Here is a 66,995-nt window from a genome sequence, read left to right as displayed (position 1 = left end):
AAAAGGATGGATATTAACATTCAAAATTGACATTAGCTGATGGTACTGGGTTGGTGTTACATTTGGAAAGGGAATGCTGGTTGCACTTACATTGAAGGAGATGCAATAAGATTACGGTAAAAGTTCCAAACTGGAAGCACAATCAGATGCAAATTGTTTGATGCTCTAACAGGTGTAGGAGAATTCTTTTATTGTAGATAGCCACTACTTTTGGTTTTTATATGATCTGGTGGATAGACCACATTGCTCTCACATTTGGCTTTGGCATGACTAACTAACATCACCATACTCTTCGCAATCAAGTTTGGGACCCCAGTAGGCTTGTCCAAATTTTCTTAACTTTGAATTATTACCAGTATTAGTAGCTAGGACCGCGGCATCAACACTTAAACCTTGATTAATTTTAATGCATTTCTCCTGCTCCTCCTAAAGAACTAGAGAATACACTTTAGTCACATTTTGCAGAGGTTTCATGGCTAAGATTTAGGTGCTAAAAACTTTGTTTTTTTTTCTTTCTTTTTTTTTTTTTTGCTGAAAACGGGTTTTCATACAATACGTGTACGAATACACCCAATAAAGTCAAAAAACACTAACTCACGGAGTGCCAGTGGCAGCTCCCCCTCCCCCACCCAAAGGGTGTACCCTGAATGATGAGCCGCAAAGGCAGCCACCCAATCGGCCGTCCCATTGGCTTCTCTGAATACATGTTTAGCCTGGACAGCCACCCAACCCCACACATCATCCCTATATCCCGAACCAAGGGGTGGTCTGTGCCCACACCCCTCAGCCCCTCCTGGATCCACCTGATAACTGTGGCCGAGTCGCCCTCCAGGACAACCGAGCCAGCCTGCAATACCTGCCTCGCATATCGAAGCCCCGCCCAGGCAGCTCGTAGCTCTGCCCCGGGAACCGAAATGCCGAACAACTGACAGCCCCCTGCTGCCACCACTCTGGAGTGCGGGTCCCATATCACAAAGCCCGCACCACCCCGCGCTCCTCCATCCAGTACTGATCCGTCGAAGTTGACTTTAAGGAAACTCGGGGGTGGGGGTTCCCAGGTAAAGAATACCGTCTGAGGAACTGCCGGAGCAGATAGGGAACCCCAGGTGTCCCGAGCTATCAGAGGTCCATCTGAAGAAGGTCTGATCTCCAATGCTTGTACTCGCGCAAACTCCGCTACAAACCTCGGTGATACCCTGCGCTCACCGAAAGTGCGGGCGTTCCGGGCCAGCCAGATTTGATGAGCTGTGCAGGTCGCTCTGATAGTCTCCTGATATGTCCAAGGGCGGGCCAACCACTGCTGTATCATCTGTAAAAACTGAAGCCTCCCACACCAGACCTCTCGCGGGATCCCTGCCCACTGCCATGCCGACCTCGCCCACGTACACTAGGAGAGCACGTGGTCGACCGAATCCTCAACATTGCATGTCCCGCACTCCGCTGGGATCCCCCATCCTCGCCTGCTCAGCACTGTTCTCGTCGGAAGGCGGTCCCACGCCACCTTCCATAGGAAGAGTGCCGCCCTCGGGTGAAGCCCCGACCTCTAGATCCAGGTGGAGTCCTGCCCCGGCTCATGCTCTCACTGGATAACCTGGGAGAGGTCTCCTAGTCTGATGCTGGGCCGGCAAGAGGTGCCCCAGATCCTGACATCTGGCCCCCCACATCCAAGCACCGGAAGGGACCGGATCCTCTCAGCTAGATGTCCTCCGAACAACTGTCGTAGCCTGGCGTCATCCCACGCAGACTCTCCCGGGGCAAAAAGATCGGAGACCCGCAACCCCTCCACTGCCTCAGCATCGACCATGGTCGGCCACCACCTCAGTGGGACGGTATCCATCCATGGATCCGCAGTCACATCTGTAATAACCCCAAAATATTTTTTTTTATATAAAAAAAGGATAGAATAGTCCTTTAAAATTGATATAAGGGGTAAAATTGGAAGGAATCAAAAGTTAATGGCATAATAGTAGATGCGTTGAAGTGTTAGGGGCAAAATGGGAAGGAATCAAAAGATAATGGCATAATTGCAGATATATCGAAGTGGCAAGGGCAAAATGGGAAATTAATAATATTAAAAAAAGGGTGAATAGTGTTTTGATGTGATTTAATTGGAGGGTTTGAGCTGGCTCACGGGAGTGAAACAGAGAGAAGAGGGGAAGGGTTCTCAGACGACACAGAGAGAAAGAAAAAGAGAAGAAGAAGAAGAAAAAAGAAGAAGGAAGAGGGATTCGAGGTGGAAGGGAGTCCCGGTTGCACTTCCAGCTGAAGGAAAAAGTGTAGATCTCCTTCTCCTCTACGCAAGGACCTCGATTTCCAAAAAGAAAAAGGTAAATATCCATCCCTATCTAGTCTTTTGATGACATTAGGCTATACAAAGGGTGGATATAGTCTAGAGGGGTCGGATAAGGGTTGTAGAGGTGGTTAAAAGAAGAAGAATCGGATTTTGACAAATTTTTCCGGCACTACGGAAAAACTGTGTCGAAGTCCCAACTTCGGCAAATTATTTAGGGGGTCAAATGGCCTCCGATGATGATGCATGTTATCTCTTTGGAATCCTCTGTGAGTGTAGAATGTTAGGTAAAAATTTCATCAAATTTGGAGTCCTGAAAGTGGATCAAAACCGGGATGAAGTAACCCACTGTCAGTTCGGATTACTGTTCATCCGGGTGGAAAATAGGGGATTTCATGCTATAATAGAGTATTAAGCCTAGATCAAGCTAAAAGGGACCTTGTACTCATGCAAAGGAGTCCCTAATACACATAAATGGTGAGTTAATTAATTAAAAAGGAAAAGAAGAAAGAAAAGAAAAGATTTAAGGAACAGGGGAGTTGAATCAATTAAAGTTTCCTATGTTATAATTGGCACGTAGATTATAGCCCTTGATACAAAACTAAATGTATTGTAAATGCATGTCACAGTTGGGCAAGAAGCTAGGGAACAAGAGGAAGAAGTTCCCCACTGCCTGCTGTAGATTTTTGGAGGCGTATCAGGGCTGTGCCAGATTGACAGGTGAGTGGGAGTCATGTACTTTGCACCATGAGCATCCTTAATTCATTTTCATGAATGTCGCCAAGTGTGAATTGATTCCACTTGAGCATATTGATTGATATTGTAGTAGATTCCTCTATAATCTTGATTCTCCATGCTTGATTATTCTGTACATGCATTTGAGGGAACATTGAGAGGAATTACGAGGGGTTGATGAGTAATTAAATTGATTCCGAATTGTGAAATGATTTCTTTTGTAAATTGATTTCATTTCCTCTATTTTAAAGACTTGTGAGTCGTAGCTTGATTATACTCCTTTATGAGTAATTAAATTGGATCTGAATTGTGAAATGACTTCTTTTGTAAATTGATTTCATTTCCTCTATTTCAAAGACTTGTAGAGCCCTCCTCATGGTATATTGAGTTGCATTGTACTCCCGTGATTCCTCACTCCCAACCCTGATGTTAGTTATAATTGGGTCGTGGCCGAGTGAGTGGTAGTCTTGATTATGCTCCTTTTTAGTAGAGTATTGGGAGGGTGCATTATGGCATTTATGCATGGCTTGGCAGTATCTGCAGGACACCTATAGTCGATGGGGTTGAACATCGGCCTTTGTGCACATAGTAGCCTTCTGGGTGGGCGGAGCCCAGTCCCTTCCTAGGGGGGACACGGCCCTAGGCGTAGGATCGGCCGGTCCTACGACTTATATTCTGCTTGCCGCCGGGCATAGTAAGACCCCGCGAGGTGCAGTATGGCTTTCCGCGGATGTAGAATTCCCGCGAGGTGCCGTTTAGTATGTAGATGTGAGATGGATTTCTGTTCTGGATACTGGCCAGTATTTATATGATCAGTGTGGTGTCTTATCCTGCATATGCATGTGACAGTAGGGAGTTGTTGCTGGTTCGCCTGGGGCGTAAAACCCACCTTCCGATAGCTGTCTAGCATTTACATTATCGATATGGTGTCTTATCCTGCATATGCATGTGACAGTGGGGAGTTGTTGCTGGTTCGCCTGGGGCGTAAAACCCACCTCCCGACAGCTGTCTAGTGATGATTTACATATTGGTGTGGTGTCATATTCGATATATGCATATGGCAGTAGGGAGTTGTTGCTGGTTCGCCTGGGGCGTAAAACCCACCTCCCGATAGCTGTCTAGTGATGATTTCAGCATATTGACACCTGATTTGTATGTTCCAGCATTATGATCTGTTGAGCATATTCATGAGTAGCATATATGTTTACTTGATTATTCCATATATGCTTCAGATGAGTTGATATTGATTGTGGTGATATTGATGACTTACTCCATATTCTCTATGTTGAGATCATGTTCATCTTATTATTGATCTTGAGATTTCACCTCGAGCCATGATTATATCTGGTCTCATGTGCATAGTACTCTCTACTCCACTCACTGAGTATTTATATACTCACTCCCCAGTTTGATGTTTTTGATTGCAGGGCAGGTATTGTATAGAGAGGAGCAGGATTAGTGATTGCCTGTTAGCTGTGCCGCTCCATAGTATAGTATAATGTAGATAGATGTTTATACCCTTTTGGTGTATTATAAACCTTCTGTTGTATATAGTGTATAGTTACAGTCATAGATCCTGTTGTGGATATGGGTTGACCATGGATGGATTGGGAAGCATGTATATATATATGTGTGTGCAGATCAGTTGTGTGCCTGTGATAATGTATTGCTATATATTGTCCAGGTTTATTATGTGACAGATTATGTGATTACTGCTCTGACAGGTAGTGTGTTATATGTATTGAGATAATCCTGACAGGTCACCATAGGAAAGGTGATCATTTTGTGCATGCATCATGCCAAAATTTTTCAGAATTTATGGATGATTGATAGGTAGTAGGGTTCTACGTGGTGGCTGGTGGCCTTATGCCTACCCGCACCCTAGGACCGTCGCGGCGGCCCGCCGGGAATGGGGCGGGGGTCGTGACAAAGCTTGGTATCAGAGCAAAGGTTAAGAAGAGTCCTGTCAGAGCAATAGGATGAGTCAGGATTAAGTATAGGATTATACTATGGAGCATAGGATTTTTCTGTATGTTAATTTATGAGTCATTTACAATTCAGTAAAATATATTATGACTCAGTGTGTAACGACTGCCCTCTCTTTTTAACTCTTTTAGAGACATATAAAGAATACCTCCAAGGAGAGGATCTGCTCGTCCTGGAAGGAGGATGGAGCCAGATATAGCATTGGATGCGGGTTCTGCACATGTCGAGCCCCAAAGAGAAAAACCTCCTCCTGCTGATAGACGGAGGGTTGATGATCAAGGAGAGGTAGGAAGTAGAGATGCATTGATGGAACAGTTACTGACGGAGAATCAGGCTCTGAGAGAGCAGATTGCTCGGGGGAAATCTCCTGCCCCGTCAGTAGTATCCATCCCACCTCCTATACCTGTGCCAAGAAGTTTGGCCAGGCGGGCTCTAGATGATGAGGGGATTACTGTACAGGAATTTCTGAGGCTCAGAACCCCGGAGTTTAAGGGGGAAGAAGGTGAAGATCCTCAGAGATTCCTGGAGGAGACTGAAAAGATGATACGGAGACTGCCCTGTTTTGATGCAAGAGCTATAGAACTTGTAGGGCTTACAATGAAGGAAGATGCCTGGGACTGGTACCAGAGACAAGTGGAGGATAGATTGTACAGTAGGAATCCTCCAACCTGGGAAGAGTTCAGGCAAGCAGTGATGGATGAGTTCTTGTCTCCGGCTGAGAGGCAGAATCGGGCTCTTCAGTTTGAGAGGCTGAAGCAGATGCCCGGAATGAGCGTAGCTGAGTACGCTCGTGAGTTCACTAGATTGGGGAAGTATGCTTCTTACATCATCCCCACTGAAGCTGCCAGGATAGAAAGATTCAGGCGGGGTCTGATTTCCCCGCTTTATAATGCAGTACTGGCAGTAGAGGTCCCCACCTTGTCTAGGCTGATTGATAAAGCAAAACAGTGGGAGACTAGAAACAAAGAGGAAAGAGCTGAAAGAGAACAGAGGAAAATGAGTATGGGGAAAGGGCAAAGCAGTAGAGATAGATCTGAGGGAGTAGATCTCTCGGAGGGCCCGATGGAGCAGTCTGTACGCTCAGCTCCACCTGCCCCACGTAAGAGGAAATGGAGGGAAAGAGGTCAATCACAAGATACTTTTCTACCATCAGTACCTCGTCCTCCAGTCACTATGGCCAGAACTGAATCTAAGTTCCAATCATGGCCAATGTGTGGCATATGTGGGAAGCAGCACCCTGGCAGATGCAGAATGGGTCAGGGAGTGTGCTACAGATGTGGACAGCCGGGTCATTTTGTCAGAGAATGCCCGCAGGGTGCCACCCAGCAGTTTGTGCCTTTAACATCCTACCCTTCTGTGCAGATGGACAGGCCTAGTAGTAGGGAGCCTGTAGGCAGAGGTAGAGGTCAAGCACAAACATCACAGCAGAGTGCTGGACCATCTCAACTGTCAGCTCCAGTAGGCAGAGGGCAAGGAAGGGTGTTCACGGTAAATCCACAGGAGGCACAAGCATCGAATGCAGCTGTGACAGGTATGCTCCTCATTGATAAGATTAAAGCTAGAGTGTTATTTGATTCTGGAGCTACCTAATCATTTGTGTCCCCTTATTTTGCTAAGAAGTTAGCTAAGGATAAGATATTAATGCATATTCGCTTAGCTATTAGTACACCTGTAGGTGATAGTATAAAAGCGAAGTATGTGTATCCTACCTGTGTGGTAGAGATAGAAGGTAAAACATTTCCAATTGATTTGATTTCCAATACCACACCGAGCAGAAAAGCTTCTGGTAGTATTGTTGCTCTACTTACCCCTTTGAGTAATCAGATAATTTACTCTTTTAAATTCGAGGACGAATTTTATATAAGGGGGGGAGGATGTAATAACCCCAAAATATTTTTTTTTATATAAAAAAAGGATAGAATAGTCCTTTAAAATTGATATAAGGGGTAAAATTGGAAGGAATCAAAAGTTAATGGCATAATAGTAGATGCGTTGAAGTGTTAGGGGCAAAATGGGAAGGAATCAAAAGATAATGGCATAATTGCAGATATATCGAAGTGGCAAGGGCAAAATGGGAAATTAATAATATTAAAAAAAGGGTGAATAGTGTTTTGATGTGATTTAATTGGAGGGTTTGAGCTGGCTCACGGGAGTGAAACAGAGAGAAGAGGGGAAGGGTTCTCAGACGACACAGAGAGAAAGAAAAAGAGAAGAAGAAGAAGAAAAAAGAAGAAGGAAGAGGGATTCGAGGTGGAAGGGAGTCCCGGTTGCACTTCCAGCTGAAGGAAAAAGTGTAGATCTCCTTCTCCTCTACGCAAGGACCTCGATTTCCAAAAAGAAAAAGGTAAATATCCATCCCTATCTAGTCTTTTGATGACATTAGGCTATACAAAGGGTGGATATAGTCTAGAGGGGTCGGATAAGGGTTGTAGAGGTGGTTAAAAGAAGAAGAATCGGATTTTGACAAATTTTTCCGGCACTACGGAAAAACTGTGTCGAAGTCCCAACTTCGGCAAATTATTTAGGGGGTCAAATGGCCTCCGATGATGATGCATGTTATCTCTTTGGAATCCTCTGTGAGTGTAGAATGTTAGGTAAAAATTTCATCAAATTTGGAGTCCTGAAAGTGGATCAAAACCGGGATGAAGTAACCCACTGTCAGTTCGGATTACTGTTCATCCGGGTGGAAAATAGGGGATTTCATGCTATAATAGAGTATTAAGCCTAGATCAAGCTAAAAGGGACCTTGTACTCATGCAAAGGAGTCCCTAATACACATAAATGGTGAGTTAATTAATTAAAAAGGAAAAGAAGAAAGAAAAGAAAAGATTTAAGGAACAGGGGAGTTGAATCAATTAAAGTTTCCTATGTTATAATTGGCACGTAGATTATAGCCCTTGATACAAAACTAAATGTATTGTAAATGCATGTCACAGTTGGGCAAGAAGCTAGGGAACAAGAGGAAGAAGTTCCCCACTGCCTGCTGTAGATTTTTGGAGGCGTATCAGGGCTGTGCCAGATTGACAGGTGAGTGGGAGTCATGTACTTTGCACCATGAGCATCCTTAATTCATTTTCATGAATGTCGCCAAGTGTGAATTGATTCCACTTGAGCATATTGATTGATATTGTAGTAGATTCCTCTATAATCTTGATTCTCCATGCTTGATTATTCTGTACATGCATTTGAGGGAACATTGAGAGGAATTACGAGGGGTTGATGAGTAATTAAATTGATTCCGAATTGTGAAATGATTTCTTTTGTAAATTGATTTCATTTCCTCTATTTTAAAGACTTGTGAGTCGTAGCTTGATTATACTCCTTTATGAGTAATTAAATTGGATCTGAATTGTGAAATGACTTCTTTTGTAAATTGATTTCATTTCCTCTATTTCAAAGACTTGTAGAGCCCTCCTCATGGTATATTGAGTTGCATTGTACTCCCGTGATTCCTCACTCCCAACCCTGATGTTAGTTATAATTGGGTCGTGGCCGAGTGAGTGGTAGTCTTGATTATGCTCCTTTTTAGTAGAGTATTGGGAGGGTGCATTATGGCATTTATGCATGGCTTGGCAGTATCTGCAGGACACCTATAGTCGATGGGGTTGAACATCGGCCTTTGTGCACATAGTAGCCTTCTGGGTGGGCGGAGCCCAGTCCCTTCCTAGGGGGGGACACGGCCCTAGGCGTAGGATCGGCCGGTCCTACGACTTATATTCTGCTTGCCGCCGGGCATAGTAAGACCCCGCGAGGTGCAGTATGGCTTTCCGCGGATGTAGAATTCCCGCGAGGTGCCGTTTAGTATGTAGATGTGAGATGGATTTCTGTTCTGGATACTGGCCAGTATTTATATGATCAGTGTGGTGTCTTATCCTGCATATGCATGTGACAGTAGGGAGTTGTTGCTGGTTCGCCTGGGGCGTAAAACCCACCTTCCGATAGCTGTCTAGCATTTACATTATCGATATGGTGTCTTATCCTGCATATGCATGTGACAGTGGGGAGTTGTTGCTGGTTCGCCTGGGGCGTAAAACCCACCTCCCGACAGCTGTCTAGTGATGATTTACATATTGGTGTGGTGTCATATTCGATATATGCATATGGCAGTAGGGAGTTGTTGCTGGTTCGCCTGGGGCGTAAAACCCACCTCCCGATAGCTGTCTAGTGATGATTTCAGCATATTGACACCTGATTTGTATGTTCCAGCATTATGATCTGTTGAGCATATTCATGAGTAGCATATATGTTTACTTGATTATTCCATATATGCTTCAGATGAGTTGATATTGATTGTGGTGATATTGATGACTTACTCCATATTCTCTATGTTGAGATCATGTTCATCTTATTATTGATCTTGAGATTTCACCTCGAGCCATGATTATATCTGGTCTCATGTGCATAGTACTCTCTACTCCACTCACTGAGTATTTATATACTCACTCCCCAGTTTGATGTTTTTGATTGCAGGGCAGGTATTGTATAGAGAGGAGCAGGATTAGTGATTGCCTGTTAGCTGTGCCGCTCCATAGTATAGTATAATGTAGATAGATGTTTATACCCTTTTGGTGTATTATAAACCTTCTGTTGTATATAGTGTATAGTTACAGTCATAGATCCTGTTGTGGATATGGGTTGACCATGGATGGATTGGGAAGCATGTATATATATATGTGTGTGCAGATCAGTTGTGTGCCTGTGATAATGTATTGCTATATATTGTCCAGGTTTATTATGTGACAGATTATGTGATTACTGCTCTGACAGGTAGTGTGTTATATGTATTGAGATAATCCTGACAGGTCACCATAGGAAAGGTGATCATTTTGTGCATGCATCATGCCAAAATTTTTCAGAATTTATGGATGATTGATAGGTAGTAGGGTTCTACGTGGTGGCTGGTGGCCTTATGCCTACCCGCACCCTAGGACCGTCGCGGCGGCCCGCCGGGAATGGGGCGGGGGTCGTGACAACATCAATACTCCGTCCATCGCCTATCAGCCACCTGATGTTTGCCGACACCATCGGCAGGTACCTCCCAATCTCACGCCACATGAAGGAAACTCGCCGCCCACTCCATGCCACCCTTGAGCCCTCGCGGCCATATCTGGCTGCCATCACCTGACTCCACAGCCCATGTGGCTCTAATAGAAACCGAGCTGCATGTCGAGCGATGAAGGCTTCACGCCGCTCCAGTAGGGACTGCACCCCGAGACCGCCCTCACTGGTAGGCCGGCAGACATGCTCCCAGGCCACCAAATGCATCCCGCGACCTCCGCCGTGTGACCCCCATAGGAAGCATCCAGCAGTCGCTCGACTCTCAGCAAGGTCGTCTTCGGAACCACGGTGTTGGCCATGAGATATACTGCCATGGACCCCAACACCGATCTGATCAAAGTCAGTCTCCCCATCATAGATAGGGAGGCCGCTCTCCATCCCTCCAACCTGCTCCCTATCCGCTGCACCAAACTGGAGCACTCTGCCACCCGTAGTCTACGGCCTATGATGGAAACTTCCAGGTAGGTCAATGTCTCCTCCTGCTCAGGTATCTGCAAAATCCCTCGGATCTCCTGTCTGACCCTACTCTCCGTGCACGGGCTAAAGTGAACAGCTGACTTTTGGAAGTTAACTCTCTGACCTGACGCCGCGCAGTAATCCGCCACCACCCTACGAAGGACCCGCGCCTCAGAGACCCGCGCCCTGGCCAAAAGAAGACAATCGTCAGCAAAGAGTAAGTGAGAAAGAGGACTAGCCCTCGGGGCGGGGGCATAGACCTCCAGCTTCCTGCGGGCACACACCCTCTGCAAATCATGAGACAAGATGTCAGCACAAATAATAAACAAATAAGGTGATAGAGGGCATCCCTGACGCAACCCCATGGTGGACTCGATGAAAGGTGACGGTGTGCCGTTGACCAAGATAGAAAACTTTAGCCCCCTAACACATCCCAGGACCCAACCAATCCACCGCCTGTGGAAACCGTACGCCTCCAGTGCTTGCTGAAGAAAACTCTATCTGATCCTATCGTAAGCTCTCTCCATATCCAGCTTAATAGCCATCAAGCTATGTCGCTTCGATGCTCGCTGAAGATTCCACATCATCTCCTGGGCCAACAGAACATTATGGGAAATATTTCTGCCAGCTATAAACGCCTCCTGCTCCTGGCTGATAATGCCAGGCAGAAGGGGCTTCACCTTCCGACCATTATTCTTGCCACAACCTTATACAAGGTTGTACACAAACTGATGGGCCTGAAGTGACTGGGCTCTGCCATCTCCTGACGCTTCGGAATGAGCGTGATGAAGGTACCTCCCAATCCTCCGGCATCATGTCTGAAAAAGAATGGGGGAAAACCGTCCGATCCCGGGGCCTTGTCTGGAGCCAAAGCCCAGTCTGCCTCCTGTACCTCCTGTGCCGACACCGGTCGGACCAGGGCAGCATTCTCAACATCCTTGATTCCCGCATCCACCCTCGGGGGGTGGTCTCTGTCGCCGGAATCCTCATCCTCCGTCCATCTGATACGGAAGAAATCCAACAGGATCTGTCGGATGGCAGGCTCCCCTTCCACCCGATGTCCAGACCCATCTCGCAACGAGTGGATCGTGCTTCGCTGCCTCCGGATAACCGTAGTCCGGTGGAAGAAACTAGAATTACGGTCACCCTCATGTACCTACTGAATCCGAGATTTCTGTCGCCAGAAGATCTCGTGCTGCCGTAGTAGTGAGTGGTGAGTCGCTAGAAGCCTCCGAAGGTCATCCATGTCATCCACCGAGAGCGCACCTTCAAGATCTTCCTTCCTCTGCAACTCAGCGATCGCAATCTCAACCCCCTCAACTCTCCGGAAAATATCGCCCACAACCTCGCGGTTCCATTGCCGGAGACGCCTCTTAGCTAACTCTAGTTTGCGCGACACCCGGTGTATAGCATCCCCACGCACCGGGGTGCGTCATATTGATACAAATTCTTCACGTTGTGTTCGTTCTGTAGTTCCATGAAAGAACTACATGTGCATGGTGCTACATTGAATAGAAGGCTAGCTCGTCCTATATTTAAATTTTGGGACCATTCCGTTGAGAAGAACGATCTTCAAAATCTGCCTACAATCTGTTAGTAGGATAATTAAGTATAGATGGTTTGGGTAGAGACTCATCCACAAAACATAATTTATCTTTTGCTCCAGAGGCAACAATAACTGCACACCTCTAGGAACTAGAGATGTTTCCATCAAGAACTCGTGGAGTTAATGATAAGGAGAGTATCAAATCTCGTACCATTATCTTTATTGACACCACTAGATCTATTAGTGATAGTTTCTTCCAACATACTCATGGTGATAGGATGCAAGAAAGAATTAGATAGATTCATATGGAGAGGAGATGGAGTGTTAGATGTCCTGCTCTCATTCCATAAGAAAATTGGTTGGGAAGAATGGTTGCCAATCTTCTTCTTTTTTTTTGCATTCCTTGGATATGTATAATCTCATATAACACAAATCCCATATTTTTAAGAGCAGGTATAGTGTAGTTATAATAATGGAAGTCAATAATAAAGGATTCCACGATTTTAGATAGCACAAATATAGAAATAAATCCCAATGATTGTCTATGAATATAGAGTATAAATATGAAATGATTGTTTATATTTATATGATGTATATATGTATTTATACGAAACAGATTCAACAGATTTTTTTTGTAATGGAATAGTATACAAATATGAAAATGAATCCGGTGAGATGGGAGCATATGTGCTCGACTAGTTTGCCCAATAAAAAAAGAATTCTATAATTATAGAAAGCACGAGTATGAAAATGGATCCCAAAAACTAAAGATAAATGAGAGCTTACATGCTTGGCTTGATTGCCTAATAAAATTATCCTCAAATATTCAATAACTTAAGCATTAAAATTTCCGTCTCATGAATTCAATTAATCTTAATTATATATTCTCATTCATATTTATTTTTAATGTCAGCGAACTAAAAATCCATGCTAATGGCAAAGCTCTCTTGCTGATAAATAATTTATTGACAATTTGAATGATTCTGGTATTTTAGTGTTTGAAATGACATAAGATTGGTTATAGATAAGAATGAGAAACATAATTTAGCAATTAGATATGACTCATTTAATTATTACATTAACATACTCTAATAATAGTTTTTAAATTGAAATCTCCATAGTGATCCTAACAAATATTTTATTTGGTGACTAATAGCATAATTTAATAGCACAATTATTTTGTTATGGATTTCTTTTATTTTTCGTTGTAAGAAATGCAAAGGGTGAAGCTTAGTTTCCACAATAAAATTTTTAATGTAAGGTTCCCTCCACCTTGATGGTCATTAGATGGACCCGCCCTATGCACCAGGGCCATTGCATTCTGGCCATCCATGGCAATCTCTCACCAAACCCAAGGGCAGAAATCCATACTTCCCCCTCACCAAATCATGCCATGATGCATTGCCACACCAAATCAAATTATTACATTATCATCCCTTCTCACACCACCCCCACTAAATCCCAAAACCAAGAACCCAAAAAGCCAGAACTCCCAAACGGACACTTAGGGCTTATTTGGTTCGCGGAAAGTATTTTTTCTCCTATGAATATGATTCCTGCGAAGTAGATTCCTACGAAGAGCATGTCTGAAAAAGTACTTTTGGCATGTTTGGTTGACAATGAAAAAGTGACAGATTTCGAGTGCTTATGTTTGGTTAACCATCCACTTTTCTAAGAAAGTTATGTATAATTCCTATCATATCCTTAATAAAAATTAGGTATTTAATGTCTCTTTAATGCTGAAGGACTTTTTTGAAAAAAATAAAAATAGAATGATTTACGGCTTATGAAAAATAATTTTTTATATTTTTTTTATTGAAACATGTGAATCATATTTTTATAAAAATATATATTTTTTTATCTTTCTTTTTTTAAAATTCTAACCAAATAATTTTTTTTTTTTTTCCGCTTTTCGCGAACCAAACGAGCCCTTCTTCTGCTCCCCCTTCGTAGTCCTTTTAACTATTACACTCGCTCGGTTTGCTGGCCATTTCGCCCATCTCCACCCATGCTTCGCAAAGCTCCGTATACAACATTGTCCTCCTCTCCTCTTTCTTCCTGTCTTTTTCGCTCTTAGCTGAAAACCAATAGTGTAAAAAGCTCCATCTTTTAGACCTCCTCCTCCCGAAAGAGGGCCATTTGAGGAGGAGAAAGAGAGAAGAAATCCTATAAATCCAACTCCGATGAATGTCGCCTATAACTTCGCTTCATCAAACCTCCTCTGCACCGAGGATAACACCAGCATTATGGAATTTGATGATGGGGAACTGGAGGGATTCAATGAAGAAGCCAGGGGCTATGATCCTGGCTGGATTCCAGAACAAAGGAGTGATCTTTATGGGTTCTTGGAGGGCTTTCCCGGACAATCAGAGGAATGCATTGCTTTGCTGGTTGAGAAGGAATTAGAACATGTTCCGGAAGAGGATTATGCCAAGAGGTTTCTGAGTGGGGACTTGGACATTTCAGTTAGGAGAGATGCTATTGATTGGATTGGAAAGGTTGTTTTTTCCTTTACCTCTTCTTTTCACCTCAGTGTTGTGGATTTGTTATTGGGCTTAGAGCTTTGTGTCTTTTTCAACGAGTTCTGTGCACATGATGTTTGATTTTTGAGCCTGTGTATTAACTTGGACGCGTTTCTTGTTCATTCTCCTGTGTTTCAATTAATTTTTTTAGCTAAAAAAAGCCTTTTTCCAGTTTGGTTTTGCCTATAATTAGCGATGTAGTCGTTTTCAACCGTATTGTAGGTTCTTTGCCATCTATTTGACAATGCTCTTTGTTATCTATTTGACAAGGAGTGTAAATCGCCTTTTTGTCATCATTCGTCTCTTGATGTTAATAGTAAATTATGCGTAGCTTTCTTCATTTGCTCTATTTTGTCTCCTCTTTAAGTTTTTTTTTTTTCCCTCCTGGTTTGTTTAGATTTAATGTTATATGTGCTTTCGATAGTTCAAGGTGTTCTTCCTTCATGCTAAAAAAATGATATTGTTTGTTATCTATATGGAAATAAGTTTATATTTTTTCTTTTCCAGTTAGCTGTCCATTGATAATATTAACAAATTCTTTTTCTTTCTTATCTTTTGTTTAATTAAATGTACAAATATGCTCTCCTTTTGTAACCAATGGGTGGTATTGTTATGAACAGGTTCATGCTCATTACAATTTTGGACCTCTGAGTGCCTATTTATCTGTAAATTATGTGGATCGATTCCTCTCAGCCTATGAACTCCCAGTAAGAACCATTTCAGGATAATATTAACTCCATTGAACAAATATGTTTAAGTGTTTGTAGTGTAGACTGTAACTTTTCATAAGTGTTTAATTGGTAATGCTTTTTTTATTACTTGTTTCCATTTATCCAATCTCTTTTTTATAGCAGAGTAAGGCTTGGATGGTACAGTTGCTCTCTGTGGCCTGCTTATCTCTTGCTGCTAAGATGGAGGAAAATGAAGTTCCTTTATCACTAGATTTACAGGTGAAGAAAGTAGCCGCAAGCACATCTCTCTCTGTGGTGTTCTTGGCTGCAACGTTCTTACTTACCTATCAGTAATTCTTATATGGTCCTGTAGGTTGGTGAGGCACAATATGCATTTGAAGCCAGGACCATCCAGAGGATGGAGCTTTTAGTACTAAGCACCCTCAAGTGGAGGATGCAAGCCGTGACACCGTTCTCATTCATAGACTACTTTCTTCAGAAGTTTAACGATGGCAATTCCCCGACAAATTCATTAGTTTCGCGCTCTGTAGAACTCATCCTGAACGCTGTTAGAGGTCGGTTAGTGCATGTTATACATAAATATAGTCTCTCTTAGTGGAAGAGTGGATTGGCTTGATCTGCAACCCTAACACAAGTGCAGCTTAAATTGAATTGCAGGGACAGGATTTCTAGGATTCAGGCCCTCTGAGATCGCCGCTGCTGTTGCATTGTCGGCGTTGAGAGAAATCCAGATTGTGGAAATCGAAAACAATTTAACTCATTGCATCCATGTAGATAAGGTATATTTTTCTATCTAGTAATATGTTACGTGACACTGCCATTCATGCTCGAAGGTTTTTGTTCCGATCTTGACCAGGGTGACGGTGTTGCAGGTGAGAGTGTTAAGATGTTATGAAGAGATCCAAGCGAAGACATTGGCGGGGAAGGAGAGTAGTAGAAGTGCTGGTCCATCAGCTTCCTTTATACCACATAGCCCAATTGGGGTGTTGGATGCTGCATCCCTGAGCTATAAAAGTGATGATATAACAGTTGGGTCGCATGCAAATTCTCATCAACCCACTCCAGCTGCCAAGAATTGGAAACTAAGCAGGCCATCAATCCCATGAAGGAAGAGAGCTCTGTTAGTTGTGTTCACTTGTTTGGGAGGCTTGGTATCTTTCAACTCTGGTTTGGTTAGTGGGAGATTTGGTGTGGTCTAGTATAGAGAAACTTGACAAGGATGAGAAAAAAGGGAATAAATATAAGTGAGGGGGTCATCAGCTCATGCTTTTAATATGAATGAAGCAATCACCTGCTGCAAAATTATGAAGGACAACAGAGAACTGAGTAAAAATATGGCAGAGAGAGAGAGAGAGAGTGATTACTGTTAGAATTTGAGGGAGGGGCTGCCAGAGATAAATTAAGAAAACCTGGTGTTCTTTGGATTTGTTCTTATTGTGAAATACTTTCCTATTTGGGATCTATAAAGGACCCCACATGAAAAAGTTAAGAGGAGAGGTAAAAAGCAGTGGGTTTGCATCATTTATACGATTACTTTCTTTTATATTTGTATTTCTGGTATGTCTTTCTATTGTTTGACTGCTTGTCTGCAATTCTGGGGTTTGCTGCCTCTGATATAAAAGAAGAGCCCCTGGGTCAGTACAAATCTTGGGATGGCAACATACAAAACAGAGACAATATTTATAGGGAATGGTGGGAGATGTGGGGGACCCCTTGGAAGTTTCAGGTTTCAGCATAAGCTGTTAAAAGAGCAAAGAGCCTTTAAAAAAAATGATAGGATTATTATTCTCCTCCTGCCTTGGTTTCTTTTATAGTGCTTGCCTTTGCTTTGTCTTATTTTATCCTATGAAGACAAGCAAGGCTTAAGTACTTCCAGAGATCCAATCTGTTAAGGTCATATCTAATTTTAGGTAGTTTGCTTTTAGCTGCTGTTAAGTTCTTATGAAACAAGATGAAGGTATTAAAAAAAAAAAAGCTAAGCAAATTGCCGCATGAAAACAATTAATCTTATGAAGCTTCACAAGTCTATTGATGAAATACTTTATTTCAGAAGACTTCAATGATTCACTCAAGACTAGTCTAGAGGTTGGCAGCATGTGTGCAGGCAACACTTCTAGCAATGAGCCAAAGTGGAGCTGGCTCAACAAATTCCTTTTGTATGTTATGATGGATGACCCCATTCCATTTGCCATGGTCCCTACATTTGGATGCAGCATAGCATGTGTGCCTCTGCTTCCTGAAAATGTAGAAGACCTTCAATATTTAGTTCTTAATTATGTTTGAGTTGGAGCACATTGATCCTAAGGAGGCATGCAAAGAAAGTGTAGCCATATGGTGCTCTCCAAAAAAGGAGCTCAGGGATTACTTTCTAGATATTAGACAAATGGAAACTTATGTGACAAATGTAGCAAATGTACCCCTTTGGAGCAAAAGTCTTTATATATGAATTGTTGATCCAGCATAGCATGTGTGCCTCTGCTTCCTGAAAATGTAAATGACCTTCAATATTTAGTTCTCAATTATGTTTTGAGTTGGAGCACATTGATCCTAAGGAGACATGCCAAGAAAGTGTGGCCATATGGTGCTCTCTGAAAAAGGAGCTCAGGGATTACTTTCTAGATATTAGGAAAATGGAAACTTATGTGACAAATGTAGCAAATGTAACCCTTTGGAGGAAAAGTCTTCATATATGAATTGTTGGGGAGGGGCCACTTCCAACGGCGTGAGGTTTCCCTTTGGTGTGCATCGAAGTACAAACCTCCAAAACGGCCATTGCAACATAACCAGGGACCGGGTTCTATTGAAGCAGACGTTTCCTACTGAGTCAATGAAAAAGATATTATCCTGTAGAGCCTGGTGTTTCCCTGCTGTTCAACTCTTAAAGTGGACTTGAGATTAATAAATGCTCCATCGATCACAGTACATGTATTAATCAACTTGATCAAAGCAGCAGCAATTGTCTACGACAGTACTTACTTTGATTTAATTTTACGTTTTTCTGTACCCATGCTTATGCTTAATTGAAAACATAGCATTCCTAGAGCTTTCTCATACAACTAAAAAATTGCCTACAAGCATTTGGGACACCATGCATCTCTTTTTAATAATGGTGATGTATATAAAGGTCAGCTAAATTGGATCCCAGAGACAGAGAGAGAGAGAGAGAGCACCAGATAACACATTTGTACAATGCTTGGATGCAAGCGAGCATGGGAATTAATCTTCTACTGCGGTATCTACACCGCACTACTTGCTACCACCAAAACAGGGGACGATATAAAGAAAGAATGGGCGTAGGAATCTTCGACATTTTAAGAGTCGACCACCCCATGCGCATCCAAGCTTGCCTCTGGCAAAAGCAACAGATTGGTTTCCAGCGTCGAGCCATGTCACGGGTAGTTGATGGAGTGAAATGCCATCTCAAACTACTGACCAGAATAAAATTACTCTGTCCACGTCTGCTCCGAACTGTTTTAACTCGCATGGCGGAGACTCGCATTATTCTCCATACTGCTGATACCTTGTCAATCAAATCTCTTAACTTCTCACTCACTGAATTATTCTCCGAACAATTGCCCATTAATTGGTGAGTTGTAAATTATTTAGCTTTCATCGACATGAAGGATGTGTTTTTTTTTAATCTTTGTGGACTCTACTACTCAAGCCAGGCCAAGTTGGTGGCCCTTTTATGGAGTTGATATGAGGAGGTTAAATTAGATAAGACGAGCTATGTCCATGCCAAAGTATAAGCTGCTCGCAGATAGTTTGAAACCCTAACTATGATGTAGTCAACATCGCCATTAATAATTTTGCTGCTATCATTGACTTGCAGGCCCGATGTCGTACCTACTCTTTTAGAGCCATTAGCTCAGCTCGTTTACAAGGCAGCATTAAAATGTGGTGACAGCGCAACTCTCTTTTTCCTGAATTAGATCGATTAATTAAAATAGCAAGCGTCCTCCTGCAGCTCCAATAAAGCCTTTATATTGATTAAAGCTTGGGACTGATACAAGGCAGCAAAACATACTTCTGCACCTCGAATAAAGCTTGTACAGTGTCTCCTTTAGATGGAAAGAGAGAGCTGGTTATCATAAGATCCCAATCCATCAAAAAGTATTAGTTCTAATGAAATAAATATATTTTTATCTGCTTTTCTGAAGGAACAAAAATAATAATAATGATGATATATGCCTTGTACACTCCTGCACTCTTGGTAGAAAATGTAAATGTTAGTCATGCTCATCATCAGCAACCCCTTGCGGAACTTAACGTGCATCAACAGCTTCAAAAAAAAAAAAGTAGTCCTCGAACATGGCTAATGCTAAAGTTAAAACCGATTTCTCTATCAATCCATAATGGACAAACTATAACAAAAATCTAAGACAGTCAGTCTGGTAATTAACAAGCACAACAACTCTGTTCTTTGGGATTTGGGTTTGGTTTGGGGTTTAGCCCAGGAGGGAAAAAGATATGAAGTAAAAAGAGATGGATACTTGGGGCCGACACTAAAGACAAGGACTCCTCAGGGTCCTGAGGAGGCGGAGAACAGATCCGCCACCTTTGGCCTGCACTAGAAGACAAGACAGAGCCAGTTATTTGTCCATTTCTTTGGAAGTATAGAGGGGCAGCCACAGTAAGTCTAAACCTAGAATAACTGCTCCAATCGGTCCATGCAAGACCATGTTTAAATAATAATAAACAAAATCAACCATTAGGAACAGCTGAAGCTCAACATCTCTCTTTGTTATCCCATACTAGAAGACAAATGACAAGGTTAGAATATGGATAGGAAAAGGATAAATGCTGGATGAGTTTAGCAACAAATTGCAGCAATGAGATTAATATACATCGATTACAGCCTTGTTATTTTCTCCCTGCAGTTATGTTATTTGTTTGTGCACATTTTAACTCGGTTCAAAGGAAATGGCAGTGAAGTTGGTGGGGGGATCATGAGGGCACAAAGTAACGTGGGAGGGCCGCAAGATTGGGGACTTGATTTATTGCCTCGTGATCAGCTTCACTTCCAACAGCCAACCAGATGGAAGGAGTGACCACCTTGATGGCCAGTTCCAGCCTTGTGTTTGGAACTTGGAACAGTTGATTTGGTTAGGGACCACGGCCACCTAGCGGTGAAGCCAGCAGATTCATCAGTGGAGGCAGGAGGTGCCAGCCCGCTGTCAAGGCTGACGGCAGAATTGAATGAGCCAGAGGACAAAGAACCCAGTCAGCACACACATGAACGACAAGTTACTGCAGAAGGTCTGTTTTTATAGCAAGAAGCAGGAAAAAAGAAAAAAAACTGCTATTCTTCACTGAATCATGTTGTAAGTTACCTGTCATCATAAGTTTTTCCAGTAGTGAATTTGGGTGCAATAGCAGGGAGATCTCTCTCTCTTTTTTATCTTTGGAAAAATGGTTCTCGTAGTAACTAGGGGGACAAATGAAACATTAATGGACACCAGTTCAGGCTTTTAAATTATCTCAAACCCCTATCGAGCTTGCCAACAAAATTACATGAAGAGAGATTGAGCCAGTATACAATACCTTCACAAATTTGAAATTTGAATAGTAGTACTGATTGCCTTTTATTTTCTTTGGAAGTTGAGTGTGCTTTTTTTGTTTGTTTGTTTGTTTGTTTGTTTGAGCAAAACTTGAAGTTGAGTATGCTCTGTTGATTGAACGGGTACATTTGTGTCCCCATAAACATTAGAATAACAATCTGTTGTTCTATATATTTCTAACTCTTTGATGAAGAATTACCGGTTCATTTCAGACTTTGTGAAGTCCTTGGAAATCAGATGAAATCAGGCTGGCCTGTGGATGTCAAACAACGGTGCCACATCCGACTGTTGGGATCAACCTGCTTTGGATAAGAGATGACTTCTGCGATGGGGAAATAAACATAGTGGGTATTGCATATGCCGACTGTGATGCCACTGAATCCAGCAAATGCACCATGAACCTGTGAATTGAATCTCAGTCCATTACTTAAATGTAATTGAAATCATCAGATAGGTCCTATGAAGAGATATTCTTACAGCATTTTGGCCTAAAACAGTGCATAGAATGCCATCAGATGCATTAGCACGGACTGCTCGGATCATGTAGGTAGGATCAATATATTTCACATCAGCAGGGACACTAATTTCCTGAAAAAACTTCTTTGTCTGCAAGAGAACATAGTCCACATTAACACCTTTTCTTTCTCCTTTCTGGAATAAAACAAGTCAAAAACCATAGCTATTAAGCCTTTTCCCAACTATTTTGGGCATGGATTTGGAGTAAAATAAATTCAATAAATCGGATGACAATGGAGATTTTATTGTTTCATCATCATGAAAAAAATCAAGGTTTTCATTTTTACATCTGAATTGTGTATACCAAGCAGATGTTTTCTGAATCTCAGCTTTTAAAGAAAGAATTTATTCTTATACTTAAATGGGTTATCATATTAATTGTATTTATAATATCAAAGAAGCATCCAAGACTGGTACCAAGGAACTGCCATCAAAACAATAGATATAGCAATTTGTCATAAATACTCTCGGCCTCATTCTACTTTACCCTGCTTGATTTGGAGTACTTATATTGTCCATATGTGAGTGAGATGTAAAATAAATTTATGTAAGGCAATCATCAGGAAATAAAGATAGTGAACTTTACTGTGGATCCTACACTAAGCATGCTTAGTTGCATGCATGTTTTAACAACAAAATGAGTGCTTCAACTTGTAGAGCAAACTTTCATTTGGAGGGCAAACTTTCACATGTTGAAAGAATGAAATAAATTTGCTATTGAGGAAATTAGGCATCATATATGCACATATAGTATGTCATAGACCTCCTACGGCCTTCATTTTCTCACCCTTGATGGATTATATATTAAGAGTTCAATTGTTAATTATTCAAAGCACTTGGTGGCATAAGTTTTGGTAAGTTAAAAGCTGCTTAGTAAACTGGAAAGAGGAAGGTGTCAAAGGATGAGAGAAAACATGTTGCGGCTTAGGAGCCATACTTTTGACTATCTTACATACTCATTTTTGTTTCTAATGAGGACAATATGTGGGCACGTCAAAAGTTAAAATTCATGCCTTGGTGAGAGACTAGGTGCTGGGACCAACTGACTAGATGGTTTCGTTTTACAATGGCCTAAAAGGGAGTAAAAATTTTCAGATTAAGAAGCCTCTTCAACAAATGACTGCTCGTGAACATGATGGAACCTTCACAAGAGATTCAAAGAGGAATATCAGCCTGAGAATAAATTATCGGACACTAAGCCCCCAACCCAATTCCATTGATACATCAATACCAGGTGCCTTGTTAACTTGAGAATCTTTTCATAGTACGATGTAAAATTGTTTGAAGCAGGGACAAGAAGAGAGATTGGGAGCAAGGAGCTAAGGAAATAGAGGACAACCTAGTTAAATAAGAGAATAAAGTAAACATATGAAAAACAAACAATAAAAGAGGATAAAAGAAGAGATCAAGAAGAAAGGCCGCTGATAAGATAGTGCTTAGAGATGGCATAACATGAAGCCCAAAAGTGCCTTCCCTTTAATACACAAATAGCTGCGAAGCCACGAGCATAATGTGCTCAGTTGGTTCAAGGATTAGAGAAGTTTGCCTGTTTGGTCGGTTACAGTGACCAGTTAAATTGAATATGGTGGTTAAAATGACCGGCTGGTGAAGGGATTCGGGCAGCTTGCCTCTTTGGCTGGTTCCAGTGACCAGTTAAACTGAATGTGGTTAAATTGACCTGTTAATTTGAATATGGCAAATATCGAACACTTGAGACAAAAACATCAAGTCATAGTATTCCCTATAATGAAGGATCATGATACACCTTGACATGTACCTTGGCATGCCAGCGAATGGAGCAAGTTTTTGCTAGAACTCAATAAACTTACATCACCTCGTGGAACTCATGTCATATGGTTCCTATATTTCCTTTTTGAGCAATGAAAATGTAATATGCCAATGCCCAGGATTGAACACGGAAGGTGCCAACCAGATGGGCCCAAGTTCTATCATTCTTAGTGTTGCTGGAATTTGGACCCGGGGGCGACCGCTGGGCCGGGAAGGAGGAGCTCCGGTGGGAATCGGCGGTGATGGGTGACGGTCCGTCGGGGTGTGGCGTCCTCCGGGAGACCTGCAAGAAGCCGGTGGCCGGGGTCTCCGGCGCCGGCCCTCCGATGCTTAAGTCAAAGGGGGCCAGTATAAGAGTGGAGATAGCAGTAAGAAGTTGGAGTTCTCATTGTTCCGCCCCCCCTCAAATGGAGGAATTCCCCTTTTATAGAGGGAGCTGGGTTACCTGTGATGTGACGGGGCAATCGGCCTGTCGTACAGTCTGGCATGCAGTAGAATTAATGTTCGATCGTGTGAGTCAACACCGTTACTGTTGGAGATCAGGCCGGAGCCCTTAAGTCGTCGTCGAGTCATGCCATCATCAGCGATTAAGTGGGTTTGCCATAAGAGGCTCGATGTCCGTAGACGACAGAAGCCATACGCTTTAATCGTTGAGTGAACCGGAGATCGGGAGAAGTCATACGTTTTGATGGCTGAATAAACAGAAGATCATCATGAACCATACTCATTTAATGGTTGAGTGCGCCGAAGGCCTGCAGAGGCCACGCGCATTAATGATCGGGTGTGCCGGAGGCCTGCAAAAGCCATGTGCATTAATGGCTTGACGACGGTAGCAGGATATGGTGAGATTGAGTATCTGGAGTAAGGCTCCTTTAAGGGCTTAAGCTGGGGTCGAATACTTAGGCAAGGCATTTCGGAATTCAGCGCCTGATCGGGTGCCGAGCCGAGGCAGTTGCCGAGTCGGGCGCCCTTAGTTCGAGCGTAGTCAGGTCGGCGCCTTCTGGTCGGCGCCTTCCGGTTGGGTGCTTTCTGGCCGGGCGCCTTCTGGTCGGCGCTTTCTGGTCGGGCGCCTTCTAGTCGGCGCCTTCTGGTCGGCGCCTTTGTTCCGGGACGACTTGGGTTTTTCCCCAACACTACCCCCCGACTTCCGAGCTCGAGCTGATTACAGGCTCGAGCGCGGAAAGTAGTTTGAGTCGTGCTAATGCGGTTTAGGGAATTTTTGAATTACCGCGCGCTTCGAGGCGCTTTTAGTGGGCGGCGTCTCTTCTTTCTCGAGACGTTTCATCATTAGGTAACCTTCTGGCTTCTCGAAGCGTCCTCGCGTCGTGGGCTCATAATGGGACCACACGATCCGATGAGGCGCTTTTATGTTCGAAGCGTCAGCTCGAATTAAATACGGTACGTTAATTCTCGGAGCCGACACGTGTTATGATCTGGGCAGGGAGTAGCGCTCTGCTTAGCAGATCTGGGCCGTCAAAGGGGTTTATATATAAATCCCTCCTTGGCCATCTCTGATTTTCCTCCTATTGTCTTCATCTTCTTCCCATCTCCTTCTCAATCCGAAGCGGCCGATTCTCCATCATCTCCGGCGAATCTCTGCAGGTGTCCTTCTTTTCATCCGCTTGGGACCTCTCCCTTCTTCCTTTTCCCTCTCTCTTTTTTAATGGGGCTTGGTCCGAATGAGGTTGGGTCCACAATGAGTGAGTTGGAGGTGGAGATGTGCGAGGAATGGTTTTTTCCTCTGCTAGGGTTCCGTTTGGAACCCACTAGGTCGGGGGACCGGGTAACGGACCCCCCTTAGGTCGGATCGGAGTGTACTCGGAGGCACTCTGGGCCGGCCTACGATTTCCTCTTCATGGGTTTGTGAACGAGTTGCTCGGGGAGTACGAAATCGTCCCCGCGCAACTCGCTCCGAACGCATGGAGGACAATCATCGGGTTCCTGTCCCTGTGTATGGCGTACGGGATCCCGTCTTCCGTGAATGTCTTCCGGAGACTTTTTTCACTAAAGTCTAACCCGGGGGATGGAGAGTGGCTCTACATCGCCCTTCGGGCGGGTCGGCCACTCTTTCATGGCGCCCCGTCGTCCATTCATGATTGGAAGAGGAAATTCTTTTTCTTGGGTTCCGAGCGACCATGGGGGTTCGACCCTAGGTGGAGGCGGAGCCGGCTCAAGATCGCTAACCAACTCCCCAGGCTTTCCTCGCGCGAGCAGGGAATCCTTAACACTATCCGCAGCCTCGGGGATGGCATTCTTCTGAGCGGCCTCGTGAGTGAGGATGCCCTAGTCAATGTCGGTCTGAGCTCGGCGCGCCCTCCGGGTAAGGGTGGTAATTTTTAAGGAATTTTCCCCTTTGCCTTTTTCTCGCAATATTTGACCAGCTCCTTTTGCTCGTCTTTGCAGACATTGCAAAAATGGTGACCAAGAGCAACATCCTGTATGCTCGTTTTCAGAAAAGGGCAGCCGAGCTTGCGGGAGAACAGCCTGGGCCAAAAAAGAAGGCGAAGATCTCGGCTGCTGTGGTCGCCGAGAAGAGCACTCCTTGTGCCGAGCACTCCGAGGCTGGTCGGGGGGAAGGCTCAAGTTCTAGGGGCACGAGCTCTGCTGAAGCTACGATGGCGCTTCCGTGCCCGGCGCCGATTTCGCAAGTTCCCGGTCGGCCGGGAGTTCCATGCCTTGACCAAAGGGGAACGAGCTCTACGGGAGCGTCCGTGCTTGCTGCCCCGCCCCAATCCCACAGCAATCGGATCGGCTGCCTGACCGACCCCAACTCCCTGGTCCCGAGCTAGGGTGCAGCCAGGAGGCTGTGGAACCGCATCCGCCGAGCCCAGCAGGGCCTAGCCCACCGAGCCCGCCGGGTAATCAAGGTCATCGGGAGAGAGTGCCCTACACCCCTGGCTGGGCGGTCTTCGAGGGCGATTCGGCTCTCGATAATCCCCAAACGGCGCGTGAGGTTTTTCAGGTTGCACTACTCCCGGCCGACCAGGCCAAAATCCGGTTCATGAACTATGGCGCTTTCATGGACACGACCCCTTGTTCTGCCGTCCGAGTAAGTTAAACCTTTACATTTGTGCCAGTTTGTTTTGAACTGGACTTGTTTCTCATCTCCCTCTTTTATAGCACCTTCACGAGATCGAGACGCTGATGCATATAGTCCAAGACTACCGGGACCGGGCCCGAAGGCATCAGCGCGGGCAGGAGGAGGCCGAGGCAAGGTGCCTCGCATCCGAGGCCGAGCAAAAAGTGCTCCAGACGAAGGTGGAGGCGGCCGAGAACGAGATTCGGGCTCTGACCGCCGAGCTCGAGGAGGAGAAGGGCGCACACGCCCTGGCCAGGTCAGAGGTGCGCGCTGTAGAGGCGCGTCGGGCCGAGGTCACTTTGACGCTCGCTATCCGCGAGCAAGAGGTGAAGGAAGTTCACCTCAAGGCCCAAGAGCTCGAGGTCCGCTTGTCCGAGGCCCAGTCCCTGCTCGCCGTCCGCGAGCAGGAAGTGAGGGATCTGGAGCGGAAGGCCGAGCAACGCGAAGCTCCGGAGAAGGAGGCCCGGGAGCAGGCCCAAAATGCCGTTAAGCTCTTCCGTGAATCGGAAGAGTTTCGCGACCTGCTGGAGGAGGAGGGCGTGAACGGGCTCATCCAGGGCTTCAACGACTTCCGTAACCAATTACGGCGACTTCTCCCCGACTTCGACCTTGATCTGTTTCAACCGGGAGCGGGGGTTGAAGAGTCAGAAGCGGGTACTCCGGCGGTCGACGAGGCCGCCGAAGAGGCTAGGCTGGCTACCGAGGAGGGCCCAGCGGGGGCGCCCGAGGCTGCTCCCGAGGTCGCCGAAGACGGTCGCGCGGGGATTTTGGCTGCGGAGGATCCAGGTGTCCCCGAGGCCGCCGAGGACAATAGGACCGAGCCTTAGGACAGTCGTTTTTTGCATCTTTTATCATTTTTGTAAAGAAGGATGGCCTTCACATTATTATACGACCAAGCCTCAATTTTGTACTTAGCCTTCGGGCTCTCTTAAATGAATATCCTTTTCCAAACTTGCACGATTGGTCCAAGTTCCGATCCTCAGTAAATCTAAATTTCTCTAATCGAATTCGCTTTAAGTTTTATGGACTTAGGTTCTGCGGCTTCAACTACGTTCATTACGTAGTTAGACCTAAGTTTAGGTTCGGCATATTTGCCAAGTCCCTGAGCTCGGGTCCTAAGTTCCCGTTGCTCGGATCTTCGACCAACGATGTCGTGGTATCTAGGTCCAAAAGATAATACACTCGGGCTTATCAAGCCTTCTCGAGCTCGGCACAGAATTCGGCCGAGCCCTAGGACCAAAGGTCACTAACCCGACTCGAATTTTATTCGTACTCCGCGAGCTCGGACTTCTAGTTGCCGGGGCGGATTGTCGGACTTCCCCGACTTAAGCGGGTCTGATACGGGTCCCAAGCTCGGGACAGAGTTTCGCCGAGCTGCCGGTATAAACCGAGTTAGGGTTCGCCGCCGAGCAGTGCATGCGGGGCGGATGGGACCAGGCGACGATCGGCCCGGCCGAGCGCTCTGGCGCTAGTCGGGATTTTATTTATGCACTTAGTCGTTGCAGGAACGAATAAAATAATGTAATCATAATCTAAAATGTACCTTTTGTACTGTTAGAGTCGAGCATCCCCTGCTGAGGTTGGCAGTTTTGCTTGGCCATTTTTGAGGGTGCTCTCCTGCTCGGGGTCCACTTCCTGGGGACGCCGGCGCATTAGGAGAATTGGTTGCCATCAGGGATGTTTATTACCAATCACGAACGTATAGTCGACCACGAACATTTTGTCGATCACGAACGTTTTGCTGATCACGAACATTTATTATCGACCACGAACATGTATTGTCGACCACGAACATGTTGTCGACCACGAACATGTATTGCCGACCACGAACATGTATTGCCGACCGCGAACATTTTCGGCGATCACGAACGTTTTCGGCGATCACGAACATGTATTGTCGACCACGAACATTTTTGGCGACCACGAACGTTTTCGGCGATCACGAACATGTATTGTCGACCACGAACATGTTGTCGACCACGAACATGTATTGCCGACCACGAACATTTTCGGCGATCACGAACATGTATTGTCGACCACGAACGTTTTCGGTGATCACGAACGTTTTCAGCGATCACGAACGTTTTCGGCGATCACGAACGTTTGTCCGGGGCCCGCAAAGGTACTACCCCGTCATCCCGAGGTCGAGGGAGCTCGAGCTCACTGTCGACTCGTCGGGGCATCCCGACCGTAGTCGAGGAGGCGCCGCGGGGGGACCGCAAAGGTATTACCCCGTTGTTGAGCGCCACGGAGGGCCACGAGGGCACTGCTCCGCCTTCCCGAAGTGCCGAGGTATTTGGTGGAGATCGAGACCGAGCTCGACATCGGCGCTCCGGAGTTTCGCCAAGGCGCCCGGCTTCGCTCGATGCTGGTTGACGAGCTGGGCCAAGTCTGGGAGTCACGAGACATATAAGCATTAGGAGAAATTTGGCACAATTGAACAATTGCAAATAAGCCATGGTAGAAAGGTGAGATTTATGATTGAAACGGAGAACCCCTTGGGGTTCTATTGGTAGTACACCCGGAGATTTTCGGAACTCCAACTTCGTGGAATAGGGGTCCCGTCGAGAGATTCCAGCTTGTACGCCCCGGGTCGTTGGACTCGTGCGACTCGGTAGGGTCCCTCCCAGTTCGGAGCCAGCTTCCCTTGCTCGGCCGGCTGGGAGGCCTCAGCTCTTCTAAGGACGAGGTCCTCCGATTTGGAGGATTTGACTTTGACTTTAGCATTGTAGTATTGCGCTGTCTTTTGCTGGTACCTCGCCATGCGAACTCGGGCGGCTTCCCTCGTCTCCTCGATTGGGTCCAGGTTATTTCTGAGCTGCGAGGAGCTGGAGCTGGCATCATAATGCTCCACCCTCGGAGAAGGGAGTCCGATCTCCAGTGGGATGACGGTTTCCGTTCCATATGTTAAATTGAAAGGAGTTTCGCCGGTGGGGACACGGAACGTGGTCCGATAAGCCCACAGGACGTTATACAGGTCTTCGACCCACTGTCCTTTGGACTGGTCGAGCCTGGCTTTGAGCCCCTGCAAGATAGTACGATTTGTTACCTCGATTTCTCCGTTCGTCTGAGGGTGCGCGACCGAGGTGAAGCGGTGGTTGATGCCAAGCTCGGAGCAAAACTCTCTAAAGCGAACGTTGTCGAACTGGCGGCCGTTGTCTGATATGAGGATGCGAGGGAGTCCGAATCTGCAGATTATTGACTTCCAGACAAAATTCCGCATCTTCTGCTCGGTGATCCGGGCGACTGGCTCGGCTTCCACCCATTTAGTGAAATAGTCGATGGAGACGACTAGGAATTTTCTTTGCCCGGTTGCCAGAGGAAATGGTCCCAGGATATCAATTCCCCATTGGGCGAAAGGCCAAGGGGAGCTGATAGAGGTCAACGGGGCCGAGGGTCGGCGTTGGACATTGGCGTTTCTCTGGCATCGGTCGCACCTTCGGACGAAGTCCAGGGTATCCTTCTGGAGTGTCGGCCAGTAGTATCCTTGGCGCAAAATCTTATGCGCCAGTGCTCGTCCCCCCAAATGATTTCCACAAATTCCTTCATGGACTTCTCGCATTGCATAATCCGCCTCTGTCGGGCGGAGACATCTGAGGAGGGGAGAGGTAAAAGATCTCCGATAAAGCTTTTCCTCGTACAATATGTACTGGGCGGCGGAACGCTTTACTCGGCGAGCCTTGCGTTCATCACTGGGGAGGACTTCATCTCGCAGATAGCTAATGAGCTCGTCCATCCAGCTCGGCTCGACCTCAATGCAAAGGGCCTGCTCGGGCTCCTCCGTGCTGGGTTTTTGGAGATACTCCAGCGCCGCCGCTTTGGGAAGCTCGCTCATGCGAGAAGACGCCAACTTTGACAGCTGGTCTGCTCTGAGGTTCTCCGACCTGGCAATATGTTGGATGCGGAAAGAACTCAAGGTCGAGGTGAGGTCCCGCACCTTCCGGAGATACTCCTGCATTGTGGGGTCTCTGGCTTCAAAGTCACCCAAGATTTGGTTCACGACCAGCTGAGAGTCGCTGAAGACCCTCAGGTCCTTCACTTCTAGCTCCTTGGCCAACTTGAGCCCGGCGATGAGTGCTTCGTATTCCGCCGCATTGTTGGAAGTGGGAAACTCGAGGCGTAGAGCCTGCTCAGCAACCACTCCATCTGGACTGGTGAGAATGAGACCCGCTCCGCTACCCCCCGAGTTCGAAGAACCATCGATGTGCAGAGCCCATGCCGAGCTCGGGGTCTGCTCTATTGGCGCGGGCTCGGGTTCGGGCTCGGCCTCGTCCGGCACAGTGCACTCGACTATAAAGTCGGCGAGTGCCTGTGCCTTGATTGCCGGTCTGGATCGGTACTCGAGGTCGAACTCCCCGAGCTCGACGACCCACTTAGTAATTCGACCCGCACGGTCTGATCTTTGCAGGATCTGCTTCATCGGCTGGTCGGTGAGTACGGCCACTGCGTGGGCTTGGAAGTAAGGCCGGAGTCTCCGAACTGAGATGATCAAGGCAAAGATGGTCTTTTCCAGCTTGGAGTATCGGGTCTCAGCATCCTTTAAGACCCGACTAGCGTAGTATATCGGTCTCTGAAGCTTATTCTCCTCTCGAACTAGGACTGAGCTCACTGCAACTGGGGAAACAGCCAAGTACAGGTAAAGGAGCTCACCCTGCTGAGGCTTCGTGAGCAAAGGAGGAGAAGCGAGAAGGTGCTTGAGCTCTTCAAAAGCTTGCTGGCACTCTGCCGACCACAAGAGGTTCTTCGGCCGCTTGAGAGCCGTGAAGAACGGGAGACAGCGCTCGGCTGATCGGGAGACAAATCTTTCGAGAGCTGCAACCCGTCCCGTAAGCTGCTGTACCTCTTTAACTGTTCTCGGGGGTACCATCTCTTGGAGCACTCGGATCTTCTCAGGATTGGCTTCGATTCCCCGTTGGGTAATCACGAAACCAAGGAACTTGCCCGAGGTCACTCCGAATGCGCATTTCGCGGGGTTGAGCTTCATCTGGTACCTCCGAAGCGTGGTGAACGCTTCGTCGAGGTCAGCCACATGGTCGTTCGTTGTTCGACTCTTCACCAACATGTCGTCAACGTAGACCTCCATGTTTCGGCCTATTTGGTCTTCGAAGATTCGGCTGACCAGCCTTTGATAAGTTACTCCAGCGTTCTTTAAACCAAAGGGCATCACCTTGTAGCAATAGGTACCCCGTCGGTGATGAAGGCTGTCTTTTCTTCATCTTCTGGCGCCATCCGGATCTGGTTGTATCCGGAGAAGGCGTCCATGAATGCCAACAGCTCATGTCCCGAGGTGGAGTCCACGAGCTGGTCGATGCTGGAGAGTGGAAAGCTGTCCTTTGGGCAGGCGTTGTTCAAGTCGGTGTAGTCCACGCACATACGCCATTTTCCGCTAGCCTTTTTGACGAGGACCACATTGGCGAGCCACTCTGGATAGGATATCTCCCGGATGAAACCGGCCTTGAGGAGTTTATCAACTTCCTCGACTGCTGCTCGTTGTCGTTCGGGGGCGGCACCTCGCTTCTTTTGTCGCACAGGCTTGCAGGTTGGTTTTACTTGGAGTCGGTGGACCATGACCTCCGAATTTATCCCCGGCATATCCGCGGGCGACCAGGCGAAGACGTCCATGTTGTTCCGCAGGAAGCTGACGAGGCGATCTCTCTCGCGATCATCGAGGCCGGAGCCGACCTGCACGGTTAGCTCGGGAAAGTTTTCGCGTAAAGAAATTTGAATGAGCAGCTCACCAGGCTCTATCCGATTCTTCTGAGGGCCGACCCGTGCCTCTAAAGTTTCGGCCGAGGGCTGGTCATCTGTTGTCGGAACTGACACCTCGGCCGGTTGCTTTGCCTCGTGGGTCGCCATGTAGCATCGTCTCGCTACCGCCTGGTCCCCACGGACTTTGCCGACTCCAAGGCTGGTGGGGAATCGCATGAGTAGGTGGCGGGTCGAGACCACGGCTCGAAGAGCGTTGAGCCTTGGTCGCCCGAGGATGGCATTATAGGCTGAGGGAAAACGCACTACGAGGAAATCCATCCTCACGTTACGTTCTCGGAGGACGAGTCCGACCGTGACCAGGAGATTGACCTTGCCCTCCACAGGGACCGAGTCTCCAGTAAATCCGACCAGCGGGGCGTTCATCCTTCGCAGTTGCTTTTCTGTCATCCCCATTCTAGAATAGGCGTCAAAATACAAAACATTCGCCGAGCTTCCATTATCAATTAAGACGCGTTTTACATCAAATCTATTCATAACCATCGAGACGACCACAGCATCGTCGTGGGGAGTTTCGACTCCCTCCAAGTCCTCGTCCGAGAAGGAGATGGTTTCGGAGGCGCGCAGGCGCTTCGAGGTGGCCCCTTCCTCTGTAGCTCCGCCTCGAATGGTGTTGATAGTGCCGGCGATGGGCCTGTTGGCATTTGGATCTTCGGGCTGTGCGGCATTCTCCGCTGGCCTTTTCTCTTCACGCCGGTTTCGCACGAACCGGTCGAGTACTCCTCGGCGAATGAGTGCTTCGATTTCGTCTCGGAGCTGGAAGCAGTCCTCCGTATCATGGTCGTGGTCCCGGTGAAAACGGCAGTACTTCCGGGGATTACGCCAGGCTCCGGGGTCTCGCCTTGGAGGCGGAGGCCGGAAATAATCCCGTCCCTCGATCTCCATGAGAATCTCAGTCTGAGGAGCGGTAAGGGGAGTGTAATTTTCGTACCTCCCGTTGGGTGTGCGGAGCCGCGGTGGTGATCTCGGGCGAGGTGGAGACCTTGGTCAGGGCGGTCCCCGCAGCCGGGGTGGACTCTTCAGATGGGGCGGGTTCTTGGCTCGGCGCGGAGACGGGCTTCTGGGGTGGCCACGCTCCTCACGACGCCTTTTCTGCTTTTTGGAGGTCTGCTCAGCTCCGCTCTGTCTAGAAGCGACGGCTTCCTCGGCTTTCGCGTACTTCCGCGCCCTGACTAACATCTCGGTGAGGTCGGCTGGGAAATTCTTCTCAATAGAGAAGAGAAACCTATAAGACCGGGCTCCAGTCTTGAGTGCCGACATAGCTATGGACTGGTCCAGCTCGCGGACCTCCCAGGTTGCAGCAGTGAAGCGGTCCAAATATTCCCTGAGCGACTCCCCCTCCTTTTGCTTTATGTCGAGGAGGGAGTCTGAAGTTCGTCGCTGGGGTCGGCTGGCAGCAAAGTTGGTGGCGAACTGCCTGCCGAGCTGCTCGAAAGAGGAGACCGTGCTGGGTTTCAACCCGGCAAACCAAAGCCGAGCTGGTCCCCGAAGCGTTGCCGGGAAGGCCTTGCAAAGCATGGCCTCCGAGGATCCCTGCAGCGCCATCAGGGCCCGATAACTTTCCAGATGGTCGAGGGGGTCGGTCGTGCCATTGTAGGGCTCCACCTGGGGCATTTTGAACCTCGGCGGGACCGGCTCGTCCTCAATTTGTTGGGAAAAAGGGGACCTCGTGGTGAACTCGAAGTCACCCTCGCGCCCCACCCTCCTCCTGTGGAGCGCTTCGATCTGGCGCTCCAGTCTCTCGACTTTCTTGTCGAGCTCGTCACTCTGGGGGGTCACCGCGGTGGTCCGCTCGGGCGCAGGCTGCCCTGGGACTGACTCGGCCTCTGACGGTTGCGGCCAGTCGCCAGGACCCCTCACTGGGGGTTCTCTCCAGGAGGATACTCGGGCATGGAGATCTTGGCCCTGGAGGGCCAGTCCACTTGCGGGGGGCACCGGCTGAACCGGGGCCTGAGGTAATGGTGCTGTCGGGACGCCCCCAGGTTGCAGGCCTTGGACAATAACAGCCAAGGCCTGAACCTGCTGCACCAGGGCATCAAACTGTTCCGGCCGAACTTGGAGAGTCGAATCAGCCGGAGGTGGTGAGTTCTGGACAGAATATCCGGGACTAGATGGAGGACGCCGGGAGGCATTAGAAGCTCCCTTGCTTCTCAGCTTCATGGCCGCGACTCGGGCCCTTCCTCTAGCGCCAACTGTTGCTGGAATTTGGACCCGGGGGCGACCGCTGGGCCAGGAAGGAGGAGCTCCGGTGGAAATCGGCGGTGATGGGTGACGGTCCGTCGGGGTGTGGCGTCCTCCGGAAGACCTGCAAGAAGCCAGTGGCCGGGGTCTCCGACGCCGGCCCTCCGATGCTTAAGTCAGAGGGGGCCAGTATAAGAGTGAAGATAGCAGTAAGAAGTTGGAGTTCTCATTGTTCCGCCCCCCCTCAAATGGAGGAATTCCCCTTTTATAGAGGGAGCTGGGTTACCTGTGATGTGACGGGGCAATCGGCCTGTCGTACAGTCTGGCATGCAGTAGAATTAATGTTCGATCGTGTGAGTCAACACCGTTACTGTTGGAGATCAGGCCGGAGCCCTTAAGTCGTCGTCGAGTCATGCCATCATCAGCGATTAAGTGGGTTTGCCGTAAGAGGCTCGACGTCCGTAGACGACAGAAGCCATACGCTTTAATCGTTGAGTGAACCGGAGATCAGGAGAAGTCATACGTTTTGATGGCTGAATAAACCGGAGATCATCATGAACCATACTCATTTAATGGTTGAGTGCGCCGAAGGCCTGCAGAGGCCACGCGCATTAATGATCGGGTGTGCCGGAGGCCTGCAAAAGCCATGTGCATTAATGGCTTGACGACGGTAGCAGGATATGGTGAGATTGAGTATCTGGAGTAAGGCTCCTTTAAGGGCTTAAGCTGGGGTCGAATACTTAGGCAAGGCATTTCGGAATTCAGCGCCTGGTCGGGTGCCGAGCCGAGGCAGTTGCCGAGTCGGGCGCCCTTAGTTCGAGCGTAGTCAGGTCGGCGCCTTCTGGTCGGCGCCTTCTGGTCGGCGCCTTTGTTCCGGGACGACTTGGGTTTTCCCTCAACACTTAGTATACCAAAATAAAGAGAGCATACTTTCTTGAAATCCAAGAATGGAATTCAATAGCAAAAGCTTTAACATGGGATAGTTATTTGACTGAGCTCTCACAAAGGCCCAATATGAGATCTTATGCCACACTACAAAGAGAATAAAGAGTTGCCAAAACTTAGTTCACTGCACAATCCACTAATTAGGACATTACGTCCATACGGATACATCTAAATTTTTGGTGGGTGACCTTTAGGAGAACAATGGACCATAATATCAAAAAATGTATGCGCATTTCATACGTAGTAAAATGTGTATATAATCTAAAATTGACAAGTAGTACTGCAATCTAACAATCTAGGCCATGGTAACTTCAGTTTTAGATAATATAGTGAAAGAAGGATGGTGATATGGACAACAAGAAAGAAAAAAACATAAAATGCATTCAAGGCATGGTCTGCCGTACCGATCAGTACGGGCCGGTACAGGCTGGTACGTACCGGTATCGGACGGAACCGGTACGGTGCAGCTATATTTTTCGGTTCCGACTATTTGGCCCGTACCGATCCGTACCAAACCAGTACCGGCCCGTACCGACTTGTACCGACCGGTCCGTACCGAGCTCAAATTTTTTTTTGGCTTTTGGCCTGAACCGGTACGGTACGGATTCGGTTCGGTATGGTACCAGTACCGGTGCTCATCGGTACGTCGGTACGGTCGGTACAGCGGATCTTGATTCAGGATCTCTTCGGATGCCCAAGCAAGATATAATTTTGACCTCTCCACAATGGATGGATGCATTGTGAAAGAGAAAATAACAGAATAGAGAAGCCGGTTGGAGAGAACCAACTGTTATCGAGCAATTCCTAGAATTTCAGAATAGCAGAAAAATCATCTGTTTATAGGGATTCTTTTTCTTTTTTTTTAGAGAGAGAGAGAGGGAGGGAGAGAATAGAGAGAGATAGAGAAGACCCGTCTGCATCATAATTACCGAAGGCCAGATACTTGGGGGTGCACCAACCAAGACTCGAACCTGAAACCTCTGGTTGCTCAGATATGAAAGGGCATGACCATTGAGAATATGCACCAATTCACAGAACCATTGAGAATATGCACCAATTCACAGATTCAAACATATTGGAAGCTTATGATTTGGATAACTGGCAGAGAATTTGATGCCTCGTGCCCCTTTTTTTGTTAACCTTCTCAACTTAGCTATTGCCAACTCCATGAGAGAGATCATGTGGATAACAGATTTGAGCATCTAGAAAAGGACTAACAGACTTTATTGAAAATTCACACCATATTGGATGTTAACATTAAACTTAAACTTTCAGTACTTACCCTACCCTAGGTGGATACTTGTTCCTCCCTTTTTTTTTCCTGAGAAAATGACACCTATGACTTTTTAAATTTGATCTAGATGACTGGTCCTTTTAAATTTGATCTAGATGACTGGTCCTTTATTAGGAATTTACTGCTCAGCTGTCCCAACAAGTAGTAACTACAAGCAATGGGAATCATTTTGCTGCAAGTAGCATATACTATGAGTTAATATCTCTCTAGTATCTGAATGTGGAAATAGCATTACCAACCTCTTGTTGAATATGTACACCAATATCTCCAAGTATGATATTTCCATTTGCATTCCTTGCATGTGTCTTCTGGAGCAAATTCTGCAACATCATAGGGTGATTCGTTTAGAACTATAAATTGAAAATTCCATTATATCAAAGATTCTGACATAAAACACAAAGGACCCAAAACCTCTCTTAGCTCAATACACTGGAAGCACCTTAAATTTTGGCCAAGAAAATCAAACAGAGGCTGTCTGGAATTTCTATTTCCATGGCCTTTTTTATCTAAATTTGAAACTCCACTGCTCATTTAATTGCAGATGGTGGCTAAGCATGTTGAAGTATTATACCATGCATTGTGGAGATAAGTAGTTAACTCATAACCACTGACCCTACCTAGAATTCTCACAACTTGCAATGCAACTATAATGTGTAACACTACATGCAACAGTAGCTTTTAGCTGAAAAATCAAATATTAAAATTTAAGGAAATTAAAGATGTTAAATCACAATGTCAACTTGTCAAAATGACTAATGACTACAAATAAAATATGTGACTCACTTGTCCAGCCCCCTCAGCCACACAAACTACAGCTGATCTCTTTGTCTCAATGAGATACTTTAGATGGCTCAAAACACCATTTGGACCATGTAGATTAAATGGTACCTTCAGATAGAAAAGAAAATCTGGCTGTTGTCATAAAAAGAAATCTCAGTTCAATAGCAAACATTTTGCTTTTCTAGCATGCATACCTCTGGGATCAAACATATATCAACTTGTCCACTGGCTAGTGATGCATGCATAGCTATAAATCCACTGCTTCGACCCATCAATTTCACAATACCAATTCCATGGTATGCACTATGTGCCTGCAATTAAATTTACAGTTAAATGAAAAAATTCAACAATTTGATGATGGAAATGCAATATAAACCAAGGAATTTGGCAGGAGACTGTAAGTTGTCAAAGTGCTTAATGACAAAATGCAGAAATTTTTGATGACAATAGTGAATATAAAAATAATCCAAAAAAATAACAATTGACGCCATATTGGACCTCAATATATGCAGAATTTATAGCTCTCTGGGCTTCTTCAACAGCTGTGTCAAAGCCAAAGGTCTTGTCCATCAGTAGAATGTCATTATCAATAGTTTTAGGGACACCAACAACAGCCACTCTCATCCATCTCCTTTGACACTGCACAATCAAACTACTTTATAGGAAGCTCTGGCAGGTGTACAGGTGATGGCAAATCATTTACATATCAGAGATGTCAAGGCATGACCAAAAAAAAGAAAATTGAAAGACATTAGATCATGACAGAAAGAGCTACTCTCATCCATCTCTTACAGCACTGCAAAATCAAAGTTCCTACAGTAAAGCTCTCATTGCAGGTATGTGGACAGAGGCAAAATCACTTACATGAAATGATATCTTTATGTCAAAAAATTAAAAAGAAACAAATGTTGCCAACAGAATGTTTTAGAAATGATTTGTTAGACCTTGTCATAAAGACTATATCAAGAGAAATTGGACCAAGAAATAAGGTAAAAGGCTATCAAGACAAACCCAAACAATAATCAGATACACCTCAAAAGTTGAAAAAATGAAAAACAATGAATTTCCAAGTTCGAAGTGCCAATTAAAAGTCAAGCAAACAAAATAATCATTCTAAAAATGAATATCGACATATTGTAAAACATCAAAAAATATATATATTTTAGCAAAATTCCCATACATCTAGAATGACAGATAAGCAAGTGCACAACACACGGAAGACAACCACATGCATGCACAGATGCGCGTGCGCGCGTGCACAGAGAGAGAGAGAGAGAGAGAGAGCAAATATTTGAGAGGCTTGTCACTAACAGATTAACAAAAATGCAGATCAACAACCTCCTTATGTATTGCATTAGCACCGGCATGCGTCCCATTTCCACCCAAAACAAATAGCATGTTGATGTTGCGTTCCTGGCATCAGGGTGAAAGATCTATTCAGAATATTCAGCCTGACATCATGGGATTCATTCTACAAGTTAAAACACTAGCAATGAAATAAAATGAACAAGGCATTAAATCCTGCCATGTGACAGAAGCCAGAATCATACCTGCATCCTGTCAACAATCTCCTTGACACTAGGACCTCCTCTAGCAACTCCCAGTATGCTTCCTCCACCAAGGTGAATGTTTTGTACCACTCTTCGTGAAAGCTGCAAACAAAATTACCTGCTGTATGATGTAGAACACTGTATTGAAAATCCATCAAGAGCTTCTGCCAGCAATTTTGCAACAGAAAAATGCTCTGCAGTATGGTTACATATATTGAGAGCAAAGAACATACTGATATTTCAGGTACTCCCTTTACAAACCCTCGATAACCAAATGGTACACCTACGATGTTTTTCACACCATAAATTTCAAGCGTGATAACTATCTGCATCAGAAAATAAACATGACAATATATTTAGAAATTAGAACTCGCATATATCATGACAGAAATGAACAATAAAATTTGGATGAAGATAATTTTATATGGATGTTTCTCATAAATATCAAATGATTCAAATCCTTTCACTAGCCTCGGTAAATACGATTGCAGAGTTCCGTACTTATCAATTCTCTTTTGACCCCTGTCAGTTTATGACTACCATGAGTTTGAGGGGTATACTGAGTGTGCACACACTCCATGAGTTACCTATGTTTTCTAAATATTTTTTTGCATTCACACCACCACAAGGAACATACCATCATATAAAATATACAGATAAAATCTTTGGGAAATGTACAATGAAAAGATGATAAGGTTGGCTATATAGGCTAGTCCTGAGAAAAGCTGGCCAACAAAAACCAAGGTAAAAGAAGCATATAGACCAGCAAAGTTAACTGCCAAACATCTAAACTGGACAAATATGTATGGAGTGAAAATGTGATGACAACAATAGAAGATAGGAAAGACATGCATGTGAAATGTCAAAAGAAATGGTTAAAAAAGTTAGCTGAATCTTAAACTGTGTATTTTAGGAATGTAAAGTAGGTACGAGGATATACAGCAGAAGCAGATGATCTTGAAGTCGCAAGAATCACAAGCAGCAATAACCAAGATTGTTGCTTTAGGGCCATAACGAAACAAAGGTTATGCAACATAATTTTTCAAGGATATTAACTCATAAACAAGCATCAAGTATGCAATTAGGGCAGCAGAATAGAACTTGTTGAGGGATAATAAAGAACTGAAAAAAGGGAGTCCCAGTTCTAAATAAATCTGGAGGAAAGGAATCTGAATTCAAAGATAAAAACCTTACACCTAATACATGAGGTAGGAACTACAAATAGTCAAGATGGTAAATATGGAGGAAAAACCATAGTCCAAAAGGAATACTAGTGTACTAGGGGAACCTGCAAGGTAGAAAGAAAGGAAATGATTGGAGAAGTAGAAAGAAGTGTGTCCCATATAATGAACGATGGAGATAAAGGCCTAATGAGGAATCAAAAGAAATGGGTACTCACAAAATAATGCTTAGTGACTTTTCTAACCGGGAAAAGCAGCTACTCTGTACTAATGTGATATCTAAGATGGAGTGTACAAAATAGTAAGGTAGAAGACCCCATGTACAAAAACAAGGAAAATACCCAAAAAAAAAAAAACAAGCAAAAAATCTAAGGTTAAGGTGACAAGAGTTCAATATATGATGTCAGTCAATAAGAGAGATGTTTTTTTATCCCAAAACTAACGAAATCTGATGCAAAAAAAAAAGAAAATTGAGGGCAAGAAGTGAGAAGATATACATGATTAAAGCACAAACTCAAAGGAAATTTGTCATAAGCACATGATATCATGTCCTCTTACGAGCAACTAGTCAAAATACAAGGAGGTCCGTACACACAAAAGGGGCATTTGAGAGTCAGAGATGATGTAACTCACAAAAATTGCAAATAGAAATAAATTATAGGAGGTGAATCCAGCATAATTTATGCCCATTTGACATAGAAGTTTTATTGATGGTACGACAGATTGCAAGGTTTATGCTGCCACTGTCCATTAGTGCAAAAGTGATCCAAACTGACATGTTTATTGGAGATCCATTCCTTTATCCAGAAGCATATCCAGTGTCCTGAGACAGCACACTGTCAAAAAGCCCAAGAAACTTCCCCATCTGAAGACTTCTTACACATTGATCACCATTTAGGCAATTATGGCTACAATGATATTGCAACAATTAGATCATGTAGTGAGGATTTCATGCAGTAAGTCTTGCATGATTCATCAATAAAGATTTAACCATGATTCAAGGTAACAATTCCAAGTTATGATACCAGGAAATTTTAAAAGATCAGGTGCTGGATTCAAATGCCTGACATAAAACCATATACATGCAATTAGCTGGACACACAAAAATGCACAAGATACCTGATTCCAGCTGAATGTACTTATAGACTCTGCATATCATGGATTCAGAACTGCCAGAACAGGGAGGTACCACAGGAATCATACCGTTCCAATGCAAAACAGATGCAGGGAGCCTGAAACCATATATACTGGCATGTACCAGCTATATCGGTCTATATTGATACATACTGATAGTACCATATGGACTGTTCCGGTTGGTACCAATGATTTTTCTCTTTTTTTTAGGTTCAGTACATAGATTTGATACCAGTACTGTATCAATACTGTACTCTTCTAATGGAAAAATGATAAGGGGTTCAGTACCAGTATTTAAAACCTTGCTACATATAAGCCATATGCAGATTCAAACAAAGGCTATACATATGAGAGAAACATATATTCTACAACTACAGATAAACTAATATATTTTCTCTAGCACTTTTGATTGGGAGGTTACTTGTGATTGCACATATAATTCAGGCACTGCATATCGTAAGAAGTATCATCATGTAACATTCTCTCAAGCACGATATTCCGTACCGGCCCGGACCGAGCAGTATGGAGCGTACCGTACCGATTCGATACCGGTATCCGCTATGGGTGGCGTACTGAGTGTCGGTATGGCAAAAAAACTCCGTATCATACCGTACTGACATTAGGCTAGTGTGGCACTGGTATGGGATCCGATACTGAGATGACGAACCTTGATCTCAAGCCTAGGCACCAACTGTGAGAACCCGTGTAGGCGTATGTTTAGTCCCACATCAGTTATTCGCCGAGAAGATTTTCGATGCTCATACATGACTAAGGAATCCAAAAAATACCTTCTGGCTAGCCATATTGGGTGAGGTCCTGGGTTATGACAAATGGTATCAGAGAGACCTGGCCCATGGCCTATGTGGACTAGGAGAGGGTATGAAGTATGAACCCTTAGCCTAACAAGGATGTCAGGGCTTGAACGGGGAGGGTATGTGAGGGCACGTGCGGGCGTGTGTTTGGTCCCACATTGGTCATTCTCCGAGGAGATCTTGAATACTTACACAGGACTAAGAAACCCAAAAAATACCTTCCAGCTAGGGTCGGCGGAACCGTCCCGAGCCGTACCGGTGGCTCACTGGTACAGTTCCAGCAACGGAAATGGAACCCGTTGCCAAAGCCGAAGAAGAAGAAGGAAAGAAATTTGCCGACTTTACTTAAAAAATGCAAAAAAATTTAGTCGCGGTCGGATCCCTATTTCGTTCGAAACAAGGGAACCGACCATGGCCTTGCCTGTCGTGGCCTCCACCGGCCCTCTCTCCCCCACTCGCTCTCTCATTCTCTTTTTCTCTCTCCCACGGTTCCTCTCTCGGTACAGGCCCGGCACGGCCCGTACTGAGTCGTCCCACCAGAGAACCGGTACAGTGCCCGGTACCAGTTCCTCCGACTTTGCTTCCAACTAGCCATTTTGGATGAGGTCTTAGGTTGTTACGAATGGTATCAAAACATAAGTTTAAGGTCACTAAGGATTGTGATAGAAATGTATCAGATCTTGAGATTATGATCGCTTGGGATATGACAAAAGTAGCAAAAATAAATTCAGTGCCTAGGTGTAAAATCACTAGGCATTGTGATAAAATGTATGCATTGGGTTTGGTATACGATAAGTACAAAAGGCCTGGATGATTTGTCTGATCATGATAAAAGAGGTTTAACCTAAGATAAGGGTAGGAAGGTTAACCATGACATACTGATTATACCATACCATATTCATATATTGTTTAAATGACTTAAAAGTTCAAATTTGATATAGGTGTAGATGTGATACTATCGAATGCCCCGTCACAGGCTGAAAATATAATACTATCGAATGCCCTGTCACCGGCTGAAAATGTGAACTATCGAATGCCTCGATACAAGTTGGAAATATGATACTATCGATTGCCCCATCACGAGTGGAAAACGTGACCGACCATGTCTGTTGTGCCGATACCGGGCCCCGTATCGGTTGCCCAGCGTCACAGGTCGATACAGCCCCGCACTATACCGTATCAGCCCTGTACCGATACAGCAGAGGCGAGGGAGAGAAAGAACGAAAGAGAGAAAAAGAGAGAGGGGGGAGGGAGGGAAAGGGAGAGGAAGGAGGAGAAAGACCAGCCGGAGGCGTGGGGACCGAAGGCGGAGCCCCACCTCCGCAGCTCTTCAGCCTCCGCCTCCTCCACGTGGAGGCTCCCCAGCCTTCGTTGGCCCGCCTCTCTCCTCCTTGCTCTACCTCTCCCTCCCTCCCCCGCTCTCTCTCTCTCTCTCTCTTTTTCCTTCTTCTCTCCCTCCGGTGATGGAATCTCGATTTTGTTGCCATAACCGTCCTGGTGCGCCGCCAGTATAGATCGGGACGCCCCAAACCGGATGGTTTGAAACGGTTCCACTAACCATGGTGACCGAGATTTGGCCCAAAGTCGAAAAGATAATTTATCTTGGATCCAGATCAAATTCAAAAGGAATGGAATGAAAAGCATTAAAAACACTATTGAAGATTTATGAGATATCGTATGATATACCGCTCTTAAGTGGTTAGATTTTTATTAGTATTTGATATGCATATTTATATTGATTATTCGAGCATTATTGATAGTCGGTTTGTGATTTCTTGATGTGTGCAACAATTTTTTGTGATTTTCAAACTTATATTATTATTATGTTGGTGTAGAATCAAGTATGTGTTGGATTCTCTGAAAAGAACTGGAAGACGTTTGACGAAACTTATACTTCAAAAATTTTATATAAATTAAATGGTTGCCTATAGCTAAAAATATATACAAAAATTAGAATCTGAAATTGAGTATGTGTCTGTTCTGATTCGGTAATTGCAAAAAAATAAAGAAAGTCATACATTTAATGATTTTATGTAATTAAAATAGAGATAATTGTTATTGATACACTTGTATATTTCTTATATTCACCTGGCGAATAACATCATTGAGACCCGGACAAAGGCCTCCACAAGTAATGATTGCTGCATTTACTTCTTCTGGTTTGAAGTATATTTTCTCTCTTGGCCCTGCGCGATGAACCCTGAAATCAATAAAAAAAAATCCACCAGCCATTAATCAGGTGATATCTTATCTGATAGACCTACCATATAACAACCTGAATGAATTAGAAAAACATATAAAACAACATCAGTGCACACTTTCCACCCAGAATTTCATATAAAGTATTACTAGTACTAGGACAAGATACATCAACAAGATATTAAAAGAAGTTTGACAGTCTCCATTGATTTTGCCTTAGTTGTAACTTCTGATTTCTTGGAAGATTCCTAACATGTAGGTTTCCCTTGTCATTGTGAATGATCTTGCTATTGTATTCCCATGGTCTACCAAACAATGAATGGCCCACAATAAGCACATTACATCACATATAATCAAATTATTTTATTTCAGTAACAAAAAACTAGACAATAGGCAAAACAGCTAATTCATGGCCCTTCTAGGACTAAGAAAACCTGTCAAAATGCGATTGATATTTCATGCCGAGAATGAGTTTTCTGATGGCCTGTCAAAAGATCACATTTTTCAACGAAGTCCTGAAAATAACTCATCAAAACTTTACTTTATCAGCATGGATACATGAAAAGTACTGCTCCATGACCAAGCTTCCTTGGATTGAGATTCAGCATCGAAGGCGGCCCTTCATAAATAAGGGTTTGCCAAAATTGGCACAAATGCCCTAATTATGCACTTGAACAAAAATTGAGAAGTCATCATACCATCTACACTATGAACTTCATCTCCCTTGATCTTCAGTTAGTTGTTTTAAATGGAATGGCTAGCAAGCCTCCTGCGGTCCACAGACATGTAAGTCGCCTTATGAAATGTAACACAACCACTGCCTTGAGAATCCTCACCATGTCCAACAATGTTTCAACAATTTTAATATTTTATCATGTATTGAAATAGAATCTTTATGAATCCTAGGAAATGCATTTTCAGTACCCTAGTATCATGAGATATGGCACTCCCTGAGTTATTTCACTCCTACTGTGTTGCCTTTCCATGCCTTTCAGGTACATCCCAACATCAGCTGATGTCTTGCTTGCATTTCCATGTCCAAAGCATGTTAATAGCCAGGTGCAACCGTGCAACTTTAGAATTAGTTGAACCCGGGTGAAATTATATGCACCATATGAGCCTGATATGTGGGTTGGACTGGGAAAGTAAGTATTGATCTCGCACTAGTTTCTGAATCAAACTCACCAAATGAATTTTACGTTGGGTCTTCATTAAGCAAAGAACTTGGGCAAACTGGCCAACCTAAACCTGACTTAATTCACAGCAATCCACCACAGACCAAACTTTGTTTGCATAACAGGATGCCCTCACCCTGAGACGACTAAGACAACTTTTAGTAGTACAAGATAGAGTATTATATCCAAGGGATATATGAAGCCTTGAATCCCTATAGTTGAAGTTGCATTGCAACTTAAGATGTAATTGTTGATTTACAAGAAAGCTCACTTCTTGTACTTGGAGAGAAGTTCAGAAAAAGAATGAAATCTCTGTCGTACATTCCGTCGGATGCCTTATGAGCGGATTCCAAGTCGAACCACTCAACATATATGGCGATGAGGGTGAGTTCTTCGGTTTCGAAGCCGCCAGTGATGAATGCCTAGACATGGACCTAGGCGCCCATCAGAAGGGAGCGAGCGATGTTCCAGACCTTGAGGAGGGTAGAGAAGGTGAAGGAAGAAGCGGGGTGAACGGCTAGAGGCAATGCACGTTACACAGAGCTGGAGGGGGTGGGCGGCGGAAGAGGAGGAGGAGGCAGAGTAGAGGAGAGGGGAAGAAGGAAAATCTTTCTTTTTTTAATAAGGGGATTGATAATGATAACCTACTCTTTGTTATGGTAGGTTATCAATCTACCCATTTTTTATTGGACAAAAGATACTTTTACTTTTTATAACTCTTAAGGATATTTTATGTCTTTTTACAACCTCACATTAACTCATCCTCTCAACCCCCCAATTAATGCTCTATCCCTCTCTCTCTCTCTCTCTCTCTCTCTCACACACACACACACACACACACACATATATATATATATACACATACATATAGATGTATCTATATGTATATACATACATATAGATGTATATACATATTGATGTATGTATATATATAGATAGATGTATGTATATATATAGATAGATATATGTATGTATATATACGTACGTATATACATATATATGTATATATATATGTATGTATGTATGTATCTATATATATGTATATGTATACATATATACATACATACACACACACACACACGCACACACACACATATATATATATATAACAGAGAGAGAAAGAAGGAGAGGGAGAGAGTATTAATTGGGGGGTTGAGAGGGTGAGTTAATGTGGGATTGTAAAAAGACATAAAATACCCTTAAGAGTTATAAAAAATAAGAGTATTTTTTGTCTTAGAAAAAATGGGTAGAGTGATAACCTACCATAACAGAGAGTAGGTTATCAATCCCCTTTTAATAAAGATATCTACTCGAGCGGCTACAACTCGTCCCACAGATTTTTTATCCACAAGTTGACCTACCATAAAAACAGTGTTGTAGCCAACAAGCAACTCAAACAAGTAGGCCAGCCTACATGTACAACTTGAGCTGCCTGCGGCCGTACTTACAGAACTTCAAACAGCTCCTTAAATCCTTTATCTATTGCACTTGACTCACCATCAGCTTGTTTGATGGCGAAGGATTTTTGTAATGATGGCTTCTTGGATTCCCCATGCCAAGCTAGTGGGACCCCAGCTCAACTAAATTGAAGAATATAGTGTTAGTTTGAGTTCATGTCTAAGGAGGTTCATTTTTTTTTATTGAATCAGGTTGTATTATCTTGGGCTTGGTTTGTCTCATGACCTAAAACAACCTGAGCAAGTTGCATCCCTGGTTATGAGACGTCATAAATGGTTCGTGGACTATATAGACTAAAAGCATTTTAGATAGACTCCTCTCACTTTGCTTAAATACAGGAAACCTAGTGTTTATCTGTCTCAAATGGAGCAATTGAAATAACTAATAGGTAGAGCTCCTTTGTGTCCTTGCCAGAGTATGAAAGTGCTCATACAAAGTTTGGGTGAAATTTAATGGCGTTATCTCATCAATGCTTTTCCTTTCCCAAAATCATGATTTTTATGTTTCTTTCCGCTCATATGGTTTCCTCAACTGCTCCCTCCTAGCAATGTAAATGACAACCCCACATAGCACAGTCAAATAGATAGGCATCTTATTCCTGGATGAGGAACTATTACGAAGCCAGTTTCTGGCAGAGTAAAATTAGTATATGAAACAATCTAAATAGAAAAATCATCTCCAAAGACAAACTATGCTTGCAGAACAAGTTGTTTTAAGGAAGATTGAAACTGTTAAAGCAGTAAACTTTCCTTGTAGCCCGACTGCTACATATGCTACCATTAAAATACGTATAATCATGATATATTGTGTACAGTAAGTCAAAAAAACCACTGAATCTCATAATGTTCATTCCAACAGATCCAAATGAATGGCAAATTCCAAATTTAACAGGTATAGCAAAAACGGTTATATCTCACAGTTATGGCATCTGTTGCCATGTCAGTCCAGAACTGCTTATCCTATGTCATATATTTTCTAAATGACATCTTGTGTTCAGAAGAATTAGTCTTTGTTTATGTTCATGTAAATACAGTCGTCTGTTTAATCATGATAAACATCAGATTATTGCTAGGACCATGTTCCTATGGAGGGAATATTTTCTCTATGAACTGAAATAGATAGTCTCAAATTACCATTGTTCTACCCAAGTACAATCAGGATCAATGCACTCAGCACCAGCAGATGTTGGAGTAGAGTAGTTTATGACCTGAAAGAATGGTAAGATTTAAGAACAGATAAATTTCTCTAAGGAATTCTGGTAAATTAATAGTCACTGTGAGCACAAGAAAATTTATCATTGTATAAAATATATTTAACCTAGAAGAAAAGATGCATTATTAGCTAACATCAACAAACAGAGCCATGCAAAATCTGGGGCAAGCACCTCAAGACCAAAACAATTCATATGCAAATCATAACTAACATAAATAAGTACTGTCGAATGTCCTTCAGACAGCAACATATACTAAAACCATAGACAACTTTAAACAACAAGGCTTTTTTCATGTATATAGGATGTCTAACAGAACCAAGTATGTTCAAAGTTTTGGGACATTTTGAAACTTGCTGTCAACCTGATCTCATTCCTCAAACTAAACTGATGCAAAAGCCCTAGCTAGCATGAATTTGGATGAAAAAAGAGTCTGCAAGACACATAGGAGGCTGAACAGCAAGTAGAATCGCCTATTGTACAATTAGTTGCGCAGTTGTAAGTCATGAAACTAAGGTACCACCCTCCAAGATGATTCCAGGCTTGGAAAGAGTTTGCATAAGACTGAAGAAGTTAAGTCCTTTCTCAGAAAAACACAACAGATTGATGCTTAATATGTTGGCTACAAATGTACTGTTATGTTCAGCGCATAAGTGTTAATACATATATACATACATACAGAATGTATATATACATACATGGACAGAATACATAGAGTTGTACATGAATGACTTTTCCAACCTAATATGTCTGGTTGTCAGCGGCCTCCAATTGCAACACGGATCATATGCTTCATCCAAGTTACAAAACTCTTATACAATGAAGCAACTAAGTTTCAAAATTTGTTGCATGAAACACACAAATATATATAAGGATCTTCACAAATTTAGAATTGGACAACAATTGATGAGTTCTAAATTTTTCCAATGATGGCTTGAGTATGTCATTAGATGTATATCTGCCACCCAATGGTAACCAAATTTGATTGATGTTCATAAATCAAATATATGTCTAAATATGAATATTTAAAATTTCTTGCCTCCAATTCTGCATGCATAGTTTATTTCTCAGTCCATCAATTTATGTCCATTTATTCAAGTAGATGTATGTAAGGATGTAACTATATCGAGTGTCTTTACCAAATACCAGCATTCTTTCTCCCACATCCTTCTCTAACATGATCTTAGAGTTCTTGTGGGTTCCACCAAGCTGGATTTATGGCACGTATACCTTCAAGATACCATATCTATCTGTTGATCCAAGAGAACATCATGCTATGCTCAAAGAAGAAGAAAAATACAACTTTATGTACTTGAATTCAGCATCTAAGTAAAAAATATCAACAATTGTCTGAACTTGGAAAATGAGAATAAAACATGCAGCAGAAACCTGGGAAGCATAACTGTGATGGATGTGCATGCAAAATAGCTGCAAGTAGACTTCAAAATATCTCCAAAACTTAGATTTATAGAATTCATCTTAGTCAAGGAAAGGTGAAGTAACACTGATATTAACAGTTCTTGTCAATGTCTTATCTTTATTCTGACTAGTTTTAGTTCATAGTTCAATAGATGGTTTGCATAAGAAATCAAGGAAAAATTTGACACAAGCAAGTTCTCTGAATGTGTGCTATGGTAAACACAATCAGTCCTAGGTAATCAGAAAAGATAAGTGAAGCGGTATCAATGCGCATACCTTGAGAAGCACTCGGTCATTATTGTTCACATATCCATTCCATTGACCATCTAATGGATAACCATTGAGTAGATCATCACTCACAGAACGCCTGGAACATATATGTCAAAGAAAGCTCAAGATAAAGTGCACCAACAAGATTATATAGAAAAAGCAAAACTCACAGAGCACTGTTGAACTGCTTGTGGATATCATCAAAAAGAAAGAACTAGAGTTAATTACTAAAACATAATGATGATGCAATCTTCTAACAGCTTCTAACAAGATTACATAATGACAGAAACAATAATAATTCAGTTCATGCTCCCGGTGTTATCAATCCAATCAAATTCTTTCCTACTAACAAGGTTTAGGTGGATGCTTTTCACATGACAAGCAATTTCTTATTAAGAAAAACTATATGATACGTAATGTTATACATATCATCGTTCTTACCAACAGAGCAAGTTTTTTCCTTGAAACTCCAAAAAACAATCTAAATCATAGAACCTCAATTTTACAAACATTATTGCATATATAAGATCAGCTTCTATAATTTTAAAAGGAAAAGTCCTGCATGCCTTGTCAAACAGCATAAGTTTCATGTTCAATATTTCTATCTCAATACCCAGAATCAATGACTAGTTCACATCTGTGGCCACGTTTCAAAAGGACCATGACAAAAAAATCAGATCAGAGTCCAAATAGGAAGAGAGTCGGTAATCTAGGTGAATAATCCAAAAACAAGGATAGCAGCAAAGATAAGTATTGCCCATCATCACAACCCAGGAACAAATAACTAAAAAGAGACCTTAAAAATGAAACTTTCATCAAGTTTCCAAATTGTAAGAAGAAACATCAAACTTTCATCAAGTTTCAATTTCAGTTTACCTGCTCTTTGGTCTACCAGCAACAAGAAATCATTCCAACCCACCTATTCTTGAGGCAGAAGAAAGACGGTCACAACCACAACCAACAAATTCCTCAAAAAGAACCATCAAAATCCCTACTTTCGTCGAGTTCACAAATTATAACAGGATATCGAACCAAGAATTCGGTTCAGCTCACCTACTCTTGAGGCTAAAGGTGGACGGCATGGGAGAGAGGTCCGGAAACAAATCGGTGAGGTGAGGGATGTTGAACCGCCTCTCGAAGTCCTGGTACTTTTTCTTCCAATCCGTGTCCCCGAAATCCAATTCTTGGGTCCCAACCTCCGTTGTAGAAGCCGCGAAGACTGGCCGATCTCTCCTCCGGTTCCTCCTCGATCCCTTGAACCTAAGGCGACCCTTACCGGGGATTGGAGGCCAAGAACAGGGCTTCCTCGAAGGACTGGTGAGAACTGGAGGAGAAGGAGCTATGATCGAAGCCATCTATATCTACTTCTCTCTTTCTCTCTTCGAGGCCAAGAAACGAAACCTTAGAAAGGAGAGACGAGGGTTCCATTGGAGGAGGAGCGAAGGAGGGTGTTTATAGGGTGTGAGGAGGAGGGCGAGGAGAACGAGGGAGGCGGAGGGAAGAAACAGAGACTGGGAGAAAGAGACTTCGTAGCCTCGGTCTCGGTCGGGCACCGCCAAGGTTTCAACGATACCGTTATGTCGTTATGACGGGCCCCAGAGTTGCCGTGAACGACCGTTTCTCGAAAATAACGGTTGTTAGATCGTCCCCTTAGGTTGTGACGGAGAGAGCCATACGGCATACGGCAAAGATTACTAGGGTGGCCACATCGACCTCACCTGAGAGGGCCAGGGATATCTGGGTACCTGTACTGTTGTCTCAGCGTACAGGTTTAGCTACTTCTCTTGGGTACCCCCACCCCTTGGTTATCTTAAGGTGAATTTCGATAGAGGCTTGGCGGAGAACGGCGCCTCTAGGGGTGTGGGTTTTGTGATCAGAGACCATGGGAGCAGATTTATTACAGCTGAAGGGCGGAGTGCACCCAGATTGACGGCAGTGGGAGCGGAGTTGCGGGCAGCCTAGAAGGGCATTTTGTATGCGAGACGGGTGTTGGAGGTCGACAACCTATTCCTCGAGGGTGATTCATCTACGGTGATTGACTGGATCTGAGGAATGGACAGGTACGGAGATGGTCCCCCGCTAATACAGGACACACGCAGATTGGCACGAGAGCTGACCGCATGTCAGATAGCTCGTGTATATCGGGAGGCGAACAGCGCAGCAGACTGAGCTGCCTCTTATGTTGCTCTGCACTTTGGGAAGGCCTTTTGGACAAGCCCAGAATGCATTCCACACTCTTTTTACTGTTTACTTTCATTTGATATGGCTGGTTGTACTCACGTTAGAGGTATATGAAATGAAATACCGTTTTAACAAAAAAAAAAGAAGTCAGCAAAGAGGGAGAAAGCAAACTCAGAACTCTCCCAGTGAAACTCTTCTGAATGGTGCGCAGCAAAAGAGATAACCCAGCCAGCAGTATTGTTCGTCTCCTGATAAACATGAGTAGCTTGAAAGGCTATAAGCCCTTCCATAAGCTCACATGTATCCCACAGTAATGGGTGAATGTCAAGACGGTTGTGCCTATGAACACTCTCCTGGATCCAATCGATCACCGTAGCTGTATCACCTTCAAAATTGATACAATCCGCCCCTAGTGTCAATCTGGCATAGAAAATACCCTCCCATGCGGCTCTCAACTCTACGCTACTGACTGCCTCATCAAAGATATGTCGTCCCCCTACCGCAATAAACCTAGACTCATGGTCCCTAATCACATAGCCAACTCCTTCTCTACCACCATCGTCAGTGATACTATCGTCTAAGTTAACATTGAGGAAACCAGGGAGTGGAGGCTCCCAAGAGATCAGAATGGTCCTGGGTGGTACACGAGTTAGGTGGGACCCCTAGATGTCCCTGGCTGACCCAAGCAACGACATAGCAATAGTGCCGATGACCTCCGCAACATGAAGTAAAGCACTATCTGCCACTGTTCTCGAGTGCACTTCTCTTTCCTCAAAGATCTGGACATTTCTGTCTAACCATATATGATAGGACACATAGGTATATATGATATCCCACTCTATAGTGCTCGACCAGCTCCAGTGCTACTGCTTCGAAAAACTAGAAAGAGTAGTAAAAAATTGCCTCTGGGTGCACGTTAACGCGCATACAAAGTTCCTCAGATCCACGTACTACTAAGTTTGGGACTCAATGTTCTACCAACTTGGATTTCTATGCCTAGTTATCTAACTCGTGGATTTTTTTTTCTCAGGTACAAAAATTTGAACAAAGATATTATTATGATAGAGATATTTCATCACCGTTTTTCCTCAATTATAAGAAAAATTACTTTTTAAATTAACTAATTTCTTTTGAAATTGTATATCTCCGCGACTCTTCAAATCTAATCCAAATATAATTCTTTCTTTTATGCACGTCATAAAAGCCTATTATGTAAAAATATTTTATCCACAAATTAGTTCTTCAAGCTTCCATATTGACAACCAATTTAGACAAGTTATATTATTTTTTTTGTTGCCATTTTTTAGGATGAATTTTCCATGTGCACAAAAAATACCAGGCTAGCAGTGAAGACAAAGTGTTCAAGCAGTAAATTTTTCATATTTAATTATTTTAGATTTATTTATTACATATGTGTATATTTCTTTTTAAATCTTTTCGTATGGCAAAATGTGCAAGCAAGGAAGACAAAAGTTTTGGCACAAAACTTCGGTCCACTTATTATTTTTCACCTATAACACAATTCTGATGAGCCATATTTTGTTAGTTAATTGCCCATTTTATGTGAGTGTGGCATAACGGAACCATTGAAACTGGCTTTAACGGCTGTTAGTTCCAAGCATGAGATGGTGCTATCTACCGTGCGTATAGAAATATGTATGTGGGATGGGGGCTGCCTGCGATGCCTAATTTCTTGGCAATTTCTATACTAGGGAGCAAATAGGCGAGCTGAAACAGAAAGAAAATAGAGTTGCCGATTAGGCTGCTATTTATGCCGCCTAGTATTCTGGAGCGGTCCTCTGGCCACATCAGAAGACCGCCCTTTAGTGCTTTATTTTTTAATTTTTCTGGCTGCACGCTCATCATAGCAGTGTGAGCAGTTGTGCCAAAAAAAGAGAAAAAAAAACAATAGAAATAGCTGGATGCTATATATGTGTCTCCGCTTAGGAATTTGTATGCGGCCGCTTGCAGAATACTATACCACCTGATTTGAATTCAACGGCGTCGGCCGGCGTCTATGACTTGATGTTGGCATTGTCCTTATCTTTCTACGAAATTCACGGTTGTCATTCCCGGCGAACACCAACTGCCTTCGCTGAAAGCTGACCGTAGGGCGAGCACGGAACTCTCTCGACGGGGACTGATGGCAGATGAGGTTAGGGTCTGGAAAATGGACCGTTCTTTTAGAAATAGTTCAATTATTTCCTGCTGCATCTTATTCTCAAAAATAAGTTTCCCGGCTTTCAACCTCTCTTGCAAGATTGTTACATTATTTTTCATTCAAATTATATATATATATATATATAATACAGCTAATTGGATGATATTTTATATGGCCTACTATATTGGAACTATATTTTGAAATTCTTCGATAAACCTTTCTATGTTTAATATTTGATTAGCTGTTTTTCATAGTCATATTTATACTCGAATGGTTTAATTTATTCGGTTTATCAAAAAATAAAAAAAAAGTATTGCATCTGATACGTACGCTAAAAGGTAAGGCAATTGCTGAACTAAGAGAAGTGTAGTATCAGTCAAGAGAGCTTTGGTACAAAGAATAAACTATAAAGTAGGATAAGCTTAGAAGAAAATTTTTTATTAGTCTCCTTCAAAACACCTTGCAAAGACGGTTGTCATCCACGCTTTTCTTACAAATCATCAAGAGCAAAGTTGGCATCTTGGTTCTAAATTAATAGTTGAACTTTATGCATATTGCACTGAGAATTAGGTTGAAAAGCAACTTGAGAAAAATATAACAAAACTCAACCTAGAAGTAAGAGTAGAGAGTTCATGGTATGGCTGTAGTGTGGAATAAGCTGTTGACATGCAAAGTCCCTCGTTTATTCACATCACAAACCTATTATATGAAAAAAGTTAATAAATATTGTGGATTGTAAGCAACATGATATTTCATATTCGGTATTTTAACATCATGATATATAGATGTTCCCAATGGTTATTGTATTACAAACCTTCAAGTAGATGTCCGACAAATTACAAAAAAAATGTTAGATATCCAATAGAAGTTTCCAAGCTATCCATTTATCTCCGGCCAATTTTTTTTGAAGTATTTATTATGCTTGTTTCTCTAAAGAGCCAAATATTTTTCTCTTTCATTTTTATTTGGAACGATGCTTTCAATTAATAGACTGCAAAATGAGGATAGCTTCACCCAAATATCCTTTAACTCCTAATATAGTAAAGTTGAGAATTGAATCCAAACCTCTAATACAATCATCAAGAGATTTTATCAACAAGATAGATAAACTAGTAGTTTCAGTGCGTCCATAATGACCATCCTTCCCTCCTCTCTTTTTTTATTTAAGAAAAAAATAAACATATTATAATAACAAAAGCATAGAAATAAGTATGTTTTCTAATATAAATAGAAATATAATTTTAATCTTATAATTATATTCATCTATAATAATTGCTTAATGCTTATGAGAAAGTCAAATCTTGTGCAGTGCACATGCATGGTACCTATAATGCCACTATATAATTGCTTGTACTCATGAAATAATTAATAATAAAACTCAATACGCAACGAAGAAGCCCTCTTCTTGTGAACTACGTAGTTGCTGCAAAATATACATACATGTTGAAAATTGGTAAAAAATATGACATAACAAAACAAATACGATGTAGTTTGCAACGACACTAGCATTAATAACCATTTTTCTAAAACATGACCGGAACATAAAGGTTTCTTGGCGTGAAAGCATGATAGAATGAGGTAGATTTATTTTTTTTTAATATTTTCTTATACTTTTCTTCGCATATGGGCCGGATTTCTTTTTAATGGTTGAGCCCGAACTCAAAACATCTGCTCTAATATCATGTTAAAATTACCACTTATCCTAAGAACTTAAGTTGATAGAATGAGTTAAATTATATATATATATATATATTATATTTTTTTACAGAAGGGTGCTTTTTGATTTTTATGAGTGAAAAGTCAAACTTTTATACGTGCGGCTTCACGCCTCCTCGAGAGGAAGAATTTTTTTTTTTTTAAATAAAAAGACAGCCATCTGCTTGCGTTCACGGTTTCCGCGCGTAAAGTCAGATCAAATAAGCAAGAGTGCGGCTTTAGTCCGCCATGAGTTTCGAGTTTCCATTTCTGGCATTTCAACTATTGACATAGGGTGAACTCTTAGATTCAGAAGCTTTTTTTTTTTTTTGCGAGATTTCGTAATAATATCATGTGTTTAAAGTCCCACTAATTATGGAACTGTTTTCAAATCACAAAGCCCCTCGATTTTTTTATTGGGGTTTAAATGTATTCTAATATATCCAGCGCAAAACAGTTTTATTTTCTTTGTCCGAGAAATGTATTGTTAATTAGAACTAGTTGGAACTTCAAAAAGGCTCTAAATTAAGAGATTTAATCTATGATTGAAATGCATGAGAGAAAGATGGCTAACTCCAAAAGCTGGTTCTTACTTTGGATTGTCGGTTGCAATTCGTTTCTAGGAGGCTAGAATCGCTAGTATTTGCCAATCAGCCATACGATGATGATAATTGTTAATAGAATCTAGTGGTATGATTAGATTCGAAGAATCTTTCTATATTTATATTGTAATGTAAGCAGATCCAAGTGAGAAACTAGGCTGCCATTTAACGTCATTTTTATTTTTTATTTCTATAGGTATATAATGGCAATGAAGGCGGTGGTAGTAGCAATGAAGCAGCAGAGTGGTGGTAGTGTTGGTGGTTGGGACAGTAGTACATGTGGTGGAGGCAACAATAGTAGCGAAGATGGCAATAATAACGGAAATGGAGCTATACATAGTAATAACGAGGGTGCCAGCTATATGGTAAAGATGGTAATGATGGGGTCGGTGGTTTAGTAAAGACGACGGCAGGGTGGCAGAGGCAGCTAGGAGCATCGCAGTGGAGATTGTAGTGCATGGTGGCAGTAAAAAAACATAATCATTTTATTTTTAAAAAGATAAGGATTTCTTACTTTCACTTTTCTAAAAATAATAAAATATTTTTTAAAAACTAGAATAAATAAAAGCACGAAACATATTTCTATTTTAAATTCTATGGTTTTTATTTTAAAAATAAATTGATGTCAAATAAGATCTAAATTTCATTCTCAGGAAGCCACTGTCAGGCACTTGAGCGTGTCTAGCCAGCTTGCACCTTGACCCCGCTCAAATATGACAAAAACTAAAGCAAAGGCTTGATTCTAAGCAGAAAACCTAAAATTTGATTTTCTTTTAAGGAAAAATAGAGATCTGTGTTGGCTTGCCTTTGGACTGTTGGATTGAAAACTTGAACCCTGAGCTTGTTTGAATTGGAAATTTGGAATAAGTCCGCATGCATGGCACATTCTTGCGACGAGTTGTATTGGATAGTAGCAAGAAGGGTGGGGTTGATTTCATCATCAGAGACCCTGATTTCAGATTGGTTGCTGCAAGCGGATGCCAATTATTCACCTGTTTAGTTCTTGAGGCAGAGCTGAGTGCTGCTTGGGCTAGCCTCAGCAATACACGGAGTTCCTTGAGGGCTAATGCCATCATACTGGAGGGCGACTCTGTGGCAGTAATTAGCTGGATCCAAAGGTAGGCTGACGATGCAAGGCCAAACTCCCTGATTCAAAATATCTGGCATCTTGCTAGTGGTTATTTAGCCTTTGTAGCAAGGCATGTTTATCGGGAGATGAATGGCGCGGCGGATTAAATGGCTTTGTATATGGCAGATCATTCGAGAAGACTTCTCTAGTCTTTTGAGGCTCATGTACTCATAGCGTTTAGAGACAATTTATTTTCTGATTTTTGTGGTTGTATTCACAACAGGTTTGTATAATATGTTGTCTAAGCAAAAAAAAAAAAAGAAGAGAGAAGAAAATAAAAAAAATAATAATAGCATACCTCTTCTTTAACGATCTTCATTCGTGAGGCCCAAGCCATGTGTTTGGCAACTGCGCCACAACACTTCAGCTTAAGCAAAGTATAAAACAATCAACTACAGAGCAAATGGATGAAGAATATTTCGAACTTATTTGGTTCACAGGAAGAATTTTTTCACTTAAATATTTTTTATGGAAAGCTAATGTTTGGATATATGATGCTTGAGAATATGAACTTTGCATATTTAATTGACTATGAAAAAGTGGTACATTTCAGAACGGCTTATATTACGTTAAGCATCTATTTTTCTAAAAAAAATATGTATAATACCTATTATACCTTTAATAAAGAAAAAAACCTAACTTCATTCTATCTATAAGCTTAAAGGCATATTTGGAAAAAAAATTCTGATCTTAGCGGGTGTGAAGTGGACTTTTACACATCCCATATAGATTTTTCTTTCTCATGAAATATGGATTTTTTTAATGAAAAAGCTACTCTTCTATCTCTCTTCTTTGAAAATTCTAACAAAATATAAAATCTTGCTCTATTTTTTTTATTGACCATAGTTTTCACATTCTCTTTCTACAAATCAAACAAGTCCTTCCTATTATTATTACAAATGGAGAATAGAATTCCAAGGAGTTGAGTTAAAGCCCCTCCATTTATATAGAACTAAGGGCTCGTTTGGTTCGCGGGAAGCATTTTCCTTCCTAGGAATATGATTCCTGGGAAACAAATTCCTAGGAAGAGGATGCCTAGGAAAGTACTTTTGGCATGTTTGGTTGACCATGGGAAAGTGACAAATTTCCAAGGTACTTATGTTTGGTTGGCCATCCACTTTCCTAGGAAAGTTATATATAATTCCTATTATGCCCTTAATAAAAATTAGATTTTTAATGCCTCTTTAATGCTTCTTTAATGCTGAAGGGACTTTTTGGGAAAAAGTAAAAATGGAGTGATTCCCACCTAATGGGAAAGTAACTTTCCCATGTTTCTCATGGGAAAGACTTTCCCATGAAATGTGGGAATCACATTTCCATGGGAATACAACTTTTTCTTCTCTCTCCTTTGAAAACTCCAACCAAACAAGAGGCATCTCATTACTTTCCCGTTGACCACACTTTCCCCCCTTCTTTTCCCGCGAACCAAACGAGCCCTAAGCTATGCACAAGGGTAGCTAGGATAATGCCTCTATTCATATATCCAACAGCAACTTACATATTCAATATACAAAATAATAATTGCCTAGAGTGCTAGAGAACTCTCTAGGGAACTCCATGATCTATACCATGGTGAGAAAGTCTCGCAACATGACTTCTTTATCTTTTAGGGAAGCCGCGGATTCCATTATTAAGGCTGTAAAAATGCATTAAATAACAATTTTTTTTGTTAGGAGTGCTTCCGGGTCGAGTTAGTAGATGTTGGATTGGTAGGGATGGGATCCACGTTTGGGAGTATCGTTCGGATCCGGGTCCGGATTGCAATTTCCTCGGGAACCAAACGGGCTCATCCGCCCGCTCAACGACGAGGAAAACCCTGGGGTCTTGGAACCGGGGGCTTCCCATACGTCCGAACTCCTTCCCTGGTCTCAGAGCTTCGGTCATGGCGGAAGAGCTCGCTGCGAACCCCCAAACGATTGAAGGAGACGCGACGGAAGCCGGATCCGCCGTAGGCATGGAGCTGGAGACCTCATCCCCCAAATCCCCTGCGGTTCCGAGCCCCTGGTCGCCGATAGCGGTGCGGAGAAGCCAGCGGAGGAGGGCGGAGGAGGTGGGGCGAAGAGGAAGAGAGAGGAGGGAAACGATGCAGCGGCAGAGGAGCAGGAGGAGGAGGACGAGGGTGGAGCCTCGAAGAAACGGATGGTAGAGAGGTCTCTGGAAGAAGAAAGGCTCGAGAAGATGGAAGATAAGAAGGAGGGGGGAGAGGATTCGAAGAAAGAGGAGGAGGAGGAAGAAGAAGGAGGAGGCAGGGAGGACAAGGAATCGATGACGGTGAGCCTGGGGCCGAAGGTGTTTGACTCGTCGAAGGAGATGTTCGACTACTACTTCAATCTCCTACGTCACTGGTCTCTCAATCTCGATATCAACGAGGTTATTCTTTAAAAAGTTTGTTTTTTAAAGATTTTCTCCAGTTCCGAAGTTACTGTCTTTTTTTATTAATTCAATGTAGTTTCATGAATCATGCTCTATTTGAGCTCATTCTTAAGTGGAATTTACAGAGTAATTTTTTATTTGATCAGGGAATTTGGATTGTTGATGTGGCATTAGATGGGTTTTGATGAAGTTCAAATTTCTACTGAACGAATTTTACTTTCTTTCCAGTTAATTACTTGTAATTTTCTTATTCATGCTGTGCTCCAGTTGTTTTCATTGGAAATCTGTTGGAATTCTATGACCAAATAGAATCCACAGAGAGTGTTTTTTGTTAGGATCAAAGAATTTGCGGTGTCAGTAAGGATTTGGTTGGGTTTCTGTGACAGAGGCCATGCTTTGATGGAATTTTAGTACACTTGTCAAATAGTATTTTCATTAGATAGTTCAAGCAGGCAACAAAATCTTGTTTTTCTATGTTACACCCTCCTCTGATTTCTTGGCTTTATGTGGCACATAGTTCTGTTTAGATTCATATCCTGTTTATAGTTTTGATTAAGGTGAAATCTAATTGTATTGCCTCATTACAACCTTTGCGTTTGTAATGATTTGTTTGCGATACTCGTAATATCATGATGTCATGGCTCCGTCTTGTTTTCTATTTTCTAGTTTTACTGGGTCTCAATGCCAAAGAATCTTATCAACAGACTTTCTTTAGTCTACTTGAGAAGTGCCATTGCTGAATGAAAGTGTGATATGTCATTTAATTAATTTTTTTTCCAGTAGTAATGTCATTGTTTTCTGTCTACGGTTGATTACAATGTGTTGATAATTTGAAATGTATTATGTGTATCTAATTGTCCATTGTGGAATTCACACATAATTGTTTCTTTTTTGGACTTACTGTTTTAATAGTAAAATGAGTTTCCAATTTTTGTGAGTCAAGAAGAAAGATGCAATAACAAAATGATCTAATGCATTGGTGCAAAGTTGACATTATTTGTTATGGTAAGTTGGTAACTTGAAGTCTGAAGAAAGAAAATGTTTGATTATCTGCTTGAAGACCAAAATAATGCTATGGGGTCTTTTTTAGCTGGACAAACATGATAAATTTATTTTCAGTTAATTTTCTGACTTTCTTTTAACCAAATATACTATTCTCCAATATTAAAGGGTAACCATGCATTCTCTTGCTTGCTAGATGCCAATGGACAACTATTACTGTGTGTAATCTGTACATTGTTGACTTTGGGAAATATGTATTTTTCCCCCACTCTTCACGACCACATAAGTCATCACATGTTCAAATTGCTTTGTTGATTTCCCCAGCAATTGAAATTTTTGTTTATGATTGACCATCAGATTTAAGAAATTCTCTTCGAGAATTTTAAACCTGTCTGTCTTGAATTCACAACCTATATAATTGCAATTACTGTTCTTTAAGATTTTGATGAAACTAATAGCCAATAGAAGAACCTAGCTCGTTAGGTTGATATACCTCTTTGGCATTCCGAAGCATTGCTAGCGCTTGTTTCTTCATCGCTGTCAGGTCTCTGTACTTTCACTTTCTAAGGACCTCTTAATTGATTTTATCTCATGTTCCTAAGAGTGTGATGTCTCATGTCAACTCAACACACTGCTATCTGCCAAGGATTAGTGATTTTCTATTTTGATGTTTGAAGTTGTTAGGGGGAATTTTTTTTTTCACCCTCTTTGTAGCTTAATGTAACATCTAAAGAGAAGCAAGTGGAAAGAAATGTGCCCATGGAAATTTTGTGGTGCTACAATTATGAAACTAAAGCTTCAGATGCTTCTTCTTTGAGTTCAGTTTGAATGAACTAAATTAGCGAAGCATCTCATATCAGATATTACCTTACAATGATGGAGTATGATGGAAAACAAATCACCATAAGTTACAGCCCATATGCGAGACTCGGCATAGAAGATTGGAATCCTATATTTGTTTTGGTTCCTGTGCTTTTACTTGATTTTGCTGAAAAACTATTTTATATTTTGTCATATGTAAGGTATGCTGTCTAACTGGTTCGGCATATCGAATGTCGGTCTGCCTCTTGTACCGGTACTGAACCAGTACAATACGTCATTCGATTCGGTGTGGTATGGCATATTTTAGTTCAATCTCTTTGTCCGAAGATTTTTTTTTTTCCTATTATTTTTGTCTTAGTATTCTATTCCACCACATGGTGAGTTGGCGACTCATTATATTCCTGAGGGTGGTAAGCTCAAGTGCTAATTCTTGATCCAGAAAGCTAGGATGATTGATAATATCTTAATTTCACTGGCTGTTCTTTACTGTTTACGTACTGCTTATCAATTACTTTGCAGTGTAGATACCATTCCCTCCAGATTCATGCCAAGACATTGGATGCTTCTTTATATAGGACTGAAATTGTCCATCTGTTGTTTATACAGCTTAATTTCAAGCACTCACTTTATGCATAATATTATCTCATTTTCTCTCTGTTGAACTCCTGCATTGTAACTTTTCTCAGTCTGTTCGCAAGCAAATCTTTTCGGTGACACTGCATTCATTCAGATGCAGGTTTAGCCGTTTAAGGTGTTTTGACTCACAAGTCACATCCATTTGCTTGTGCAGTACGAGCACATGGTGCTGTTGGACATTCTGCAGAGGGGCCATCCGGAGCCTGACAAGAAGATCGGAGAAGGGATCCGAGCATTCCAGGTCCGGTACCGGCCGGCGTGGAAAAGTCGATGCTTCTTCATCGTTTGGGTTGATGGAGCCGATGATGATTTCAGCTTTCGTAAATGTATATCAGATCCTCCCATCGCCTGAACACATGAAAGCCCAGTCAGTCTCAAATGGCGACCAGGTTGGCCGAAGGCAGGGAGGAAATAGCGGGCGATGCCATGGCAGGAGAGGTGGGAGGTATGTTCTCAGCCTACATGTTGATCTCTTATTTATTGAGCTTTGTCTATTATTTCATCTAAACAAACGTCATGCAAGCTCCAGTTCTATGGATTAATTTATATTTTGATGTCTCGGAATCGGAATAAATTTTGCTGAATTGTTTTCAGAATTTCACTGTTGGTCTTCTGCTTGCTGGCTGGTCTTCAGAATCTCACTGGTGAACATTCTTGCTTTCATCTGTTGCTAGTGGTAAAAGGGTAGTATTTCAAACCCGATCCGTTAGCTGTTCAACAGGCCCAGAGTCGACTCAAGCCTTATGGAGAGCATACACCCTAGAAGTATTACAGTGGAGAGGTGTTGAACTTTGAACTTATGGCGTGACATATATATCTGGGTTGGGCTTGTCATCGGAGCAATTTTTAGACCTTATGACGCTTGTATCCAGCGTTCAAAGTTTAGTTACAAATCTCTACTACTGCGTTATATTAGGAGCTCGTTTGGTTCGCGAGAAGTATTTTTCCTCTTAAGAATATGATTTATGAAAAGCAGATTCTTGAAAAGAGGATGCCTAATAAAGTACTTTTGGCATGTTTGGTTGAACATGGAAAAGTGACAAACTTCCAAAGTGCTTATGTTTAATTAGAAAGTTATGTGTAATTCCTATTATATTTTTAATAAAAATTAGGTCTTTAATGCTTTTTTAATGCTAAAGGGCTATTTTGGAAAAAAAATAAGAATAGAGTGATTTTCGGCTCACGAAAAAGTAATTTTTTCATGTTAATGTTTCTCAGGAAAAAAAAAGAGAGAGAAAAAAAAAAAAAATGGAGAGAGAAATTTCTACCACCGCATGATCTCCTTCCTCCTCTTTCTCTCCCAGAGTTTGATAGGCTTGGGCTTAGGTTCCCAGGGTTCTCCGTTTCATTTTTTTTAAAAAAAAAATAACTCTAAAATAGAAATAAGAGAATTTTATCTATCACATAGTTGAGCTGGATAAAAATAAAAAAATTTAATGCAAAATGTTCATCTAATAATGATGGCCCGCCTGTTTTGCTCGTCAGGAAATAAATCAAACCCGTACAAGTAAATAAATTCATAAAATGACAAGCATTTGCTTGTCTCGCCATGAGGTGACGGGTGGACGCGATGGCTTGACAGGTGCTAAGGCCAGGGCGGGTCCAGAACCCGCATAGAAATCTCCGTGGACGCGTGCAAATGAAAGCAACGTCTTTTAGACCGCATACTCGCTTTGTCTCCTTTTACGCAGAGAATCCGGTGACGTTATGATTCCCGACAACAAAATCTAGTGCCAGCCTCTTAATCTTCCTCGCCATTATTCGCGTAACTTTATTAAAATAATAACACACTCTCCAAATTAAAAATCTCTTAACAAAAAATAAATAAACAAATACTCCGTAAAAGGCACTGCACGCCTCCCAATTTCTACCGTGTAAATCTACTGGAAATCTATAAAAAGTAAAAATAAAATAAGATAAAGACTGCCTCGCCCCCTAAACTAACCTTTAACCCCAATCCACAGGTAAATGCGTATTATCTTAACAATTTTTTCTAAATCGAAGCTAGTATTTAAAAATTATTTTTTAGGGCAAAAGATCGTGTCAGCACTCGGGATATGCTCGGGACAATCAAAAACTTGGCGGATTCACACGTGACGCCTGGTCTTTCGATTCTCGCACGCGTGCAGGGGGGGCGGAGAAGGGGCTAAAGAAGCAGCCATGGTCGCAGGCGGCCGCGATGGGAACAGTTGCTCGTGTACGGTGTGATGCGTGAGCGCGATGGTCGCGCACGCGAGGCACGAGCACCAATGGGGAAGGGCGGAGGTCAAAGGTGGGCTATAAATGGCGAGGGCGACCTCTCATCAATCATCATCCATCCCACGCTCTTGTCAGATCGTACGGGCCAGATTTTTTGCACAGCGTGCAGCGGCAGCCTGGAGCCGCTGTGCATGCAGTGCGTGCACACCACCTGAATCCGACCAAGCCGGCAGCGTTAAGCCTTCTGTTTGCTGCTTCGCATGCAACTGTAACATAATGGCGGTTACGTTAAATTTTTGACGAGGGCTTTAAAATGGGTAATTGTAGCAACTCATTCATGTGATATTCTTGGTCAAATGTAGTCAACCAACCTATGAACATCCCTACCTTCAAGCCAAGAAGGTTTGGTTTGAGTAATGCCCCTACGAGGTTTAGTAAGATACAGATGGCAACGGATTAGATCAAGTTTGAATTGGAACAAGTAATGATAACATGAAAATTTTTGATCGGTACTCGACCTAATTCGATACCTGCATGTTATTTTGGGTCACCTATTTGATCGAGAACTAATTTAGTTTATAAAATTGTCATGTTCTTGTTAAGTTCTCCTTTGAATAACTAGTATCAAGAAAAAAAATTGACCAATCAAGAATTCTTATCCAAGTAAATGATTCAACCCGTTCTAAATTATTTGATCTTACGATTTGAATTGGGTCAAAGTTGTAGCCCATACTCGATCTATTAGTGAATTATATCTTTTTTCTGACCACAAAAAATTCTTGACCTAAATAAGATCAGGTCAGGTCGGGTTTTTCTGCCCGTGTTTATTGTTGCTGTCCTCAAAGGTTAGTGTCTAATTAGCCACCTTCACGGGGTGAAGGGCAATATGCTTGTATAATAAGCCTCCACATCACACTAACATCGATTTTCCAAATGTGGTGGTGATGGAGTCAGTGTTAGTTTAGTATTTTTCATTAGTAGAATTTTAGCCCTAGCATTAGGTAGGTTTGATAGCAGCCCTATTTTCAGTGTCATCTTGCAATGAACAGTCCCCATGGTTTGCATCGCCTGTTTCACGCCACCAAATATGGCCCTCACCATCTAATTATACCATGAATCAACATATGATGGTCTTGTTGCTTGGCATCCAAGAGTCCCAGCACAAAGCAATTCACGCTCGCCTAAATTCTATCCTATTCTTCCAATTTGTGGAGCCTAAACATTATCATTGCCACTATAAGTACTCAAAAGAGACGACCACCAAGAGCCTCAGACATGAACACACAAACACACCACCCTCATACACACGTGCGACCTAATGAGCATGGCCACCGGAACAAAACTTGCACGTGTGCGATGATGGAGATTGCCGAGATGGACCATCCTCTCCATCTCGAGCCCCTTACCTCATCTCCTACCATATATATAAAACAAGAAGCATGACAAGGCGACGAGGGAAAAAGGATATATAGGAGCTAGGAGGATCGACACTTTAGTGTGTTGATGCTAAATAATTGTGGTGGTGATGGGGGGGGATGAGGTTGAAGGTCTGGGGGAGTGGGTGGGGTTGCATTCCATACATCACGCATGAGAGCATGGATTCTTCCACCCTTTTTTACCTTTTGCTTTGCTTCTTTTGGAGTTTATTATAAAGGGATGGCATGCAATATTTTCTCTCCCCCTTTTGATGGTGGGGGAGGTGGTGTGGCTTTCCGAGCGTGGTGTCCCTGTTGGAGAATCCACAAACCAAATGGCACCATGCTCGCCCAAAGCATCTGATGACCCCACAAGCATCCCCACGAGCCAAGGTGTGCCTGCGTCTTTGCGCTAATGGCGGGCCCTCCCCAACTACAATATGCTTTTACTCTTCCATGGCTCAGGAAAAGAAGCAGGGAGAAGGTTGACAAATTAGCATGATTTTTTCTTCTTATTTTTATTATTTTTTACGGCATGCTTGAGTAATATATATACCTGAAGTTTAAGGAGAGTTAGATAATTATTTTTGGAACATAATTACCAAGAAATCTCGCTGTAATTGCCAGTACCATGTTTTTGAAATGTTGTTGTTCTTGTGACGGGAAAATGCTCATCTAGTGCTGCTTTGATTTTGGTATAATATTGATAAGGGCTACATCGCAAGAGCCCCAGATCGATGCCATTATATATAACAAAAATCACTCTAGGTCTTCAAGGTGCTATGTAGATACCTCTTAATTAAAGTGCACCACGATCAGTTTTACTTTTGCTATGGAGAAGAGATGACTAATCTGCTTGCAGAAAAAAGTAGTAGTGCAGTTATTTTATTAGTTTGACGACTTGAAATTGAGAAACATACATCAATATCTATCTGTAACAACTTAGGATCTCATCTAAAATGGTTAGTCGGAAGGTATTATTTGAGTTTCTTGATCCTGCATAAATACTTATAATCTACCCAACGAATAATCGATATGAGATTAAACACATGCTCGTATGGTCCTTACACTATTGTATAACAAACAAGCTAAATGATCATCCACATCAATTGTTTTGGTTTCTCAACCCATGACCAACACGACCAACCATCCATCAGACACGTGTCTACAGCCATGC

The 66,995-nt window shown here is 43.0% G+C and overlaps 2 protein-coding genes and 1 pseudogene across 8 annotated transcripts; 2 read left to right on the top strand and 1 right to left on the bottom strand.

Moving 5' to 3' along the window:
* The first annotated feature begins 14,070 nt into the window (after window positions 1-14,070).
* LOC103710999 (cyclin-D4-1-like) lies at window positions 14,071-16,738 on the top strand. The gene is made up of 6 exons (XM_017843766.5): window positions 14,071-14,569; window positions 15,214-15,300; window positions 15,448-15,543; window positions 15,638-15,839; window positions 15,943-16,064; window positions 16,158-16,738. The coding sequence occupies exons 1-6, from the start codon at window positions 14,255-14,257 to the stop codon at window positions 16,389-16,391; spliced, it is 1,056 nt and encodes a 351-aa protein (XP_017699255.1). The 5' UTR covers window positions 14,071-14,254; the 3' UTR covers window positions 16,392-16,738.
* A 25-nt stretch (window positions 16,739-16,763) lies between these two features.
* Window positions 16,764-51,165, bottom strand: LOC103711028 (ATP-dependent 6-phosphofructokinase 5, chloroplastic). 6 transcript variants are annotated; one of them, XR_015987152.2, is made up of 14 exons: window positions 50,657-51,165; window positions 49,610-49,700; window positions 47,838-47,911; window positions 43,961-44,072; window positions 38,979-39,071; window positions 38,746-38,847; window positions 38,534-38,608; window positions 37,694-37,834; window positions 37,390-37,506; window positions 37,199-37,303; window positions 36,655-36,735; window positions 21,324-21,452; window positions 21,046-21,221; window positions 16,764-19,366 (listed from the first exon to the last, which is right to left on the bottom strand). XR_015987152.2 is itself a non-coding variant. In XM_088721877.1 (14 exons), the coding sequence occupies exons 1-13, from the start codon at window positions 50,956-50,958 to the stop codon at window positions 21,080-21,082; spliced, it is 1,590 nt and encodes a 529-aa protein (XP_088578003.1). In that variant the 5' UTR covers window positions 50,959-51,164; the 3' UTR covers window positions 17,259-19,366; window positions 21,046-21,079. The 6 variants fall into 6 exon arrangements, 4 of the variants coding, with proteins under 4 accessions (XP_088578003.1, XP_088578002.1, XP_088578004.1 ...); XM_088721877.1 differs by having other exon boundaries at window positions 17,259-19,366; window positions 21,046-21,247; window positions 50,657-51,164; XR_015987151.1 differs by lacking the exon at window positions 16,764-19,366 and adding an exon at window positions 20,831-20,953.
* A 5,950-nt stretch (window positions 51,166-57,115) lies between these two features.
* Window positions 57,116-63,289, top strand: LOC103711001 (uncharacterized; annotated as a pseudogene). The gene is made up of 3 exons (XR_016395575.1): window positions 57,116-57,360; window positions 59,294-59,741; window positions 62,359-63,289. The product of XR_016395575.1 is annotated as an uncharacterized LOC103711001 (transcript).
* The last annotated feature ends 3,706 nt before the right edge of the window (window positions 63,290-66,995 follow it).

The sequence above is a fragment of the Phoenix dactylifera genome, chromosome 5 (assembly GCF_051530095.1).
Source record: "Phoenix dactylifera cultivar Ajwa chromosome 5, Ajwa_hap1_PhDact_Kaust_v1.1, whole genome shotgun sequence".
In the NCBI taxonomy this organism is placed as follows: Eukaryota; Viridiplantae; Streptophyta; class Magnoliopsida; order Arecales; family Arecaceae; genus Phoenix; species Phoenix dactylifera.
This window is presented reverse-complemented; position numbering and strand designations above follow the sequence as displayed.

What these genes read in the sequence shown, in the direction of transcription:
- LOC103711028 (XM_088721877.1), bottom strand. Translation starts at nt 50,958, where the DNA reads ATGGCTTCGATCATAGCTCCTTCTCCTCCAGTTCTCACCAGTCCTTCG. An exon ending in ACCTTTAGCCTCAAGAGTAG is followed by an intron (nt 49,701 to 50,656) that starts GTGAGCTGAACC and finishes TATATGTTCCAG; the next exon opens with GCGTTCTGTGAGTGATGATC. An exon ending in AGGGAGTACCTGAAATATCA is followed by an intron (nt 38,848 to 38,978) that starts GTATGTTCTTTG and finishes TTTTGTTTGCAG; the next exon opens with CTTTCACGAAGAGTGGTACA.
- LOC103710999 (XM_017843766.5), top strand. Translation starts at nt 14,255, where the DNA reads ATGAATGTCGCCTATAACTTCGCTTCATCAAACCTCCTCTGCACCGAG. An exon ending in TCTCAGCCTATGAACTCCCA is followed by an intron (nt 15,301 to 15,447) that starts GTAAGAACCATT and finishes TTTTTATAGCAG; the next exon opens with AGTAAGGCTTGGATGGTACA. An exon ending in CTTTATCACTAGATTTACAG is followed by an intron (nt 15,544 to 15,637) that starts GTGAAGAAAGTA and finishes ATGGTCCTGTAG; the next exon opens with GTTGGTGAGGCACAATATGC.